At 32.5% G+C, this 68,277-nt stretch overlaps 3 protein-coding genes across 5 annotated transcripts; all 3 read right to left on the reverse strand.

The window, feature by feature from the left end:
* Positions 1-13,627: 13,627 nt before the first annotated feature.
* LOC131653026 (uncharacterized) lies at positions 13,628-14,629 on the reverse strand. The gene is made up of 2 exons (XM_058923057.1): positions 14,266-14,629; positions 13,628-14,079 (listed from the first exon to the last, which is right to left on the reverse strand). The coding sequence occupies exons 1-2, from the start codon at positions 14,627-14,629 to the stop codon at positions 13,628-13,630; spliced, it is 816 nt and encodes a 271-aa protein (XP_058779040.1).
* Positions 14,630-17,023: 2,394 nt separating this feature from the next.
* LOC131644038 (intermediate cleaving peptidase 55, mitochondrial-like) lies at positions 17,024-24,857 on the reverse strand. Its single transcript, XM_058914422.1, has 14 exons — positions 24,590-24,857; positions 24,345-24,422; positions 23,963-24,226; positions 23,753-23,845; positions 23,317-23,523; positions 23,073-23,176; positions 22,513-22,579; positions 22,329-22,436; positions 21,392-21,484; positions 20,296-20,386; positions 20,061-20,131; positions 19,606-19,661; positions 18,415-18,475; positions 17,024-17,436 (listed from the first exon to the last, which is right to left on the reverse strand). Exons 1-14 carry the CDS (start codon positions 24,635-24,637, stop codon positions 17,338-17,340), a joined length of 1,440 nt encoding a protein of 479 aa, XP_058770405.1. The 5' UTR covers positions 24,638-24,857; the 3' UTR covers positions 17,024-17,337.
* A 1,151-nt stretch (positions 24,858-26,008) lies between these two features.
* LOC131644039 (rhodanese-like domain-containing protein 6) lies at positions 26,009-30,579 on the reverse strand. 3 transcript variants are annotated; one of them, XM_058914423.1, is made up of 9 exons: positions 30,302-30,579; positions 30,051-30,215; positions 29,854-29,959; positions 29,485-29,665; positions 29,210-29,291; positions 28,827-28,909; positions 27,927-28,062; positions 27,166-27,331; positions 26,009-26,949 (listed from the first exon to the last, which is right to left on the reverse strand). In XM_058914423.1, exons 1-9 carry the CDS (start codon positions 30,461-30,463, stop codon positions 26,189-26,191), a joined length of 1,842 nt encoding a protein of 613 aa, XP_058770406.1. In that variant the 5' UTR covers positions 30,464-30,579; the 3' UTR covers positions 26,009-26,188. The 3 variants fall into 3 exon arrangements, with proteins under 3 accessions (XP_058770406.1, XP_058770408.1, XP_058770407.1); XM_058914425.1 differs by having other exon boundaries at positions 26,807-26,949; positions 27,161-27,331; XM_058914424.1 differs by having other exon boundaries at positions 26,923-27,060; positions 27,161-27,331.
* Positions 30,580-68,277: the final 37,698 nt, after the last annotated feature.

Below are 68,277 nucleotides of genomic sequence, written 5' to 3' on the forward strand. Positions count from 1 at the left end.
CCTACAAGTGCGCTCTTGACCGCATGGTCGCGGGGGACATCAGGTACTGCTGTTATGATGAGCACCGGGAGGCGGTTCCGTTTGATAAGATAGCTCTGTATTCCGGATGGTTGGCCGCCAGCTCGACCATTATTGTATGCTATATTCCAGAGTGCACCATGCGTCAATTTGGATATGAGCAGACGATACCTCGCGATCCTACGGTCTCAGCTCCTCTCGCCATGACTCACAGGCAGTTTGATAAGGTCTTTGCAGACTGGGAGCATCACATGGTCCCTGGGGAGGCACGGGCGAAGCTAGCAGAGCACGACTAGAGCTGTACCGAGGGTACATCACATGGTACTAAAGAGTCTCACACTCATACATGCTTCCAGCTGCAAAGGGAGGTCCTCCCAGACTAGCCCACGAGGAGATTCTTCGTGCGCATCAGGCTCAGTTGGACCACACTCAGGATCTTTTTCCTCTGTGTCGTCAAATAGCTTACAGGGGCATCAGAGCCATTGCAGAAGGTTTATTCCCTGAGGGGACTGCTTCTAGATGTGTGCTGGATGATATGATCAGGATGGCAGAGAGTACATTTTTGTACAGTCGACACCGTGCCAGGATCGGTGGGACACTTAATGCTAGGGGTAGAGCCAGCAGATCCCTTGGTGGATTCGGAGGGGATGCGCAGGATGGTACGCAGTAGGACACCCGGCATACTCAGTAGTTATATTAGATGATGTATTTATATTTTATTTTTGTATGTTTATGATGATGTACTCGACACTTTGAATTTCATTATTTATATATTGTATTTTTATTAGTCTATGTATTGTTGTCTTTTAAATGCATTATTGTTTAAATAATTCTCAACTGGCGAGAGTAAGATATGACAGACATGCCATAAAATTTACTTCAAAGAAACAAGTGTGATGATTTCAAAAAATTGGGTGATCTACAATACATTCAAAAAATTCAAAAAATAGAATACTGTTCCGTAGATGGATCTACGGAAGTACCTTTGTTTCAAAAACATTGGGTACTTCCGTAGATGCATCTACGGAAATATTGATAAACTGAATATAAGGTGAAATTAACTGTGTCTTATTTTTGTTTTATACGCTTCCGTAAATGTATCTACGGAAAAAATCAAATTTTTTTAAAATATAAGGTGTTTCCAGATGTGCATCTACGGAAGCAGAGGGCAGAAATGGAAATTTGCGTGGTGTATAAGATATGTTTGGGATGCATTGAGAAACTTTCATATAAATAAATAATACCACCATAAGATCAACTTTAAATCAACTTTTTACACATTTAATTCAACTAACACATATTTGTTAAATTACCTCGTCCACCCATTAATATAAAGAGTGAAGACCCATTTTGGTCCCTCACAAAAACTACAGAACCCAAATTAGTCCTCCACAAAAAATAGGACCCGATTTAATCCCTTACAAAATATAACCGGGTCATATTAGTCCTTCTGGGGATATTTTTTTCTAACCGGTTTTTTCTTCTACTTTTAAACCGTGACTGGACCGCCAAGTCGTATTTTATTTTTCATTTTTCATTTTTTAATTATTTTTAATTTCGATTTTATTTTTAAACAATTCAGATTTTAAAATATAAAAAAAGATAAGATTTGTTTTGAGAAGGAATCAAACTTAAGACATTTAGGTCACATCCTATGCCTTTACCACTATGTCAACATACATTGATGACAAATAATTGACATGATTTATAATAATATTAAACAATTCTGAAATCAAAACAAAAAATATAAATTTTGATACCTACGGGGTCTCAAACCCAAGTCCCTTCAAATTAAATGGTAGTCACTTTATTGTAAATATGAAAAGTAATCTAAGAGGGGTTGCATGAATTAGATTAATTGATATTAGTGAATTTTTCTCGATAATGAATGTTAACAATGTTTTGATTTTTTTGAAACTATTATAACAATTTCGAAAAAATTAGAACAATATTGCTAACATTCATAATCGAGAAAAATTCACTAATACCGATTAATCTAACTGATTCACCCGCTCTTAAATCACTTTTCATATCTATAGTGAAGTGACTATCATTAAATTTGAAGGGACTTGAGTTTGAGACCTCATAGGTACAAATTTTATATTTTATATTTTAAATTTAGAATTGTTTAATATTACTATAAATCATGCGAATTATTTGTCACAAGTGTACGTTGGCATAGTGGTAAAGGCATAGGATGTGACCTAAATGTCTTAAGTTCGATTCCTTTTCAGAACAAATCTTATCTTTTTTTGTATTTTAAAATCTGAATTGTTTAAAAATAAAATCGAAATTAAAAATAAAAATCAATTTAGTATTTAAAATATGAAAAATGAAAAATAAAAGACGACTTGGCGGTCTAGTCACGGTTTAAAAGTAGAAGAAAAAACCGGTTTGAAAAAAATATCCCTAGAAGGACTAATATGACCCGGTTATATTTTGTAAGGGATTAAATCGGGTCCTATTTTTTGTGGAGGACTAATTTGGGTTCTGTAGTTTTTGTGAGGGACCAAAATGGGTCTTCACTCTAATATAAACAATTAGATCTATAAATAAGTTAACGTATTATACCATAATTTTAAAAATATTAAAATTTAAAAATAGACTTATATTAAATAACATATCCAAATTAAGTTATAACTTTTTTTTCAAATTAAGATGGATAGTTAAACTTGACCTAACATATTTCCGCTCTACATAATGACAAGTGTTGAGTACGACTTATATGAAAAAAGATAAGTTATTCTAAATGTAAAGACTTACACTTCTATACTAATTGTTAGTTGGTCCAGTGGTGATTGGTGATGGATTTGATAGGGAGGATTACGGTTCGAATATCCTAACGAAATTCACTTTTGTACTTAGGAATCCAATTATTATGGTGTACTTTGGTGTTTCGCACGTTGAAAAGCTTATGATATCAAAGATGCAAGCCAGCAAATAGCTGCTTAGTTTTGATGATGACAACACTTGAAGTCAAGCAATTTTTAAATATAACTCAAGCGGTCATAGATGCACAAGATATTTGATCAAGATATCCTCCCAAATCAAGCTAGGCATTTATTTACATTAAAGATTATAGTCCAATGACTCTCGAGTGAAGACTTAGGGTCTATGATCACTCGTGGTTTTAACTGTTAATCTCTCAAAAAAGTTAATTAACATGGAGATGTCTCAAGCCTCATCAAGAATATTCAAGGCCCTTATTTGATGCTAAATTCAAATATAATGATGCCAAGACTTGAAGCTTCAGCGTATGAAAGAGACAAAGTGTGAAATTTTACTTAATCGCGTCTGCTTGAATGATCAATGTATTGTAAACACAATGGGGCATTTCTAGAAGTATTATGGGTAAATCACACACACTAAAAATATTTTTAAGCCTCTCACTTTTTTAATTAAGATCACAAAAAAAATGTTTTTGGAGCCTAGCCAATTGATTAGAAAATGTTAGATTGATTAGGAGACATTTTATAATTGTCTAATCGATTATACCTTTGGCAACGACTATATATCTAAACCTTCCATCTTGGACATCAACAACTGATTATTTACACTGCATAATCGATTATCCAAATCAATTAGGTCATTAATTTGGCCCATATATTGTTTCCAAATTTACACTATGTCTTGGCATATAAATGGAAACCTTCTCTATCATTTCAAATCATCCACAAAATGTGAAAAACGTCACTTTTTATTTCTCCCATAACCTCTCCAAATCTTTCATACTTATCTCATATATTTTTGTCATAGTGCTTTGATAGTGTTCTTAGGTCTAGTGAAGAATATTGTTGTGGGTGAGGGCATTATTATAAATTTACCAAAAGAAGAATTTTTTTTCTTGGGTAAATAATTCTTCCTTAGGAAATGATCATTTTAGTTGGGAGCTAAACTATTGAAAAAACTCTTTGGTAATTAGTGAATTAGTATAATTCTTTGTTTGGTTCCTGAGCTCCTTCATTGAAAAAGATCTCTTTTGGTTCATGGAAATGAGAAAGTGAAAATATGCATAACAGTTCTCCAGCTCAGCCTAGTTAAAAGATTTATTAGTTCGAGATCAACTTGGTGTAAAATTTCTCTTGGTTTCTGAGTTCAGCCCGGTGTAAAAACTCAGTAGATTTGAGATCATCCTGGAAAATCTCAGTTTGGTTCGTAGTAAGCCTGTATAAAACCCCAAGCTGGTTGATAAGATAGCAAAATCAAAACTCCTTCTCGGTTCAAGATCAACATGTGGATCTCCATTTAGCATGAAGACTAACTACTTCAAGTATGATTGTTGTTTGGTGTGAAAACTAATTGTTTCAAGCATGTTTGTTGTTTGGATTAAATACTAAATGCTTTAAGCCAAGTTCACTTTGGTTCGTAGTCAGCCCGTATAAAACCCCAAGTTGGTTCATAAGATAGATAATTCAAAACTCCGTCTTGGTTTAAGATCAACTTGTGGATCTCCATTTAGCATGAATACTAATAGCTTTAAGTATGATTGTTGTTTGGTGTGAAAAATAATTGTTTCAAGCATGTTTATTGTTTGGATTAAATACTAACTGCTTCAAGCCGATTTTGTTGTTTGGTTGGAAGTTAGTCTTAAATTTCATTTCCTTGTATAAGGGGGTTCATGGGCATAACCTTTTAAAAGCTATCAAGATATAATGGATACTCTCATGATCAATTTTTGGGGGACAACATGAAGTCTTCTTAAATGAACCTATATAGCTCTCTGTTGTTATTTCTCTTCCTTTATCTATTTTGTTTTCCACTTACTTTGAATTTTTGTTTCATTTTATTTAAATGTTTTAAATTCTTATTTTGGAAAATATTATTTTTTAATCAACAATTTTCCAACCTCTTAAATTCACTCCCTTCTTATGTATAGTCACATGTCCAGCAGATATGGGGAATAGGCTGGGCCGAGCTAAGCTTTGCCAAGCCTGAGCCTGGCCTGTCAAAAATTTCAAAGCCTAAGTCTGGCTTGTGGCCTATCAAAGACTTATTTTTAGGCATATATTTGGCCTTTTCGAAGGCCTATTTGGCCTAAGAGCCTACATAAAAGTATATTTTATTTGAGCATTTATAAATAAGAAATTTAACTAATGTTTATATAGACTAACAAACTAAAAGATCAACAAGACTTAATGCTTATTTGCATTGACTTATTCAAGTTTACCTATTAACCTAAATTTTTTGATACTATTTGGTTGAGAGAACTTAAGAAAACAATTTTTGACATTGTTCATAAAGTTTGTGCAGTTAATTTTCATCTGATCATCAAGATGACTAAGTTTGATTTTTGTATTTTAACTCAAAGTATGAATACAATATTATAATAATGATTAAATTATTCATATATATTTAAATAGGTCAGCCTACTAGGCTTAAAAGGCTTTTTATATGGCTTGTTGCCTAGCCTTTTTAACTAAATAGACTTTTAGAAAAGCCTAGGCCTTTTCTATTTGAAAAAAAATGTCTGGCCTAACCTGGTCTATTCCCACCCTACCAGCAGATTATAGAGGCAACAAATTGAAACTAGATAGAACATAAGTCGCTTTATTTGACCTGTTTTTCTTGCGATTTATTTATATTCTTCTAAAACTTCTGATCTCAATTGTTTTGTAGAAATATTGGCTCTGTTGTTAATATCTCAAAGGAAGGTTGTCTCGTTCGGGAGATAGAAATGAATGCAGTTGAGGAATGATATGTCTTGAATCGCCAATGTTGATCTCCATCACAGTGGCACGGGGTGAACCTACATGGTTAGCACTCCAACACCAAAGTTAGTTTAAGACTAAAGATGAGTATAGTGAAAAATGGAGATCTGAGAGTGTATCTTGTCCCTTATGTGAATTAGCTTTTATATCTTGGGTCAAATTGAGTGGATTTGAGGTGAGTTAGACCTTAGCTATTTGGGCCTTTTCCTGATCCATAACAGTTGACATTAAGGCTTTGTCGTACACTAAGTGGGTCGAGGAATCCTTTAGTGATTTCGTCCGGCCTCTAGGATGTTGTCAAAGTGGAACTAAAATGTTTATGATTAGTTGAAAAATTATTGGGAAACAAGCTCATTAAATGGAATTCCATCATCGGAATTTTTCATCACCTCTTTTAGACACGTGTGCTGACGTGACAAGCTAGGGCATGGCGCGACTTATGGTGCACTTGAGTGTACTTGAGTTTACATGTATCCCTAAGGAGAAATACAATTGTTGATTACCTAATTCCTCTCTCTAGCTGATCAATTTCGTTTAGTTGTCTTTTTCTATAAATAAGAGGAGTTGATCGTCTTGGAAACTTTTTGCAATCCTTGGAATTCGAGCTTATTCATTGTCATTCTACTGTGGAACACTTTCATCTCTTCTTTCTTAGTAATATCAATTAGAGAAACTGTAGTGTCTTAACCAGAGTTTTTGCTCCTTCTTCGCTTCATCAATCTCACATAACCAGGTACCTTCCTCAACTCAACTTTTACCTTACATCATTTTTTATTCTTAGGCCAAGATGAGTGATAGTACCATTAACTTAGTGAGTTATTCCGAGAGAAAAATTTCCCCTACTGCAGGAATGGGTACATCCCTTAATTCTCATCTCCCTTCTCTTGCTTATGATCGCACAGAACCAAAAGTGATATCTTTATTTGATTATTCCACTTCAAAAAGTGCATTTTGGAGCTATTCAGGGGGAGGAAATTATTCATCCGACTCCTTAGAAGCCTATTTATCCGACATCACCAGAGAGGTGAATTGAGTGAAGGTTCCTATGCCCCTAATCATCTTGACTGACGAGGAAATAAAAGTTATCCAACAAATGAAGGAACGCGCCAAAAACTTCATTCGACTTTTCTTGAGGACCACCGGTTGTGAATTGAACAATGCTGAAATAAAGACACGCTTAGAACATCAGGGTAAAAGTGGCACAATTTCTTGGGCCACGCCCGACAAACATTCTAAGATCGACCACCAACCAAGATGTATGCAGCGTTAATGGCTTCCCTACGACTCAGAATATACGTTGTATTCACTAGTTATATGTACCTAGTGGTACTTTGCGATGTCAATAAGCTCTATCAATGTTACGCCCCTCCAGGCCAAGTGGTCGATCTTAGAATGTTCGTCGGGCGTGGCCCAAGAAATTGTGGCACTTTTACCCTGATGTTCTAAGTGTGTGTTCACCTCAGCATTCTAAACGACCACCAACTAAGATGCCGGAAGCGTTAATCGTTTCCCTTCTACTCAAAATGGAAAGTGTATTTACTAGTTATATGTACCCAGTTGTACTTTGCGATGTCAACAAGCTCTATCAATGCTGAAGTGAAGACACGCTTAGAACATCGGGGTAAAAGTGACATAATTTCTTGGGCCACGCCTGACGAACATTTTAAGATCGACCACTTGGCCTAGAGGGGCATAACATTGATATAGCCAGTTGACATTCCGAAGTACAAATAGGAACATATAATTAGAGAATACACCGTCCATCCTGAGTAGTGAGGCAGCCATTAACGTTGCCGACATCTTGGTTGGTGGTCCTGGATGAGCTATAGAAGAAGTTTGAGGTTGTTGATTATTTGGGAGAAGAGGCGAACACCTTAAGCTCCCCTTCTACTTTGGATGCCAGATAAATGAGCAAGAAGATGCGTTTAAGGCAGCGTAAAAGCATTATCGAGATGCCTCAGATGTTGTTACAGAGAAGACCCGTCTAGTAGAGGAGGGTCAGAAAATTCTTCTCAGAGAGGCCGAAGCTCTTGTCTAGGACCTGAAAAATTTGAAAGACGAGTTTGTTGGCTTGAAGGTGATGCATTGGGAGTCTCTCCAATAGAATCTGTAGACCATGTATAGGGTTCGTGGTCTGGTCGTAAAGTAAGCTAGGATGATATGTCCCACTCCCATATTTTTTGTTGAGGCACTAAACCCTTTTCCAATTGCCCCAAATGGGACTTCAAATGTTTACCTCGGCGCCCTGGCTTTGAGTTCCCCAGCTTAATCACTTCTTCTTTTTCTTTCTTCGTATCATTATTATTTCGCTGCAACATTTCCCAATCTTTGTGTCTTGGATGTAACCATTGGTTATAAAAGTGTTTTTACCTCAATAATTTATGCTACAATTTATTTCCCGTGTTTGGATCCATTTTATTATTGTCATCCTGCTGAAATTTTCAGTTGCTTGAGAATTATTGTAATGTTAGGATTTTCCTGTTATCCTCGTAATGTAAAGTTTTCTTGCAACATGGGGATCGTCAGGGTTCATGTGATTTATGATTCTGCCTCATGTTAACTACAAATTTCTATCTGACGTGTTCTTCACACTTTCTTGACAATGAATTTGGTGATTTACGGCTTAACGCCTTGAATGACACGAGCTACCATTTTTGGTTGACGCATTAATATCCCAGGTTTAACATTAGCAGTTGGAGCATATCAATTGGTGTGTTGCATTGAACGTATTGTTTGTGCTTCCCACAATGAGACTTGGGCAGGCTAGGTCCTTAGGGGGTGCGCCAGCTACTCAAGAATGCACTTAGTGTGTATTAGATCGGCATAAGTTTGATTAATTTGTATTAGATACACATACATGTGAGAAATGCACTTAAGTCGTATTAGTTACGCAGAAATGTGCATAATCTATATTGGGTACGCATAAGTGTGTGTAATCTTGGTCTACCCAGGAATGCGTGTAATATTTATCTCCTCGCATTTAAGATCCTAAAGAGAGGTAGACATAAAAGAGTGCAATAGAAGAAAAATAATAGACTAAGTATTTTCATTCATAATGAAGTAAATTTGTTCCAGTGAGACAATCAAATAACTAAACAAGTAAACCTTCAACTATAACACTGCTTTAACTTACCTCGGGGATTATGGTCGGATCTCTTGGGCTCAAGAGTATGGTTGGATGAAGATGAAGCCCCTTGAGAGGTCAGTCCTCTACCCTATGCAAAAGTTGGATGACTTGCTCCCTTAATCCGATGATCTTTCTAAGGATCGGCGATGCCGATTAGAGGACCTGAGACAGTGGTGTACCTGAAGTGCCTTTTGAGGAGACTTGACTTCCTTGCTGCCATAGTTTTTGGATCCCATCTACTTTAGTGGTCCGACCATGGGGATTTTGTAGTCATCTACTCCAGGCAGGGCGATGGCGTTCATAGAAAGTTTTTTATGAGTTATCTCGTACAGACTCGAGCATCGGTAGAACTGTCACACTTATTGGGTGTCTGAGGCTTTAATTTGTGTAGTATTTTTGTTCGTTAATTGCATTTGCGCTTGAACATCCCTTCTTCTTGGTGTTCTGCCTCGTTGTCATAGGGAAGGAGAAATTTACTACGAGGTCGTCGCTAGAACCGACCATTCTCCCAATAATGACTGACCTAAGAGATAAGGAAAAAATAATAGCAAGATCGGCGTGCCCGGCCAGCTCGGCCTTTGTGCTATGAGCTCCTTCACAACATATTGGATCTGGTCTGATGAGATATTCGATCGACGACCAGAGACCCTTTGGTGCCAATAGAAGGTGCTTTGGTACCAAATCTGCAGCGACCATTAACTATGGACTCGTCGTATCTTCAATGTCGCCACGGTAAGTGTCACGTCGATGGTGGACGATAGAGGTGATATTAGATCGAAAGTTGAATCATGAAGCTTTGACATGACCTTCAAGGAGATTATCTTCACTCTCTAGTAATTTTGATGTAGATTTGGATCTAGGATCTCTTCTTCTTTTGCTTTGCGAAGTTCTCGAGGCCATCTAAGTATAGAAATCCAATGAATCATGGTTGAAATGACAACTAACTGATCGAATGCGACATATCTTATGTGTTCGGTGTTGAAATGTTATTGATTCGGTAACCTAAAGAGGTTATGAATTGGTATATCAGAGGTTGGGTCTAAAATTGTGGAAATCGTAGGAATTGAAAGTCAATTTCCAAATACAACGCCACTTTAATTTTCATCAATTATTTCTTTTCTTTTTTATTTGTATTAGAATTTATTACCATTTTGATAATTATACATTCGAAATAAATTTTGATAGAACTATCCAAACAATATTACTCCCTCCGTCCCAAAATAATTGTCACATTTAAGAAAAAAAATTGTCCCAAAATACTTGTCACATTAGATTACCAAGGCAATTTTATATTTAGTCTTTCCAATTGTACTCTCTAATAAATACTTTTAATTTATTGTTTTTTCGCTTAACATTAATGCTAATTCGAATACACCAATAATTAATCAAGATAAATTAGTTAAGTTGCTATTCTCTCTCTTTAATTTATTATTGTTTCTTAATATGTGTGAAATGATCTTATGTGACAAATAATAAGGGACGAATGGAGTATTTGATAACAATCACTTCTATATTATTGTATTCAAACATAAATCAATTTTATTAAATTTAATTCTATTAAAATCAACTATACCAAACTCAATTATCTTAAAATTAATTCTTCGACCATCAATTCAAACACACCCGAAATCTATTTTTTCGTTTTATTAATATCATTTGGCGATTCAAAAAGAAATATTTTTTATTATTTTTTATTTTTTAGTATTCAGTGTAAGTGAATTTTAAAAAAAAAAAAAACAACATAATTTTCCAATTATTTTAATGAAATTATACCCATATCCTTCCCAATCTTATGATACAGATGACAAAATTAATGCATAATAATGAAAGAAGTTGAGTTGGAGAGCAAAACCAATAAAAATGTAGTTGGGAAGGTATGTCCTATTTATTTTTGGCCAATGTGGTAAGTTAACCAGCAGCCAACTTCTACTTACATTACTTGTCTCCTCACCACCCATACCTGATCCCATCATACTTAATTTAATCACTATTTTTATTTTAAAACTGTCTTCTTTTTTTGTTATAAAAAATAATTGTCATATTCAGTCCTTAATTAGTACAACTGTATTATTATAACACATCAAATTTTATATCCTTACAATTATAATCCAAGATAGTGAACATGTTAAGTGACAACAAATTAAGATCTAAAATGTTGTGAATAATAATGAATTAAATTTTAATTGTTTCATGAAATTATGGTTGAGTTAATATAAGTATAAAATTATATAATAAGATAAATTGTAAAATCATATTCGATTTTTTTAATCAGATATGTACAATCATAATCAGAAAGAAAAGGGCATGGGCAATACTAAAATGTTGGGTTCGCTTTTATTGTCATGTTGCTCATTTCTTATAGGTTAAGCAAAGCATACACGTGAAAAAAATTGTGTGTACTGTGTACATGATCATTTATAACATGAATTTAATATATATATATATATATATATATATATATATATATATATATATATATATATATATATATATATATATATATATATATATATATATATATATATATATATATATATAAACATGACATCTCTGATAACACTTTACCTCATGTCTGTATAACAAAATCACGGTTATATATAAAAGTTTAAATAAATCAAAATCATTTTATATATTAAAGAGAATGATAAAAATTAACAATTTTAATGAAGTTCGGTAAGATGTTAGTATTTATGCATCTTGTTGACATGTCAAATAATTTTCTATTGATGTTAAACTTTCAATCAAATGGTGGATTTTGTTATATGAATATACGGTAAAGATGATTTAATGTTACTAAATTTGACACTATGTGTCATTTGATCCTGATATATATATATATATATATATATATATATATATATATATATATATATATATATATATATATATATATATATATATATATATATATATATATATATATATATATATATATATATATATATATATATATATATATATATATTGTTTTTTACTATTATAAATCTATTTATTTTTATAAAATATGGTAAAATTTAATTGAGATTTTCTATAAAATTATCTTAAACCAAATGCGGGGTTTTGAATTGGTTATCCTCCAAACTGAATTGGGGTTTTACACGGGTTGTCCCCGAACTGAATTGAGATATCATACCAAGCTGATCTCGAACCAAAGTAGAGTTTTACACAGGCTGGCCACTAACCAAATTGAGATTTCACACAAGGCTAATCTTGAACCAAGTAAAGCTTTACATTGGATGAGATCACAAATTGAACTGGCGACTTAAAATCTAAATCCCCAAATAAAGTTTTTAACGGGTTTAACTTGAACCCAAACAAACACTCCCTTAAGAGAAATTATTCAATCGAGATAAAAATACCTCTAATTTACAATATCATTATTTTCCAGGGAAAAAAACCACACTTAAACACAGAGACTTTCTCGAAGCGTTATGACTAAATTAAAGTGAGAGAAAGTAGAAAATATTTTTAGAGATAGAGATAGAGTGACGAGTGAGATAGAAAACTCACCTTTCTGAAAGTGAAAATGTGAATAGAGAGACATCTATTTATAGGCTAGAGGTTGACATAAAATATCCATGGCCAAATTAATGGTCCAATCGATTGAGACCCTAAGTTAATCGATTGGATGTCCTAAGTAATCGTTTGCAAAGGCTCAAAATGTAAAGAATGGATAGAGAGACGTTTCCCCTTATTGTTTCTCTTTAGTAAGACACTGTCACAATAGTTTATGGTCACATGTACTGACCCAATCAATTGGGTATATGTGCCAATCAATTACAGAGTTTAAAAACTTGTCCAAAACTATTCTAACAATTCTTGATTCATCTAACACGTTTTCAAAACACTTTTAGGTTGTTTTTTAAATAAATAGTGACTATAAAACATGTTTTAATGTGTGTGTATTATTTAGCTATATTACTTTATGAAAAAACTCTTGAATTTTATCGAAACACCGATTACTCAAACGCGACAGGACGAGCTACAACTTTTAACATGTGATTACACATGACAAGTCGTTGAAGTTGCTTTAACATGATAAGTCTATGACGATTATTGAGTTGCTTTCAGAAAAAAGTTGACATAATTCGTGTTTGAAATGTGATTAGTTGCTAGTTATTGAGGCTGCTTCTTCTCCAAAAACAAATGATACAACTGTTTATTACTACTAGTTAAGAGGTTAAAAAAATTCTTTTGAAAAAACAAACAATATAAAGATTTAAATGATCGTAAATAAATTAGCTATCTTTTATTTAAATTAATTTATAGCGTATGGCAAAAAAAAAATTTGAAAGTTGTGGTGACAACCAACTAGAAAACACTATATCTTAGCAATGCATTTTCATGCCTTTTGTTGCTTAAAATACAGAGGAAGTTGCATTTTCAGTTCTTTGTATTTGACTTTAATTTATTTTAAATCCGACCTTGAAATATTCTTTTTAAATAAAAATTAATTATATTATATTTTCTTTGTGATGTTAACTTTTAAATTATAGTCATCTTTTATTATTATCTTTTATGTCACATTTTATAATTGTACAAACCACAATTTTTTTTAGATAAAAGGAAATTCTTAGATTAAACTAGAAGCTAGAGCGGCATTACAAACAGAGATATCTTCCCAGGGAGGGATAACACCAGTCCAGGAATTGGATCCAATTTATTACCTACTTGCACTATATGGTGGGCATCAATATTACAACTTCTACTCAAAAAAAATAGAACACTATTTTAAAAACAATTTAACAGTTGTCGACAATCATTCACAAGCAAATCAAGAGCCGCAGAAAAAGAAACACCATATACAATCCACCACGATCAGGGCATCCGATTGAAAAACAATATTATCAAGCTTATGCTCCAAGGCAAGCTGCATAGCCCACATAATTCCCATCAATTCAGCAGTAGCTGCATCAGTACACCTGGAGATTCTCTGGCAGGAGGCTGCAAGAATTTTATCGTCGGTCGATTTAATCACACAGCCAAGCGACACGATACCACCTTCAAAGCAACCTGCATCAGACTGAATAAACCAAGAACAGTTTGGGACCATTACATTTGCCAGATCAGATGCTCTGCATTGCCTGGTTTTCCTAATATCACTCCATTCCTTCACAGAATCCACAATCGAACGTGCCATGACTTGTGGATTTGGCATCTCACTCTTGAAGACCAAGTTGTTTCTAGCTTGCCAAATTTTCCACAATCCGGTGCAAACCACCTGGGCTATCCAAGGGTCTTTCGACTTAAGGCATCAAGAAATCCAGTCAAACACATCAAATCCTATTGGCACCCTTACACCCAAAGGAGGAGAGAAAAAAACTCTCTTGGAAAAATCACATTCAATAAAAAGATGTCGATTATCTTTAGGAAAGGAATGACATAAGGGGCAGGAGGCATCAGCAAAAATACCTTTCTTACGCAAATTGCATCTGGTAGGGAGAATGTTCTTGAGCAGTTTCCACATGAAATTCTTTGTCTTCTCTTGAATAGGGACTCTCCAAAGTTTCCTCCAAAGGGTGTTGTCTGTAGCATCTAAAGGGCCAGGATTATGGTTCAGATTCTGCTTGCTAAGGAGATGGTAAGCTATCTTCACAGAGTACTCCCCTTCTTTCTCGAAGTGCCATATCAAATTATCCTTAGGTAAAGACCTCGACAGAGGCATGCTGAGAACATGTTGAGCATCACTGTCCATGAAGGTATCTTGAACCGCATTGGACTTCCACTGCCCCAAATCAGCATCAATGAGATCAGAAACTTTTAATTGGTGATCCATAGAAACCTGCCAGACCCTAGGTTTAAACCCTGGGATAGAAGGCACCCAATTATCCTTCCAGACAAAAGCCTTTTCCCCATTCCCAATTCTTCATCTTGAGCCCGCAACAACCATATCTTTAGCACTTAGAATGTTGCGCCAAGCATAACTAGGCTTGAACCCCACAGGAGCCTCATAAATCTTCCATCTCGGGTAATATCTACCTTTAAAGAACCTTTCAAAGAGAGAGTCATCTTCTTGCATCAACCTCCAGAACGCTTTACCCAACAAGCTAGTATTGAATCTTTGATGCCTCTAAATCTCATACCACCAACATCTTTAGAATGAGACATACGATCCCAACTCATCCAGTGAATCTTCCTTTCACCCTCTTTGAAACCCCACCAGAACCTAGCCAGAATAGCCCCAATCTCCTTGCAGCAATTATCTGGTAACCTGTAGCAGCTCATGATGTACGTTGGAATGGATTGAGCCACAACTTTAATTAAGACCTCCTTACCGGCTCTCGACAGATATCCTTCCTTCCAACCCTTTACCTTCTTCCAAACTCTATCAAGGACCAAAGAGAAAACTTCTTTTTTCTTCTTGCCAAACATCACAGGTAGACCCAGATACTTTACATGGCTCCCTACAGCTTTGAACCCCAATCTTCTACGTAAATAGTCTTTAGAGTGATCAGACACGTTAGCACTAAAGGAGACTTCATATTTGTCAAAATTCACCATCTGACCCGAGGCTTGTAGGTAACTGTCAAGAGTCTGGAGAATAGCATCAGCTTCAGCTTCATTAGCTCGAGCAAAAAGCAAGCAATCATCTGAAAAGAAAAGGTGAGTAATAACAGGGGCCTTCCTGGCAACATAAATACCATGGATCTCCAAGGATGATGCCTTCGTCTTTAGTAAACCTGAAAGCACATCGGCACACATTATAAAGAGGAAAGGGGAAAGAGGATCTCCCTGGAGGAGACCTCTTTGAGGAGCGAACTTCCTACTTGGTTGGCCATTGAGAAGGATTTTATACGAGACTGTAGAGATACGTCTCTTTATGAGGTGTATTAAGCAAACTGGGAACTCCAATGCTTCCAAAACTCTAGACACGAAGTCCCACTCAATCCTATCATACGCCTTGGACATGTCCAGCTTCAAGGCCATTGTGCCTTTTTTCCCTTTCTTCTTATTTTTCATCCAATGGAAGCATTCCATAGCAATTAGGGCATTATCCGTTATTAACTTATCCTTCACAAACTCACTTTGTTCTTCACTGATAATGTCTGGAAGAAGAGCTTTTAATCTGTTGGAAATAGCTTTGGTGACTGCTTTCATTGCCACATTGCACAAGCTGATGGGTCTGAACTCATGGGGCAAAGTCGGGTTCTTTTTCTTCGGAATGAGGGCAATGAAGGTTGAATTAATATCATAAAGGCAACTTTTGTTGGGTGCATCTGAAAAGCATCGTTGACTTCATCTTCAGTGAAGGGTAAACTACAGCTCCTCTTATGGTCATCATTTAACCTTCCATTAATCGAATTACACACAGCAGAAATGTTTATAGGATTTGAAGTGAAGAAGATACCTCTAAAGTAGTCAATACAAATTCTTTCACAGTTAGTTTGACCCTTCCACCGGTTATCTCTGTAATCTTTCTTTTAATTTTTTTTTGATAGAGTTTGTACAAACCACAACTTTTGTTCTACTACTAGGGATAAATAATATTCAAATGTTATTTTTTTTACACCTCACATTAAAGAAAAACGATTTCTTATTTTAATATTATAAATTCAAACAATTACTTCTGGATGAAATCATTGGTGAAAAATAAATTAGATACTATAAATAAAAAATGACGTATCCAACATGTCTAAGTAAGTTATTTTCATATTAAAATATCACTTTTTTAACTGAACTTCTTAAAAAGGCTAACAACACAACAAAGTGTAACATAAAAAACCAATTCTTAGAATTATAACGTAATTTGGAAAATACGTGAAACTTAAAAATCACAAACGTAATTTTACCAAAAATATACAAACAAATATGCACAATGTTACAGAGACAGAGACTTGGCACCAAGAGACAAGGGCAATGATACTTTTTTTCTTCTTGTAATTTGCTTATAGGTTAAGCAAAATGTATGAGAATTTATGACATGAATTGAACCTTTTCTTTGTTTACATTTACACCTTGTAAAAAAAATCTCATAGCTTTCATTTTTCCTTATTAACTCCCGCCTTTTTATTTGGTAGGAAGAGACAGAATGCAGGTAAGTAATGAAACAAGAAAAGTTAAATAAACAAAACCGCTGTAAGATAATATTTTTACACCGAAAGTACATAAAAAAATTAAACTTATTTCATCCTCGTAAAATCCTGTGTAAAATATTATTACAATTTCTAACTGATGTGAAAATTTTAAACTGACCTGGCCATTTTATAATATCATTAATCATTTACAACAACAAAACCAGACAGAAAATATGCAACAATCAATCAGGTACAAGAAACCTACTACTCTATCAGTCCACACAAAAAGTAAGGAAACCTACCCCACCTTCTTTCTTATTCTCTTGTCACCCTCCCTACCAAGATTTTGCTGAGATAAAAGTGAATATGGAGGGGGCAAAAAATAAGGGATGGAAATAATTTACCTATAGTTTTGACAATGCAATTGCAAATATTCACTGTCCCAGTTCTTGAATGCACATGGACAACATTAGTTGAATGTAGCTCTCAAGTTACTTTGGTTATGGCTGAAGCTGTTCAGCAAGGACTCAATTTGCTTCACTTCTTTAGGAATTGATGCTGTTAAAACCTGTGTTGTGTAATGTTAGTCAATAACTTTGAGAGTGCCCACATGTGTGTCATAAAACTTAGGTTAGGTACTATAGGTGATTGTAGGATTGTTTTGAATCAAAGTACTTTAATATAGGTATAACTTTTTTAGCCACTTCATCCTCTTTTCTGAAATTATCATCACTGCAGAAACCTAAGAAACTTCACCCAAATTTTGTCCACACATCAAGAAAAAAGTCACTAATATTTTGGCTTCTACTGTTACTATTTTCAGAGTAGTTGAAGCAATGGAGTAGAAAAAAAAGTTGGATGAATTATACCCAATTTGATATCAAGTATTTATTGGTTTCAGATTAGACAGCAATAGTCACACAGCTTACATGGAAGATGGAACACATTTAATGGTACAGTAATTAATAGGTGTGGGAGAATTTTAGCAATATTCAACCTTACCAGAACCAACAACTGATAAAAATAGTAATGATTTGTTAACATGTTACTAAGAGGATTAAAGTTCTGCTGTATGTTTGAAATTACAATCATGCAGTTATGCAAACAAATGCCCTTAATGCATTGGTTAACAAAAGAATAAAAAGTACTGGCACTTTTCATTTGAATTGGTGACTTAAAAAGCTGCTGCTTCCAATGAATAATTTCTAATTTTTAAATGAAGGATTCAAGCTTAAAGTGTAGCTGATGCTGAGTGAAGAGTCGTTCTCTTCTTTTACAGCGAGGAAAAGTTTCATGGGCAAGTTCATTGGATATTTCAATAACCACTCTACATTAAAATTTTGAATGTAACAGTTCATCGGACTTTTTTGTATATGTCTTTCTTTATTACTATTAAATAAATGGGACCCAAAATTTAAATGAAAAGATCAATTCCCATTGTTCATTGTTTCAAGCTTTAAAACAAGTGTAAAGAGCACGTCTCTATCTGTCACAAATAAACTATAGTAGCTTCAATTGCAATACTTTTAGAGAAAGAAATTACTACCTCGTAACCTGTTTCTGTAATGAGAACCTCATCCTCAATCCTTATCCCAATCCCTCGGTACCTGCATTCGACATCACATACAAAACTGAAACATTTAATGCCAACATTGAAGATCAACTTAAATGCTCACATGGTGGTGACCAAATGATATGGGAAAGAATGAGATCAATCAATGATGTAAAAGAAGTTGAGGAGAGTGAATGACTAAAAGGGCAAAACAAGTAGTAGTAGAATACAGATGAGAAAAAAATAAAGTTATACTATTATGTTAAGCTCAAGTGTACAACTTGTTCTGCAACTGAAACCAATTAACTTTAAAAAAATATTTTTAACTTCCAAATAAAATTAAAATTCAAGATCCAAAATTGCATACACATCTCTTGATGGATTAATTAACTTATGAGAAATACTGCTCTAGAACTTCAGGTCCCAGCAGGTTCAAATCAATGGAATGATTTTAATAAGAATATAAATAAGAATGGAATAGATGAGTCATTTTCATAAGCATGTTTAATATGATTAAATGACTATTCCATTATTACTCCTTTATATGGTCCATCAAAGAAAACAGGAGTAGAATAATATAATTTCTATGACAAACCAACTCCTGGCGATGGAGCTGGTTTAGTGGAAATGGTATTTTTACCATTTTTAGGAAATGACAAAAGTGGTAGGGCCGTGATGATGCGAGCACCGGTAGGAGTAGGACATGATATTTTTACCATTTTTAGAAAATATGCATGGTAAAAATGTAATGGATGAAAAAAAAATACTACCTCAGCCCTTAAATATAAGGCCTATTTGAAAAGAAAAGAAACAAAAATCTCTAACAATAAGCTCATTTCTGAACTATTAGATGCATTAATTATTATTTTACAAAAGTACCTCTAATTAATTTACTACTACCTTTTAGAATATCGATATTCAAAATATTCTTGAAATCAGTTCTAAATATTCTTGAAAATAAGAAGCAATCAGGTTTATCCAACTCAGGTTTTAACATACTGGTGAACACAGTCAGATTCTGAGAAAAATGAAATATAAAATTTCTGAAGCTGGTTATTGAAAGGAAACTCATGAATTCGAATGTATTGTAGAAATAGTTGGCAAGTGGCAACCCAGGAAAATGTACAGTATGAACAAGCAAATGGAATTATCAATTTGTAATAATAAACTTGTTAAAACAAGTACCTCTCTGGGCAATTAAAAGAACATGGGATGTACACTCCCGGTTCAATAGTTATTACCTGCTCACAAATTATAAAAAGAACATACGTTAGTTAATATGGGTATACATTATGCCCGTATGAAGTGGAAAAGCATATATGAATGGCAAGTGGGGATAAAAGAATTCCAATTAGGCTGTCTCATCGAAAGGGAAGTAAAAATTTGTGGCAGTGCTCATCCACAACAATCCACCACTTGAGTAGACATAAATTTCAAGTACCTTAGGTGAAACCAGTGTTTAGAAACACCGAAAATATGTTGTTTAATTTAAAATGACACTATGATGTCACCCAGTTGACCAAAAACCATATATAACAAAACCTATCATTACCATATAATGATTTTATGGGAACAAAAATCCTCACACCCACATCTGACAAGTGATATTAAACTGATGCTCAGTAGAAGAAAACACTTACAACACCTGGCTTCAGAGGACAGTCAAAGTTGATCATTGAACAATCGTGAATGTCCATTCCTAGATAGTGACCTGGATCAATAAAACATGACTGAATATATATCTCAGCCCTCTATTCACTATCATCATATACTTATTTCAAATGTCAAACGAGCTTATGAATATCTATAACCAAAAATATATATATGAAAGAAATCTGCAAGTCTTGCCAGCTAAAACATGGATGAATGAGCTACCTATAGAAGTTGGGTTCAGCGTATGGTAGGAACTGCTTCCAAAACCTTTCAAAATTCCAAACTCCTTTAGTCCTTTCTGCAGCATTTCAACCTATGCAACCAGAAAATTTCACATGCTTCACTGTTAGTAAGACGACACTAAAACAGAAGCGTATATCAAGTAGATACTCAGGCCATTGGCACACTCTAATGGTTGGGCATGATTGATTATGAGATGGTGTTCTTCATGCAGACAAAGCAAATATTGAAAGTTTTCTATTTTGGCGAATGGGGGATTCATGCAAAACACGGAAAAGTTTAAAATCCATTTGGCCACCTGCTATCAGGTTTCCACTATCGGGCCACCCACCAATAGTGTTGGGCGTGAGGAGTGTGTTAAGATTCTCACATTGGACAATATGTGGCCTGAATATGTGTTTATAAGTGGGGGAAATTCTCACTTATAAACCAGTTTTGTAGGAATGAGTTAGACAAAAACTCTAATTCTAAGAATATGTATGAGAACAACAAGGATTAAACTCCTAACAACTTATAGGATGTTTGGATTGAAGTTTGAAAGTTTGATTTTAGAAAAGCTAAATTTAGCAAAATGGATTTTGGTTACAAGTGAATTCAAGTAAATTTATTAATAGTTGTGAATACTTATTGGCAAAGCGATTTTTGATACAATAGATGTTTGAATAATAGTATATAAACTTACTTTATATGCTAATTTTTAACTATTGTTTAATATTATTAAAATTGTCATGCAACATTGAGCTCAAAGACATTTTTGTCAATACACAAAGATTTTATCTACCGCAAAAGCATTTTGTGTAGGGGTTTAAATCAAGTTTTGAATTCATAGTTGACCTAGACTTGAAATTGCAACAGCCACACATATTAGACATAACATTCAAGACAAATTTTGGTCATTAATCTTGAGTTTGGGTTTTCCAAAGCGGAATAAAAACACGCTTTATCAAAGAAACTCCAATACCGTGTCACTGTCAATCACCAACTTCTAAAAGTTTAAGCTATTAGACCGAGTCTCATGAAGGACAATGACTTTATTACATCTTTTTAAAATTGAAAAATGATAAGAAAAAGGAGATACCGAACGGTTGTGTATTTGTCGAATACTAGCACCAGGCTTACAAAGTTCCACACAATGCTTGTTTGTTTCCAGTATAAGCTCATAAAGCTCTTCCTGAAATATAGAGAAGCTATGAAACTCATATGAAAAGTGATAAGACTAAAAGGGCAACGCAACAAGTGAAATGAGCAGTTTTATTTTATACTAGATTCCATTGGCATGAATATGGAGTAGAAACCAAGTTTCAAACATTCATATGCCATGCGTAGCTGAAGCAAAGAAAGATTATACCGACATGACATAATAGTACGCCCTATGTTGGGCATGTGCAAGCTTTAGGCCCAACAGATCCCCTAAAGAAAGGGGCCATGAGAAGGTGGATAATTTATCACATATTGAACGTCCATGCATGAACAACTTACTTAGAGTATATTTCATCCATTCAAACAATTTGTAAGTCCCAAAATACTCATTTGAGCTATAATGACACTTGTTAGCATGTCACCATCTGTCTGTTGTCAGGGAACTCTACATAAATTGGCAAGCCTTCCGGTTATAACAACAAGAAACAACTAGGATGTTTAAGAAATCATATTACTAGAATCAAAAATGGAATTAAATTAAAAATGGGCCAACATCACAGAAACCTAATCCAGAAGAAGTGCATTACATATGAGAGTGGATGCATATCCATAAATGAAAATCCATGCAATTAACCTCATCATGGAAGAGGTTTGCAATGGAAAACTATGACTATGCAATCAGCTTGTCTTGGATCACTATTAAATGATCGAGGAAATTGGATATCAAGGAAACAGAAAATAAAAACAGATGGTTTTTAGCGGTTTCTGTACAAATCGTTAAAAACAATGAATATATTGAAAAGCAAGGTATCAACTTTGAAATAAAAATAAAAACAAATATTTTCTTAAAGTAAATGGAATCAAACCATGCTAACCTGTGCAGAAGAGAAGGTACCACAAGGTGGCCAGGTACGTGTGAGATCACTGTCATAGCCATGTAACTCACATCCAACATCCATCAAAACAAGATCTCCATCTTTAATCTGACAAACATGGCAAAGATAAAATACATAAAACTACACTATGAGATCAAGATGGCACTAAGTAAATGAAATTTACCTTTTGATCGTTCCTAGAGTAATGTATAACACTTCCATTAGGCCCGCCGCCAACCACGGGATTGAAACTGATACAGAAAGAAAAAGAGCAAAAATATTCTCATTAAATGTGAACACAAGTGATGCTTAAGCTTCCATTTAGTTTTGGGCAAACCACTATTTTGGTCCCTAAAAGTGTAACACTTTGTCAATGCAGTCCCAGATTCAATCGGAAAATACAAACTAATCCCACACTTTGCAGTCCATTAGTCATTTTTGTCCATGACGTTAAATTGAAACATTAGTCATTGAAAATTGACTTAACATCCCAATTCTATGTTACGGATGTAAATGACTAACGGAATGTAAAGTGGAGGATTAATTTATGTTTTTACTTGAGTCAAAGAATGGATTGACGGCGTGTTAGACTTTCAGGGGCTTAAATGGTGGTTTGCCCTTTAGTTTTCTACATTAATGGGCCTCTCTGTTACTCTTGTAGAAACTTTTGAAGTTATCAATAAAAATACAGACGTGAACAAATTGCATAAGATGGATAGTCACTCGATATCAAGAAATGCTCACCCCATTCGCTGGGCACCTCTCACTTTGCATTCATATTCAACCTTTGCAGCTAGAATACCTTCATCAGGGTATGTCTTTGAATGCAGCATTGTCAACAAAAGTGCCTTCAAAACCAGAAAATGTTCAAATCGTCAAGATCTTACCATTTGCATTTATGACCTCCTAAACAAATTTGTATATAACAGCCTCACTAGGAGTTCTAAATTTTTAATCATCGTTATCCATCCAATAGAGTTGAAAGTACCTGGCAAGCAATTGATGCAGATTCCTTCATCAGCTTGAGCTCTGAAGGAGATTTTATCCATCGTAACTGATGAGTATAAGCAGACAGATCGTTTACACTGTTACAGTAAGCTAGTTTCTTGAAAGCCTCCAGTTCCGTATATGCTGATGTAGCAGTCTGAACATTGTGATACAATTTCGAGGATCCCCTTATCATATCTGGAAGGATCTGAGTCGGTAATTAAAATTGTTAAAATTAAAATATTCTAAAGAACAGTACAGAAGTAACTGTTTGACCCAGTAGACTTAAATGCATATTTTAGACAGAAAAACTGAGAACCTTGGCTACAAGCCGCCAGCAGGCTTATAGGTGAAAATAGTTCAAGTGTAGACGACAAAATAGATGAAGGATAACTACTACAGAAGTAAAAGTCGTTAATGCGGCAATTGTGATTCACCTCGCGCAATTTTCTCATTGGATACGCCTTGTCAGCCTTGAATGTATCCAATGCTGCATCAACTCCTGCTATTTGCCCTTGCCAAATCACATCCTAGACAAATGTAGATTAAAGACCAAATTCATGAACAAAAATTGAAATACTAAATAGATTTCAAAAGAAACAATATTAATCGATAACCATATAAATGTTCAAATAGTTATGGCTTACATAAGGCTTGGGTTCTGGCATGAACATGCATAAACCAATATCATGCCCTAAAACAGCTACACCACCAGGCTGTTGGCAGCCTGTAATATACGAGTAATCAGCATCTTGACGAAACGTATAAGGCACGACATCTGTCATCATCTTTACTGGGGCAGCAGCAATGATAGCCAAACTCTTCTCCGGTAGAAGTTCCAACATTTTTTTTCTTCTTAGGACGTATTCCTCACTAGATATGCCCGGTGTGATCTCACCATCGTTGAGAAGCTACAACGCAGCATAAAGAGCATAATTTAATTTTTTTACCAACTAATGGCTAATACTAAGTTCTAAAATGTAATTATCTTTTTTGATTAAAGAGTTTGATTTAGTTTTGAAATAGTACATGTGGATGAGATGTATGGGTTGGTTGTCCAACATCAACGGCGACTCTTTCATTGCAATAAGAACGAAAACCTAGAACCTGCAATTGAAAGTTGAAAATGCAAACTAGTTAAAGTAACTCAAATGAATGACATGATTATACACACACTTGAATTAATCAAACAAATAGGAGGAAAATGAGTATTCGGTTGAAGAAATGAAAATTGAAATGAGTGTTTGGATTGGTGTGAAGAAAGCGATGAATACCTGTCTGTGTGAAAATGTTTTGGTTAGTTTTCTTACAACGCCCTGCATCTATGCGTTGTTTCTTTTGTGTGAAACTCGCTAAACTAAACAAGAGGTTTAAACTGTGATAAAGGGTTTAAGAGTTTGGAGGTGCTTTCACTTCACTGGCTTTTGCACTTTGAACTCGCTTGATTTGTCTTGTGCCTCGTGGCTCGTTGTTTCGGTGATTTTGGTTTTGATGTATGTTTCTCCAAGGCTATGTTTGGATTGATGGAACACGACGGAGTGGAGCGGAATGGAATAATATAATGTTCCATTGTTTGGATTGATAAAAAGAGGATGGAATGGAGCGGAACATGATGGAATGCATTCCATCCTATTCCATCCAATTCCCCATTTTTTGTTCCATCTAATTTGGGGTGTATGGGATGGAATGAGATATTTTAAATAAAATAACCAAACAATGGAGTGGGATTTATATTCCATTCCGCTCCGTTCCATTCCGCTCCGTCATGTTCCATTCCGCTCCGCTCCACTGTGTTCCATCAATCCAAACATAGCCCAAGTGATTAAGCTTAACTTTAATTCAATTTTAAAGTAAATACAAAATAATTGTCAAATTTTTTGTATACAATAATGGCTCCTTAGAGTATGTTTTATTTAAAATTTTGATAAAATTAAAGGAAATTTTTAAGAGGTATATTAAAGTTTGAAAAGGGAGAAAATTTTGAAATTTCTTCATTTCAATTGTAATTTGATCATTTGATTGGTAAATTACATTAAAAATAAAAACAATTGAATTTGTTAAAACGGTTAAGTTTTCTTCCTGAGTCAGTAGAAGAGATGGGAAGGTTTTAAAAAACAAGAAAGATTTAGTGAAAAGAATAGAGGAATTTAGATAGAGGGTTTTGGAGGATTTTTTTTTATTTAAAAACTAAAATCTCTCTAATTTAAAAATTATATTAGAGGAGAGGTTTGAAGAGTTTAAAAAAAAAAATTATTCAAATATAAATTATAATTTATATTGTTATAGTATTTAAAAAATATGTTAACAGTAAACATTATTTATCATTCTTATACAAAATCAACCTTTTGAAAAATTTGAAAAAATTTAAAGATTTCTCTCTATTTTTTAAAAAATTCTTTTTTCCAAATTCCTCTCTTCCCATACCCATCAAACTCTCAAACAAATCTTTAATAAATTACAGTCTAGAAATCATAATTTAAAAATCAAATAAAATTTAGCACAGACATTCCAATTGGTCTATAAAAAAACTTTTATGTTGAAACAAACAAAGTTAAAAATTGAGAAAGAAAGCAATAATATTAACTTAGAATATGAAAGAGGAGCTTATCTTCCTAAAACATTTGATTCATGATAGGCAAATTCCTACTGTTCAAACCTCCAAGAGATTGTCTTAGAGTACTTAGTTCGCTTAGTGAGCAAGGAGACATGAAATTTATGATGTTAAATTTGAGAGCATTCTTAACGTTCTAGTGTCACAAAGGCATTGCTTTAACATAGGACATTGTACAGATTTTGGGCATGGTACATACAAGACAAAACTTCTCAACTAACATTGTAAATTTTGAATAGTATCAAAAACTTCAGATCTTTTGCTAGTCATATTGCATAAATCTCCCAAGGAAAGCCTTGATCTCATCAATATATGGGGACCGAGTTGGAATTATGTGACCACAGTCATGTTCAACGATCACAGAACAACTACCGTCGTATAGAGAAGCAAGTTCCTTGCTTGCTTGGTTAGCTATCTGTCTGTCTTGACCGTGTTCATTACCAAAAATATGAAGAGAAGGACACCTGATAGGGGTGCACTCTATCTCCTTCAAATTGAGAGCAAAGCCTGAACACAAGACTACAAATTTAAAGTCCATTTTACCTTTTAGCTTTTCTTGTTGTGCAGAGATTACAGCAGTCATTGCTGCTCCCTGTGAAAATCCCAAGATTCCATCAAACGGCCCTTCTTTGGAGAATACATCCTCTAAGTGTGATATTGAAATATCATATCCATCAGTTTGCTGCTGGTATTGACGTGGATCAAATGGACCATCTGCTACTTTCCAATCAACACCGCTACTTCCATCAAAATTGGGTGCCACAAACCATGCAAACTTCTTCTTACAATTCTCGAAAGGTGGGGGAGGACTTGCTGGCAAAGAGGACGATGCACCATTCGCATGGTGCACTGGAACAGGTGATTGATAAATGAAGGGCACTTCATGAGGTGCGTCTATAAAAACAAATTCGGCAATTTTCTTGAGTTTTTTGGCTAAGGATGCTGTTCTTCCCTTAAAACTGGAAGCATTCTGCCGAAACCCATGCAAGCATAAGATTCTTAGTTTTCTCGAGGTTCTTACATCTGAAACATTATTCATGGGGATGTTAGGAATTTAACACTTCTGGTAAATTATAAATGGGTTTTCATTTTCCAATATCTCAGATTTTAGGAGACTTGAAAATTTTCAGAACACTGCGACAATTGTAAAATTAACAATCAGTAATTTGAAATTTGATTTAAAAAAATAAAGCATGTGAAGGCCAGATTTGATAAAGAAATACGGATCACATACCTTACCGTCTCCCCTAAGCTCCTGAGGCAAGAGCATAGTATCTGAAGAAAATTCTTGGAACTCGACACCTTGTAATGATTTTTTTGAATCATCGTTTTCATTTAACTGCTTTGACCCAACAGCCTTGCCCTGTTTTTGGCATAGCTCACAAACATACAGTGCAGATTCGCTCTGGTAGACCATAATAACATTGGAAGCAAGAAATCAAAGACAAAGCTCCAGAAACAGAATAGCAAAAGATCTAAGTGAAAATATTGAAGAGAAGAAGGGATGTATTTTATAGATTAGTACTTCAGGATCAGGAATATAGTTTAAAACAGTATTAGGAGCCAAGGCTTCGGCACAAAGGATGTTCAACTACAAGCATGAATGATGCTCAACTTTGATGAGGCCTAATGCCTAAGATGCCGCTTATGCAATCATCTTGTTGAGAAAAATTCAACTTTTTCCTAAATGCATGAGTATTATTATCTAGAACCACAAGCAAACCAGCTCAAAAGCAACAGTCGAGTTAGGCTAATTAGTAGCAAACAAAATTAGAGACAAACTGTAATCTAGAATTTCATGAGAACAATTCTTAGTTTAGTTTTCTAAAACAGCAGTATGTTTGAGACCACTAGATGTCTAGATTCAGTATATAACTTCATTATGTCTAACAGTTCGCTTCTATTCACTTTTATATTTTTTCCCCGACTCCTTCAAAATGGTGTGAATTGTAGAGGTATAAAAACAATAGCAGTGGCATATAAAAGATATCACATCATACCTGGCAATTCTCACAAACCAAGACAAGCATTCTGCAATAAGCACATCGACAACGTGAAGAATAATCGTCAAAGGAACATTGACAAATAAGACAGGTACCAATTGTACTACTAGCCTCTGAACCTCCAACTGATATCCTACAGCCACAAAAGAAATAAATAAGAAATCACTACGTTCAATTGTTGCAAAACTACCCTTATAATCTTGACCAAACCAAGATTATTCACTACAGGATAATCTTAGTAGTGTAGGTAGATAAAGAATCCGTCATTGTAGTGAAAGCCCCGTTGGTTATGTTATATTACCAAAAGACAATAGCAACTGAGTCCCCCCGGAAAAAAAAAAAAAATACAGAAATCAAATTGAAATTGTCACCACATGCAGCAAGTTGAAATTGTCACCGAGTGAACAAAACAGTGGAGCAATAATATCACGATGGTATGTCTTGCTTCTCTAAATTAATATTGCAAAGCAAAAGTTGTAATTTGGAGGGATTATGCATGCAAATATAAAAGTTAGTTTTACTCTTCATAGAGGTTGCCTTTTATTTGATGCTTGTATGATATATGCATATAAACTAAGTAGCCTGGAATTGTGAGCTATACAAGGGCCATAGAAATGATTTATTGTCGAGGACCAAATTCAATATTTATTTCAAACGATATAGGACCACGTTGAATAATCAGTTCACGAATTCAATTTAGTCAAATAAGGTTAACCATAACATCAGTTAAAAAATAATTTCTATGGTTAATTGGTAACGGAGTCTCGGCGACCCATAGCTTAATTGATTTCGTCCGCAGACCTTTGCCTTAATGTAATATATCAATATTTCAATCCTTGACAGAATTACAAATTATGCACAGATTCATGCCTAAAAGATTTGAAAATAAAGACATACCGATGATCAAAAACAAAATTCTTTCCTTTGAAATAACCACCATCTGGGAATTGCTCCAAATACCGTTGAATACCACCAAATAGCTGCAATTAATTATATTAAAAACAAGAAATACTGCCTATTAGCATAGATACATTCATGACCACGTTTAATAATAATCTTTTCATATAAAAAAGGATACACTGCCACAAGATTTCAACACTCATCGTATTGAATTGAATTGCAAACTGACATCAAACTCACTACGATTTACGACTGATAGTATGTTTGTTTGTCATTCCTTTGTTCCCAAATGTAGTTTCATTATAAAGTATGAACACAATACAAATACAAATCTATGATATTAATCATAACTTCTTCTTGCTTCCATACAAGGAGTTTACCTGAAACACGTTCTCAAACCCAGCACCTTTTGACCTAATATATGCTGATGCCATTTCACACCTGATTCCACCAGTACAATACCTGTAACAGACAAGTGAAAGTACATACAATAGATTATTATATGTAACTCAAGCATAAAAATGATAGCGTCGCAGAAAACACTACCCCCCTACACACAATCACTAGTTACATGTTTACTAGATCATATATTGAAATAAGAAGACTAATTTTGAACCAAAAGTTACCACCAGAGAGTTTCAAAGCAAGAACTCACATGAGGATATTTTTGCCTTTCAACTGCTCACTTCTATCATCTATCCACGAGGAGAAATCACTGTACTGTCTAACCTGTGGATCCAAAGTTTCAACATTTGGTGCATGAAATTTCCCAATCCTTGTTTCATAAAGATTCCTTGCATCAAGTAAAACAAGGCCGTTTTCTGGACTCTCTTTATCTATACAAAAAAAGGACAGAATCATACAAAATAACATTCAGATTTCAAAATCACCTCCCCAAACAATATAACCAAATTCTATAGCATTTGGACGTATGTAGCACCTATATAACAATATATTTGTGACAAGTGAAATTAAAACAATATAACAAATGAAAAACACATGAATCAAGTGTATCTCAAGTTACTAGCATTATGAAGTGTAGAATGAAACTCAAGTGCTGATAAATGTGTTCCAGCATTTGAGATTTCTGGCGAATTTAACAGTGGATGAGAACTAAGAGTAACCAATTCCTGCAAATTCCACATCAGGAGCAATAATAATAAGTATATAACAATATAGAATGGAGCAATTAAAAAATAACAATAGTGATACTATACTAACCTTAACAATACGAATCGAGAGTGAAGTGAAACCACACTCCTTGGCAACGTCGTCGTTCAATGGTTGATGACAAGTTGCAAGCTTGAAATCAGTGCCGTGAAATAGAGTACTATTGGCTTTGAGTGCTTCGATGTGTTGTTCCAAAGCGGATAAATTGCCGCCAACCTGCAATGAAAAGAAAGGGGATGAGAACGAGTTTGGAATGAGAGGGGATAGTTAAGAGAGAGGAAAGAGTGGGGATTTGATTTTACGGTGACATTGACGCCGTGGGGAGAGAGGCGAACGCGGCCGAGGAGGGAAAGGGAGGAGCAGTTGGAGCGGTAGAATGTGAGGAGGTCATTGAGGTTTGGAATATCGACGTATTTGTAGTAGAGGAGGACGCCGTATTGGTCAGTGTTTTTGGGGTCGGACATGGTTTCAGGGAGGTTTTGGAGTTGAGGGTTTATGGATTGCGCTGTTCTACGGCTGAGGTGGGAAAGGCAATGTCGTCGAGTAGACGGAATATAGATAAATTTGCAAATTATTTTTATTTTTGCTTTACACACGCTACCTTGGGACTTTCGTTTTTATTTTAAGAACTAGTAACAAACTCGTGCATAGGCATGGGTTCTGTTCGGTTACGCGAATTTGGATATATCATTTATTTTAAATAAAAATGTTAAAAAAGAAAAGAAATTTAGATAAATAATTGATTATGTCGTATATAAAAATATTTAGATTAATAATAGATTTTTTCCCGTATATCATTTTTGGATTAAAAATATTTAATCATAAATACCATTTCTCGTATATAAAAATATTTAGATCAATAACAGATTTTTTCCATATACAGACTTAGTTTTTGTTTAGGTATCATTTACAAAAATATTTGGAAAAATATTTAGATCAATAATAAATTTTTTTCCGTATATCATTTTTGAATAAAAAATATTTGAGTCATAAAGACCATTTTTCATAAATAATAGATTTTTTTTCCGTATACAATTATTTTTGTTTAGGTATCATTTATAAAAAAAAATTGGATCAATATTAAATTTTTTGTATATTAAAATATTTAGATCAATAATATATTTTTTCCCGTATACCATTTTGGGATCAAAAATATTTGATCATGAATATCATTTCTCGTATATAAGAATATTTAAGTTAATAATAGATTTTTTCCCGTATACAGACTTCATTTTGGTTTAGGTATCATATACAAAAATATTTGGATCAATAGTAAATTTCGTATATAAAAATATTTACATCAATAGTAGATTTTATCCCGTATACCATTTTTGAATAAAAAATATTTGGATCATAAATAACATTTTTCGTAAATAATAATACAAATATTATTTTTATTTAGGTATCATTTACAAAAATATTTGGATCAATATTAAATTTTCGTACAAAAAAATATTTAAATCAATAATAAATTTTTTTCCGTATACCGTTTTTGGATAAAAAATATTTGATCATAAATACCATTTCTCGTATATAAAAATATTTTGATCAATGATAGATTTTTTTCCCGTATACAGACCTCATTTTTGTTTAGGTATCATTTAAAAAAATATTTGGATCAATAGTAAATTTCGTATATAAAAAGATTTAAATCAATAGTAGATTATTTTCCGGTATACCATTTTGGAATAAAAAATATTTGGATCATAAATACTAACATTTTTCGTAAATAAAAATAATTAGATCAATCATAAATTTTTTCCCGTATACAAATTTCATTTTTATTTAGGTATCATTTAAAAAAATATTTGAATCAATAGTAAATTTCGTATATAGAAATATTTAGATCAATAGTAGATTTTTTTCCCGTATATCATTTTTGAATAAAAAATATTTGAATCATAAATACCATTTTTTTTGTAAATAATAGATTTTTTCCGTATACAAATATTATTTTTATTTAGGTATCATTTATAAAAATATTTGGATAAATATTAAATTTTCGTATATAAAAATATTTAGATCAATAACAGTTTTTTTGAATAAATTTTTCCCGTATATCATTTTTTTACTAAAAAATATTTCGATCATAAATACCATTTTTCGTATATAAAAAAAATATATCAATAACAGTTTTTTTTGTGGAAGAAAGAAGTGAGAAAGTGGTGAAAGAGAAAAAAAAAATAGAGAATAGAGAGATTTGATAAGTTTGATAAAATATAAGAGTTATATTATTTTAATAATAAAATTAAAAACTTTATGGTACAAAGACCAAAAAACCACAATTTTAATGTGGTGGCAAAAATTCAAATAAGGGTATTTTTGACTTTTCCACAGCTATTAATTTTCTTATATTACTAGTGGGAAACTCGTGCGTTCGCACGGGTTCTAGTGTGGGCCGCGAATATGTCACCAGTTTGTTATGAGAATTCAAACAAATTAAAAAAATATCAAAATATTATTGAAAAAAGAAGAAAAAAAATTATAATTTTATAAGTTTTTAAAAACTTCTATTCTTAAAAAAAACTATTAAACAGATACTTTGTAAAAAACAATTGTGAAAAATAGACAAAATTATCGAGCTAAAATAGTTTATTATATTTATTAGAGATAATAAATTGGTTTTAATATTTTCTTTTGTATATAAATTGGATTCATACATTATTTTAAATATTTTTATTTTTATTTTTTTTAATTGTAAAAAAAAATGTTAAAACCCGTTCGTTTACACGGATTTTGACTTGCTTATCCGTGCGTTCAAACGATACTGGTGTGTTACCCGCGCGTTCACACATATTTTGGTCTAATTACCCGTGCGTTCACACGATACTGGTTTTACCCGTGCGTTCACATAGATTTTGACATGCTTACCTGTACGCTTGCATGTGCATTTGTTTTTAAAGATATAATAAAAATGAAATGAAAAAAATACAAAATTATCTAACCAAAATATTTGTTAATTTTAAAAGCGATAATAAAAATTTTAAGTTGTGATAAGATCAAAATTTGTTTTTTATAATTGATCATCATCAAAATTATTAATAAATATAAAAATTTAAAATTGACAAATAAAAATAATATATTAAATCATTAAAATATTTAAATTAAAAATACTTTATTTTTTGGTATATAAATTACATACATAATTAAACTCACATTTCTAAAAGTCCCCGACAAAAAGTTGAATCATGTGTTTCTTGTACAGTACAAGGCCGGTGATTACCAAAGATACTGTTATAGTTTTTCTTCTATAGTGAAAAAACTTTCTTCTTATCTCTAATAAGTTTAAGTGATACATACCCTTCTGCGTTGGATCATGGATGCTATTGGCGCATAAGTAAATTTAGTAACTTAAGCAGTGTTTTAAAAACCGGACCGGTCATCGAACCGGTGAGGGTACTGGATCACTGGTTTATCGATTGAACCACTGGGTCACTGGTCGAACCGCACGACCAAACCGGATTAAACCGGATAACTCGGTTGAATAGATCTGTCATTATATAGGTATAAAACCGGTCGAACTGGATGATTCAGTCTCTAAAAAAATATAACTAGTTTTTAAACTTTTTAAAAATATCATATCATAAATTCACAATTTCATAACTTAAATTCAAATTTTAAACAAAGGTATCACACATAACAAAATAGTAAAAAATTACAAAGTCTAATTGCAAACAAAGTCTAATTACAACATAATCTAAACAAAGTCTAATTACAACATAATTTAATTGAATAGTTTATAACAAAATAACTCCAATGTGTACCAAATTTAATTCAAAATAGGATCCTCCTAAAAAGAAAATCAAATAAAATTCAATATGTTTATGCTATTTAAGAAAATTTATTAGCAAAGATAACAAATAGACAATAAAGTTTTTAATTTGTCACTATCGAAAAAAACTATATGAGAATGCTATTTAAGTAATACACTACTAAATATATTAAAAAAAAAGTTTAAAAAAAAATTTAAAAAAAAACAAAAAAAAGCAATTAAACCGCCGATTTTCCGGTTTTCACCGGTTTAATGGCATACCCGATCTGACTATTGAACCAGACCGGTTACCTGGCCGGTTCTCGGTTCGACCGGCCGGTCCGGTCCGGTTTTTAAAACACTGAACTTAAGTGAAATATATATATATATATATATATATATATATATATATATATATATATATATATATATATATATATATATATATATATATATATATATATATATATATATATATATATATATATATATATATATATATATATATATATATATATAGGAGGGTTATAAGAAAATGATATACAAAACTTTGAACATATCAAAATAAAACAGAAGAATACAAAACTTGTAAGTCATTAGACTAAAAAACCAAATACAAACATAAAGACCTGAATCCCTACCTTAGTTGTAGAGTTGTGAGCCTGCTTAGAATACAGAAGCAGAATAGTATTCATTGAAAGATAAACTAATTAAGTGCAAACTATAATAGAGAATCTTAAAAGTAGCAAACAATACAAAACCAAGAACGTAATATCATTTTAAACAATAACACTCAAGCAACTGACAATTATCTATGCAAATGAACAGAAAGCCTTGACAATTACCTGAAGTGTAAGTTCTCTAGTTGGAGCAATAATAAGACTCCTTAAAAGGCCCGTGAAAGCATATTTTTCAGCTTCTTCACCCATTTCACCGACTACAATAATAATTACATCAAAATGATAGAAAAAGAAATTGAGAACACGTTAAACAAATGATAGAAAAAGAAAATGGGAACACATTAAACAAAATACTTTCCACAGTAAATTATACAAATTTTGAATCAAAAGTTGGACATGCCTTAGTTGTTAAAGAGATTCATGTGGTTATAAAGTGCTTCTCTATACACATGAGTATCATCTGATACAACAAATAAAGAGGTTCATGTGATTATGAAGATCAAAAGATAGATAACACCTTAGAAATACTAACTCAATTGAAAGACAGTAAGGAGAAGCATCCAGCAGTTCCATAAATAACACCTTAGTCGGAGACAGGGCAATACACATATATGCACGGTCCACTCCGGCTACATTTAAATTCTCCACGACCTGCATGATTCATGTGTATCACTTTTGTTAACATATTCCAATTACCAACAAAAGAATGTGAAATAGAAAGAAAATAAAAGACGCATTTATGTATGGGAGCCACATTCAGCCTTGTTAGATTCCACGACATGTTGAGCGTATCTACTCCACTAATCAACTCAACCTACGTATGTTGTGTCTTCCTCAGCTTTACCTGTCATGTTATGTCGATGATTTGCTGCAAATCACCACATGTGCTAGTTGTAACCTGCAGCTATTAATGTTTACTCTCAATGAATGTAAGAATAGAATTTAGCAAGCTCAAATGAATTAGTATAATGTTAAAAACTTCTTCAATTGGTTTTTTACAGGCCCACACCACCAATACAGTATGCAAAATGTACTTTAAATACTGATTGTAAAAGATCAATTAGTTACTTCAAATCATCAATTAGTGAAACCAAATTGCTATCAATGACTCACCCATAACACCTCAATATCCTACTTGAAACCCAATCCAGAATTCAATCAACCATATTTACATTCAAATCAACATTCAAAATAGTTTACATTACCGTTCAAGCCATACAATAACTCTGCATCAGTTCAGAAGATAAGAGAGAAAAATTAAGAGTCTATGCACCTTCAGCTTGTTATAACAGGCTGCATCACTGACTCGAACCGCCACTTCCCACAAAATTCTACTAACCAATCCACATAACCACCACAAAAAGTTCCTGCAGAAAACAAAATCAAACAGAAACCAAAAGCCGGTTCAGCCAAACTAAAGAGTCTTTGTACCAAGATTCATAACACAACAATCTAACAGTGAATATTGTAGAACGACAAAACATTGGTTGGAACTTGAAACATACCATATTAGAAAAGAACTTGCAACTGAGATATCCTGAAACCCTAATCCCACGGAAGGGTCGGATTTGGAAAAAAAATCCTGTTAATGAGAATTGACAATGGATAAGGTCAAAAATCATCAAGAAAACAGCCGCAGAGCAAAAACAACCAAAACCCTAGTTCATCATTTTCCTAATTTTACAAACCCATCAGAAATTATTAGAAGAACATTGTTCATCAAACATCAAAACCTCAAACACGGATAAATCCCAACATTCACAAAAAAAAACCTAAACAATTTGTTCATCATTTTCCTTAAAATCAAAACCCTTCAGAATCGTGAGAGGAAGAGAGATCAAGAACAAAAACCAGAAATACCTCACCCGAGATTCAGAATCACAGCTTTCGTCATCATCTTCATAGATCTTCAACCAAATCAACTCATTCATCCAAAATCGTTCAACACCGTTCATCACGAACCCAGCAACATCAACATCACCATCATCGTGTTCATCATCGTCCTCAGCGCTCAACACAACAAACTGTGTTCATCAAACATTCAACAACAACTTTCAAACACAAGAACGACATGCAAAACGAACGGTAAGGAAAAGAAGAGAGCAAGAAACGGAGAGAGAAAAAGAAAAAGAAAAAGAATGAGAGAGAAAAAGTAGGGAAAATGAAGTGAAAATGTGTGAAAGAAAGATATAATAAGAGGGGTAGAATTGTTTAATAATATAATGGGTAAATTCAATGTACAAATACCAAATAACCAACAAAATGAGTAGGTGTTACAAAATGGGCAAAGGTTAGAAAAGACTTTTCCACACATATAACTTTTTTTATATGGTAGATAGATTCGCTTGATATGTATATGTAAAGATACATGACACTCTCAAATCAATTACTTCCTCCGTCTCACAATAGGTATTCTCTTTGAGATTTTTACACTTTTTAAAAAAATTATTAATTAGGTTGATTTCAATGATAAAATGAGTCTCTTTTACTAAAATAACCTTATTAATAATAGGTAGTGGAGTACTTAAATGAATTAAAATATGATAAATAAGGGTAGGTTAATGGAAAGAAATAATAAATATCACATTGGTATTTTAAATGGACAAATAATTTGAGACAAATAAAAATAGGAAAGAGGACACCTATTGTGAGACGGAGGGAGTAATTATTATCGTTATTTTGATCACATGTAAAATAGCACTAATAAATGATTGTTATAAATGATTGTGATTTATAATTTTATAATTTTTTTATAAGTTTTTTACATTGTATAATAGATATCAATTCATCTCTTTAATAAGAGTTAATTAGTAGAATAACCGTGCGTTCAAATGTGTATTGATGTGGTATGCACGCTTTTATTTTAAAAATATAATAAAAATGTAAATAAGAAAAAACAAAATAATTTTATCAAAATAGTTTATTATTTAAAAAATATATTTTAAAAATAAAATAAAATTGTTTTTCATCAATAATATATAATATTTCAATTTTGCATATATTATCTTAAAAAAACATTATATCGTAAATTAAAAATAATTTTAAAATAAAAATATTAGATACAAAAATAGTTAAAACATAATACATCTTTCTTGAGTTTGGACTAATACAGTTCATAATATTTTTCATTATCACGAAAAACTATTATATGATTAATACATTAATTATTAATTAATTAATTAATTAATATAAATAAAATATAACTTTAAAGTCCGTATCCAAGAAAATAGAAATTCAAATTTATTCTCCAAAATTCATATTCAAGCACTAATTTTTTTTTTTTACAAATTATTCTCTCTATAGACAATTTAAGGCCTTACTAATTAAATTGACTCATAAATCTACAACTTGTATGTGACATGGAACTGTAAATCTCCAATTGTTTGCAAAGAAACAGGTGTGATTGAGTGTGAACTTTTAACCGTGGTTTGGATCTGATTGACATTTTAAATTTGAATTCAAACATAAAAAATACTACTACTATTATAACTAGTGTCTTACCCGTGCGTTCGCACGGGTACTCGTCGTTTTCGCGCATTGTGATTGAGGAAAATAAAAGATGATAGGGAAAGTGTTATTTTGTTCAACATAGATATTATTGTAGAAGTAAATATCCTAAAAACAAATGTGTAAAATATAGAAATTTCTTTTCAATAGGTTGGACCAAAGTTTGCGATATATTGATTAATAAACATTATTTTCCTCTTAATATTCAATATTTCGATCAGTAACTTCATGTTCCCGTTAATATTTTCGATCAGTAACTTCATGTTCCCGTTAATATTTAATATTTTGATCAGTAACTCATGTTCTCGTTAATATTGAATATTTTATTCAGTAATTTCATGTTCCCGTCAATAGTCAATATTTTGATCAGTAACTTCATGTTCCCGCTAATATTCATTATTTTGATCAATAACTCCGTATTCCCGTTAATATTCCAAATTTGTTCCCGTTAATATTTAATATTTTGATCAGTAGCTTCATGTTTCCGTTAATATTCATTATTTTAATAAGTAAGTCCGTGTTCCCGTTAATATTAATTATTTTGATCAATAACTTCGTGTTCCCGTTAATATTTTAAATTTGTTCCCGTTAATATTTTATCAGTAACTTAATGTTTTTTTTAATAATCCAAACAATTATCAGTAACTTCGTGTTCTCGTTAATATTTCAATATTTTGTCAATTACTCCATGTTCCCATTAATATTTTAATATTTCAATATTTTGATCAGTAACTTCATGTTCTCGTTAATATTTCAATATTTTGTCAATTACTCCATGTTCCCGTTAATATTTCAATATTTCAATATTTTAATCAGTAACTTATGTTCCCGTTAATATTTAATATTTTGATCTTATAGATAGTAAAAATTAAAAGTGAGTGTTACTAACATATTATGTCTCTATATTTTGTCCAGTTCTAATTATCTCGAGTAAAGATATAATTTTATATAAAGAACGCACGGGTACCCGTCGTTTTTGCGCATTTGAATTGAGGAAAATAAAAGGTATTATTAAAAGACTAAATTTGGGTTAAAATGGAAAGATTTATAAAAATATTAATATTAAAAAAATTGAATATTGAAAATTAAAAGTAATTAATCTAAGGATGCATTTAAAAAATGTAGAGGATTCATTGAGAAATAATATGTGTAAAGAAAATGTATGAATTATAACCCATAAAATGAATGAGCTATTTATTGAAAGGCTCATATAACCGATAATTTTAGGTTACCGTTAATATTCAATATTTTGATCACTAACTTCATGTTCCCGTTAATATTCAATATTTTGATCAATAAACATCATTTTCCCGTTAATATTCAATATTTCGGTCATTAACTTCATGTTCCCGTTAATATTCAATATTTTGAACAGTAAATCATGTTCTTGTTAATATTTTATATTTTATTCAATAATTTCATGTTCCCGTTAATATTCACTATTTTGATAAGTAATTTAATATTCCTGTTATTATTCAATATTGTGATGAGTAACTTCATGTTCCCGTTAATATTCACTATTTTCATCAGTATTTTAATATTCCCGTTAATATTTAATATTTTGATCACTAACTTCATGTTCCCGTTAATATTCAATATTTTGACCAATAAACTTCATTTTCCCGTTAATATTCAATATTTCGCACAGATATGGATGTGTTACGCGCATTTGTTTAAAAAAATATATTAAAAATAAAAATAAAGAAAAATAACATATATTTGGATCATATTTGGACCAATTGTATATTTTGTAGTATAAAATATTATTTATGTTTTGACATTATTAATAAAATATTTAAATCAAAAACTTATTTTTTCCGTGTCTGAATTCATATATTATTTTAAATATATTTTGTTTAATGGTATAAAAATTGTAATAACTCGTGGGTTCGTACGAATCCTGGTATAGATACATGTGCGTTCGTTCGTGCGTTCGTACGTGTACTGATGTGTTACACTATGCATATAATCTTTATTACGTATACACATAATCTAAAATACCATAATTTCATAGCCCAGGAGCCGTTTCATAACCAAGTTCTGAGCTGCAACCTGCAGATAGAGATATCATTTGATTTATGTGTCTAAAACTACCAAGTCACCTACATTAGTAGCATCGAAGAACCCAGTATCATTTACATAAGGTGGATAAAAAAAGCATTTTGATATTACATTATGATTATGCTAGTGGTTATAAGTTAGCAGTAGAATTCGTTCTCACCAATTCATTGCATTGCCACCGCGAATCTGATGCTAGAAGTCATATCACCTCTCCAAATTCCCTGGAATCAGCCACTACGCAAAAACCTCCACGTTTCTAGAGCAGAAACCACAATCGTATTGCGAGAACCAACGGAAGCAACAACGCCCCAAAGCAAAGAGAAGGACTCCATGAAGCTACAGAACCGTCGTCGAAAATGTGACTCTTCAATGAACTGTAATGAGATCCATGCAATTTTGTAGAAACAAAGTTGACAATAGCATCCATCCGAAGTCAGTTTTACTGCAGCCTCAACTACTCATCATATCTTGTCGAGTCGTTGTTGTAGCTGGTTGCAAACTGATGGCATATGTCGTGATGCGTGTAACTTCCTTATTGTGAAAACATAATACACAGTGACTATGAAAAACATTCCGACTTGGCATTTGTGTTCAAAATCATGCTTTACGCACAGAGCAGCAATCCAATTGAGAGTATGAAGCATTAATAGTATAAAGCATTTTCAAACAAACAATAGTCTATTATGATCAATCAACAAAGAATGTAAAATGACTTATCTGTCAAAGGAGACAATCGACGCCATAATTCACGCGACATTAAGTCAGCGGCTTATCTTCTTTTGATTCAAAGATTCCCCCTTGTGTTATAGCCTTTGCTCCTCAACTCCATAATCTCGGCAACTTATGGTTTTCCAGCCTATGGATTTTGTTGGCAGTATCCATGTCCGATTGTTTATAAGCACATCATGAGGTCAACCTCGTCCGTCCAACCTGTTGCTGGCAAGCTCGTTTACAATCGAAACATTAGTTTATCAAAATAGTCCTTGAAAGCTATGAATCCATATCACCGACTCCGACGCGATCTCGAGTTTTCAACATCTGCAGCAAAAAAAAACGGTTACACAATACTTCAACTGCAACAATTTCCGAGTCATGTTCAGCTACATACCTTTTTCAACAATTCACAACAACTTGAGAATTTGGAATCCTCGCCATCATACTTGGCAGCAAACGGAATCAGCAACTTTGCAACAAACGAAACAACAGAAAGTTACAAATAAAAGTGACAAATGATGAAAAGAAGAAGAATGAAAGTGATTGATAAATATGAAAGGCATGAAGCCATTATTGCTGTAAGCAGTTTGGAACGTGGATGGCCATAGAAAGTAAAGAATTCGTAACTACAAGATCATGAGAGGTTGAGAGGTTTAAACTTCCACCCTTAGAACCGCCGCAGCATACAATGAGGAGGGAATGATGTGGAATTTGTTGAGAGTGAGATGCTGATGTGGACAGTCCCATTGATCAAGAAAAGGGAGACTTTTCTTATATGATAGATTAATCCAAAATAAATACATAGAATTCAAACATTATAATAATTAATCTAAAATAAATGTATAATAATTACTCTATAGTAGAGCATCCACATCCATTATATCCACTTGAGTTGTTTAAATGAGACTCACTCAATTTTTTACATTATATTACACTTTCAAAAAATTTAAACAACTCAACTACATTTTTCAAATATCTGTACCACTCATCAAAAACTCTAAAATAGGTCTCATTAAATCCTACAATACACTACATAATTAATTACTAGTAAGAGACGCGTGCTGTCGCACAGGTACATTTTTATTTGACATAGTATATTTTGAATGATATGAAAGTCAATGTTAAATGCCACTATGAGCAATATTATTAATTATTACGTAAATTAATTAGACATGAAAAAATTATAAATTTTGATAGAATATTTACTTCATAATATTATAAGAAATGTAAGTGCAAAATTTAAAATATAAATAAAAAATATAAAATTATTTACTTAATTGTAAGTTGAACAATAATCATATAGATTTAAGTGTATTTGAAAATAGTAATTTTGTCTTTAAATAAAGGTAATAATTTGATAGTGACACGTAACATAAAAAGTTAGTTGTGTGAATGAATATATACTAATATTCAATGAGATAAAATACAATTCTAAAAGCACTTCTATCATTAGAAAGATTTGAATTTTATTATAATCACTTCTATGGGCACACCCCTAATTGATAGTGATATACTAACACAATAAAATTTTATACACTTGTAGTGCTTGAAAATTAAACTCTAGTCTACTATCTACTATCTACCCATTACTATTCAATTGACCAATTTATCTAATTTACCCTTTCATCCAAAAAAAATTAAACTACAAAAAGGACAATTTCGTAACCTACTAATTAAACCACTTTTTCATTACAAACTACCCATAAAGCCCTTTGATCAACTACAATATTTCACCTTTCTCACCTCTCTACTGTCATGTGTTCTCATTTCATTAGCTGGTTTATTTAAAATCATTTTAATTTCCAACTTTCTTTCTCTCCCTTATGTCAACCTTCCCTATCTTTTTATTTTTAAATCAATTAAAAAGAGTTGTGATTATATACATTTATATTAATTTATGTTGAAATATTTTTTAACTCTTACTTTTAAAATAATAAAGTTTTGATCATCTATTTAAATAATATAGTATTTAACTATTTGTATTCTCCATTTTCACTTTTCTTAATTTTTGAATCTCTTCATATTTATTCACATTTTTATAGAGAACACCAATATTTCATAATTTTTTTATATATGAGATCTAAAACGTTATTAAATTTATTAATCATATTTAAATTTATTTTTAATTATTTATATATAATATTTAAATAATTTTTTCTTTATTTTACAAATGTTATTGAAATACTTCGTGAAATAACACGAGACACTACCAGTTGAATTCATATTAAATAATTTCAAAATTAAGAATGTATATTACTTGAATTCATTTGTAATCACTTTTATTTTTGTGAATGAACTATATAATTAAAAATGATTGATAATATTAAAAATTAGAAGAAAAAATGTATAATAGTATTAGACAAAAGTGTTAATTTTCTTTTGATTGGAAGTTAAAAAATTAAATTAAAAAAATTATGGGACTAAAATTTCATTTTACAATAAGTCCCTACTATTGCAATTTCAATAAAATTGATGAAACCATTTTACAATATAGAAGATCAAGAACATGGATTTGCAAAGTATGTTGTTGCAGAAACTACACATGTTATGTTCCTTCTATTACCTTATATTTCTCAAGAACAAGAATAACTTCACTTTAAACCTTGTTGCCAATAAAAATTTCCACATGAGACTTTAAAGCTTCTGAGATTTGGTGTTGGCATCTTACCTAGAACAAACATAGCCCGAAGGATTAATAGCAAGGAATTTCTTATAACAATAATCACCCAGGGCCACCACACAGTGTGCTTCTTAGAGAGAGAGATAGCAGTCACCCATTTATAAAAATCATTCAGTATTTTGCTTACTAGTGGTCTTCTCTGACATAAATCAAATGAGAACAACAACCTTTAATAAACCTTTATAAGCAAAATTATACTAATATAGACTCATAAAAACTTGTAGTATATGAAAGTTATAGACTCACATAAATTGAAAATGAGAAGAACAATCTTTAATAAACCTTTTCATTATTTTCCAGCTTCAAATCTCATGCATACTTGTTGCAAAATAAGAGCAAAAAATTATATCCACATAATCAAACTATAAATTTAACTTCTCAGATAATCAAAAATTAGGAAACACAAACAAAACCCAAAAAATTAAATCCACATAATTAGATCCGCACACCATCAAAAATGCGTTGCTTTGATCACTTCATGATAACTAGAAAACAATATTTTTCATGTGTTTTCCTTGAAAACAAAGTAAGAATTTGAATAACCCATACGAGTTTAATTGAGCAATAAATACAAACCAATACAAAACAAATATAACATGGTTCATTTTATTCATCCAAACCCATAAAATCAAAAAGTATAAACTGAACCCTAAATATTCAAAATGCAAGATTCTAAAACTAGAAGAAGAAAAATACCTTCCTTAGGTTGTTGCACAAAATAATACAAAAAAATCATATAAGATGTCGTAGATTATCGCTTGTTTCTATTTGATTTCAAAAAGAAAAAAGAGAAATAAAGAGGAATAAAAAGAGGATGAAGGAAGAAGATGTGGAATTATAAAGCAGTGAGTGAGAGAGAAAGAGAGAAGAAAAAGTATTTGAAGATTTTGGCATAGGATTTATTTTTTCGAGAAGGCAAATTATGTTGGGACATGAGATAGATGTAGAAGCATAGGTCTGATAGTAATAAATGAGGAGCAAGTAGAACAGAATAATATTATAAAAAAATGTTGCATTTTGAATTTAAGAACAGTGTGCCAAACGAATGGGATGCAATGAAGTCATCCACGTGACGCGTTGTATGACCAGCAAGGTAAAATTGTATTTTCCAGATTAGTAAACTTTCTTATATGACATATGGAATTTGATTGATATGTATTTGAATAGATATATTACATTGTCAATTAATCATAACTGTTTATTCTGATCAAATGTAAAGTAGTACTAATGAATGATTATGATGTTAATTAATCTTTTTTTTTTAAGAAATAATAGAATTTGATTGATAAGCATTTGTAAAGATATATTACACTATCAATTAATCATAATCGTTTTATTTCGATCACATGTAAAGTAACAATGAATGATTGTGATGAATTGATTGTATAAGTTTTTTACATTGATAGTGTATATCAATTACGCTATGCACAACTCGTTACAATTAGGATTCTCGCATTCACGACGACAAGTACACTCACTTTAGCTTTGAATGAAGTTAACACAATCTCGTGGATAAAATAATTTACTTAGCACATTGTAGTTTTTGTTGGCACGAAAATATTCATACATTTTTCACACACAAAAAATGACGCCATTAACGAAGATTATTGATCACTTCAACAAGGCACCAATAGGCGACTATACTTGATATTAAGTTTAATTAAATTATGTTTTTATTTTACCTTATTTGTGTTTTATTTTCAATTTTATTTTTATTTTGTTTTCCTTGATACTACTAAAGATATCTGATGGCTTAGTTTATGCGTACTGTAGGAGTGACAAATTTGCAGTTTGATCTAGAAATTGAAAAAAGACCGCAAAGGCAATCCGATAAGCTACTCATGTAGTTAAGCAAAAAATAGAACAAAAATGTTTAACCCACCTGTCAACACTTTAGAAGATTTCGAGCGATAAGCAGCAGAAGAAAATGTGACTTACATATTCCAACATGTGAATCCATGCTATATGACATGAAACATTTTATTTTTTTAAATTAAGAGATGATTTCGATGGAAGTGCTCCAATAAATTCTTATGAACACTTGACAAGATTTAAATGAATATGTTCTTTCAACAATCCTAACGAAATAAATGAAAGTAAAAAGAGAATTTGTTTCCTTGCCTCAATGCTTATAGAACGAACTAAAGACTTGATAGAAACACAATTGAATGGGACGATAACTACATAGGTGGAACTCGAAAATTGTTTTTCGAGAGGTTCTACTAAATAAAAAGTTTGTATATAAGATGGTTTACATTACATGATTTGATTTAAGGAGAGACTAAATCTCTCTACGACGCATCATAAAGGTATAATTTAATGATTATAGGTTGTCGTTCACATAACCTGTATGATTTAATGCAGATACGATATTTTGTAAAAGAGCGTTGCGGAGATACAATACTGCTTTTAGATGCTTCAGTTGGAGGCATTATGTTAACCAAATATGTCACTTATGTTAAAGCATTGATCGGAAATATGTTACAGAACGAATAACATGCACTACCTGACAAAGGTATTTGAAGAAAAGGAAACTAGGAAACTAGCCTGCTGAAACTCAGAATGCATTCTTAGCTAATCACAAATAAAATAATGCATAATTGAATGCTTTGACTAAATAAATAGCAAATTCCCCAAAGAAATATCATCTTGTAATCTCTTACAAATATATGAAATCAAAATCATAGACATTTTTTCCATAAAATTTACACAGGTCAAACATGTAATCACATATTATAATCCCAACCCCATCATGCATTGCCCTAGTGGTTGTATTCTTAATTGAAACATAAGAACTCCACCTTTAAACCTGAATTGGATAAGGATTGGAAAGGATGATGATTCAAGTTCCCCGAGCTTTTCCTTCAAGGTTTCCAAAAATGCTTCTACCCCAAAGAGCTCAAATCTTTGACATTCAAGGATGGTCCAAATTGGTCAATCATAATCTCCTCATCTCTTCCTCTTGCTCGATTTCCTTTCTCTTTTCTTTCTCTCTCAATTTCTGGTTTGTGATCAATGAGAAAGTGGTTGAATAAATAAGGTTTCTCTTCATAATTTGGTTTGAATACTTTCCATATGAAAGGACTAATTTGCCCTTGCACTCAACCTCTAATTACTAATGATGTCGCTACTTCTAATTATGCTCATAACCCGATTTGTTTACTACTAAGTTACAATATATTAGGTATCAAACTTGTTAGAAGAATGTGATCATTACATTAGATATAAAAGATAAGCAATATAACACCTTCATTACATAGGATTACACTAGGAGCAATTTCCACTTGGCGACCAATCAGTTTATTATCGGATTTTGTAAAGTTGTCTAGTTATTTACGCTCCATTAATCCTTTGTCAGTTTCTATGATATTATCCCAAATGCTCTGAGAGGTTGCAATAAACAAACTAGGTTACTCGGTGATTAATTTGTTGAGTAACTGTGTTTTGTAATGGTCATAATTTAGAAAGGTTTATTATAGGTTTAAACTCGGGTTACTCACAAGAAAATGCAAAAGATTCTAAAGGGAAGACTTAATCTCTTTTATTAATTTATTTCTTCACCTTTAGCATAGTTGATTAGTTTATAATTAGCTCATAAACTATCAGTTACACTCTGCACAACTCGTTACAATTAGGATTCTCGCATTCACAATAACAAGTATACTCACTTTAACTTTGAACAAAGTTAACACAATCTCGTGGATAAAACAATTTATGTACCACATTGTAGTTTTTGTTGGCACAAAAATATTCATACGTTTTTTCACACCAAAAAAATGATGCCATTAACGAAGATTATTGATCACTTCAATAAGGCACCAATAGGCGACTATACTTGATATTAAGTGCAATTAAATTATGTTTTTATTTTACCTTATTTATATTTTATTTTCCATTTTTTTTATTTTTATCATTGATACTACTAAAGGTATCTGCTGGCTTAGTTTATGCATCCTGTAGGATCGATAAATTTGCAATTTGATCCAGAAATTGAAAAAGGACCGCATAGGCAATCCGACAAGCTACTTGTGTAGTTAAGCAACAATAGGAGAAAAATGTCTAACCCACCTGTCAGCACTTTAAGAGATTTCGAGCGATAAGCAGTTGAAGAAAAGATGACTTACGGATTCCAACCGATGAATCCATGTTATTTCGACATGAAACATTTTATTTTTTAGAATTAAGAGATAATTCATTCGATGGAAGTGCTCTAACAAATCCTTACAAGCACTTGACAAGGTTTAAATGAAAGTCAAAAGAGAATTTGTTTCCTTTCCTTAACGCATATTGGACGAACTAAAGACTTGATAGAAACACAGTTGAATGAGACGATAACTACATAGGTGGAGCACGAAAAATCGTTTCTCTGAGAGGTTCTACTAAATAAAAAGTTTGTATATAAAATGTTTTATATTACACAATTTGATTAAGAAGAGACTAAATCTCTCCACGACGCGTCATAAATGTATAATTTAATTATTAAAGGTTGTCCTTCACATAACCTGTATTATTTGATGCAAATACAATATTTTATAAAAGAGCGTCGCGGAAACACAATACCGCTTTTAGATGCTTTCGTTGAAGGCATTATGTTAACCAAAAATATCATATATGTTAAAGCATTAATCGAGAATATGTTCCAGAACAAATAACATGCACCATCTAACAAATGTGTTTGAAGGTAAAGGAAACTAGTCTGCTGAAATTCAGAATGCATTGTTATCTAATCACAAACAAAATAATGCACAATTCAATGCTTTGACTAAACAAATAGCAGATTCCCCAAAGAAATATCACCATGTAATCACACATAAAAATATGAAATTTGTGATTAATTTATTGGTTAGATGGAAGAATTCAAAAATTGAGTAATAAAAATGTCCATAATTCAATCTCCGCTCATGAATATCTTCATTACTCGAATCATGGAATCCTTTTTTTTAAGATATGATTCAATCATTTGTAGGATACAAAGTAATAGCCATAATAACATTGACTATTTAAAAAATAAAAATAAAAATATAAAAGGTATATATATGCATTAGTAATATAATTTTTTTCAATTAAACAATAAATCAACAACATAACATAAAAAGATCATAATTTATTGTTATACAAAATTCCATACTTGCAATGATCAAAATTAAAAGTTTGTTAAAAACTCTAGCTCACCAGAAATGAATCTCCAAAATATAGTTGGTGGAATTTAAAACATTAGTCTATATATAACAAATATAAATTTGTTCAAAATTTAAATTTCCCTCCCAATGAAAAGAACTATAGACCTTTGAAAATATTTTTGTCTCATTACCAATTTTGTGTGTGATTGCAAGCTGTCTCATGAGTCATGACCAATATGGACGTTTGTTACAAAGTAACTATCCAATTTAACCTCCACCGTGTCTAAAAAGGACTACTAGTTATTTTTTAATTAATCGGATTATTAGTTTAAGTCCTTTTTTTTCTGTTCAAAAAAAGCACTTTACCGCCTAATGTAATAGACCCCACCCGTGATTAAAATCTTCAAATAACTAAAAGGAAAAAATAAAATAAAAATCTTCAAATAAATAGTGAGTCCCATCACCATTATCAAACAATCACAATAGAAACGAAAGCAAAAGCGATTTTGATCGGAAACAGCGTTGTCATCGATGGCGTCGTTATTCTGTTGGGCAAGATCGAAGATGCCGGTGACGCGGTGGTCGGAGCTGACGAGCATCTCCAATTCCATCGTTGATGAGTTTTTATGGGGAATCGTGACGGCGTTGGAATCCGTGGCTCTTGTTTCAATGCTTTGCTTCTTCTTCGTATTTTATGGATGCACCGTCTGATTCAAAATATCGAGAAGAGGATAGTGGCCAGTGACAGACACTATGCATGTGAATCTGATGTTTCCTTTCTTGCTTCCTATCATTTTTCTTATGTGTTCCTTTTGTTGTGTAATTGAAATTTTGGATAGTGGAAAAGGATTTGCAGCTAGTGGTTGAAATTGTTGGTAGTATGGTTAGTTGTTGTTGAGATTCAATTGTACTGCAATTTTGAATGTTGTATTATGGTGGATTAGTCATTTGTCTTTTTATTTGATTGTCTTATTTTAATGGAAAAAAAAAGAGGAATCATGAACAAAACAGTGTTTGTATTGTCCTAACCCTTAAAACACGGTTGAATCAACGGCCTGAAGATCTAAAGTGAACGGCAAATATATAATGGTTTTAAGATAAATGTTTTTAACAAATTGATTTTTTTTTTCCTTTAATAAGTTAGTCATTTGATCTATAAATATTTCTCAGTAGTTTTTTTAACACAAGAAACATTTGGGGAGAATTGAAAGACCGTGACAGAGAGTCAAATTCTACATTTGTGAGCTATAAGGTGAAGAAACATAAACATATAAGACGATAAGATTGTTAGATTTGAAGATATTACTACATGCTACTTCACAAATATTCTAGAGAACATCAAATTAGTAGTAGAGGTTGAAGCTAAATTCTCGAGTCGAGACTCGAGATATAGTGGATATGTTTGTGTCCAAGAAGAAAAACAAGGAGGGAAAATCATTCGGCTTTGCAAGGTTTGTAGAGGTGACACATGAAAGGATGCTAGAAGACCATCATACGAATGTGTGTTTGACACATACAAAGTGTGGACCAATGTATCAAGATTTGATAGGGGAGTAAGATACGTAATGACGGGGAGGGAAGCAGAAATTAGTGGAAGAATCCACGATGCAAGGAATGAAAGAGTTAAGGATAAGGTTGACAATAGACCAGTTAGTGGAAGAACGAGGAATGAGCAGCTGCTAGGAAAGTTACAATCATCAAATACTAGTTATGCACATGTGGTGAAGAAATGCAACCAAAGAAGTGACAACCAACATAAGAGGCAAAATGACATGAATGAAGAGTGAAAGTAGATGAGGTACATTGCAAATAAAGAGGATTTCAAGTGGGCAAAGAAAGGGTTTGTGGGAAGAGTTCTTAATGTTGATGAAATCTCAATGTTACAACAATGTTTTTTGGGTGTGGGGATCATCTCATTAGAGGTGAAGCCAATGGGGGAAACAAAGTTTTCATATAAGTTCAAGAGGAATAAGAAGACTTCCACTCCTTGGTGAAGGAATCAAAAGATTTTTTTTTTAAACATTGGGTTGTCAGTTTAGATTAGTGGTATCCGGAGGCGGTGATAAACGATAGGTTTACATGGGTCAAAATCTATGGAGTCCTGATCCACGCATGGAATTGAAAAGTATTCAAAAAGTTATGTATCAGTAATGGATGTCTAATACAAGTGGACAATGTAACAAAGAATAAGAAGAGGTTAGATGTTGCTCGGTGCTTGGTGAGAATAATTGTTGAAACAAAATTGGTTTGTACCATATCTCTAAAGTTTTAATGATAACAAAGTATTCAAATAACAATTTGGTATACTAATATATGTTCAAGTATGTAGAACCATATACTAAAAATTATGATATAATCTAAGTATTGGTACTGTAAAAAGAACATTTCAAGCAAAGCTAAAAGATCCAGAATCAAAAGGATTAGAACATGAGAGTCAGACTCTCAAGACTCACGTCGCTCCCAGGATTGTCATCCAAGTGCAAACGCGAAAGTGGCGCAAGAAATAGAATCACCATCCATGTCTATTTATCCCAAGAGAGGGAAAGGAAACACAAAATAAATATGGGGGAAGGATAGGCAAGGTCAAAGCGAACCAGAGAAACATGTAAGGGAGTCGGTTACGCGAGGGGAAAGTGTTAGCACCCCTCACGTCCATCGTACTCGATAGGATCCATGCTTGTTGTCTAATCTATGGGTGTGTAAAGTCTATGTCTAAGGCTAAGAACTAAAATGCATGCAAAATGTAGGGAAAAGAAATAGTTGTACTTGCACGGGCCCTACCCCGCTGCCTACGTATCCTTTTTGAAGAATCAGAGGTACCGTAGCTCGTCTAACTAATTTCTGTTTGTTTTGTGTTTTATAGGTGAACAATTACATTCGCGCTCCACTTCTTGACCTTTGGAGACTTAAGTTGGGAATGGAGCGAAAATAACATGTTCTTAAGCGCCATTGAGGCAAAAGAAAAGAAAGAGTGTGGTTTGTGTTTTAAACAATGCATGAAAGAGAACCTAAAGCAAAGGGAAATTCCTATCTAAGTTAGCATGCAAAAAGAGACTAGGCTAAGTCAAGCAACCTACAAGGGAAAACGAATGCAAGCAGTAATATCACACAAACGAGCATCGCTCGTAAATCAATACTTTACAGTAGTCATCAAATTTGGTTAATGCAGAGTAAAAACTTGGTTAATGCAGTATTGAAGTTGGTTAATGCAACATCCAGGTATTAAAAATAATTTTTAACCGTCATCAAACTTGGTTAGTGCAGTGTAAAAACTTAGTTAATACAGTAATAAAGTTGGCTAATGCACGTCTGTACATGAACAATGTCGTCCGTAATTTTAAAAATAAAAAATAAAAAATATTATTTTATTTTAACAAAGACTATTTACCGTATAAATATGGTGAACAATATTTGGTGTAAATATTGATGTATAATATAAATGTAAGAATAGCATTACTCAATACTAAAATTCTATAATTGACTCCCTAATATTGACATGGTTTACATTTTGTTAATTCTCATTCTCATCTATCATGAATAAAAAAGCATTTAAATATAGGTTACATCAAAGCTTCTTATAAATTAGGCCGTCCCCAATTGAGTTAGTCCTGATGTACTTTAACTTAAAAACCATTTAATTTACTGCGAAAAGGTGAAATAAAAGTGTAATCTTAATGTAACATGAGACATATCCATCCAATAATACTAAATAATAATAATAATCAAAATTACAAAAGATATGGGCATTAAACTTACACCCTAATTAGTTCACAATACTAAGGAAAAAAACATCAATTAAACAAAAACCTCAAGTTTAATATTGTATATTGAAATGCTGCAGGTTTTGACCAACAAGCAAACTGGGTTTTAGAGATGGTAAAACATATTAAGCTTTTAGGGGAAAGAAACAAGGAATCGTATTTTTATAAAAACTGAAATCTGGAAAATACACGATACACTATACCTTTGTGGGGGTACTTTTAACAATCTGCACCATGAAACTGGTGTGGTGTATATGACCGGCCTAATTTTAAGTTTGGGCCGTCATATAGTAAGACTAAAATTCATTCATATGAATTATATGATATATAATGAGGATTCCACATGCCACCTCTAAAGTTATATTTGACACTCTAAACTTAATGAAAAGATCATTATAATCCTACTCAAAATTTTCATTATTTTTACAAATTCATGTTTTTAATGAAAATTTCAAAATTTTTGGGTGATCCCGGAAATTTGGATAACATCCTGAAATTTCTTGGAAAATAGTAAGTAGAATACCGGAAATTTCACGTTCATATCGAAAATTGTTTAAAAATATTCTATGTAATCATGAGTATGTTAATCTCGTATAAGACAAGAGCATGTGGATAGTTGACAGTGTTGCTACATTACATGTTACACTAAGAAAGGATTTCTTCACATCTTATACTTCTGGTGACTTTGGAGTGTTGAAGATGGACAATAATGGCGTATCTAAGGTCATTTGTGTCAGTGATGTTTAACCAACGTGGAAACACAATTGTTTCTTAGAGGTGTCAAACATGCTCCAGATGTTTGTTTTAATTTGATCTCTGTGCATATGCTTGATGATTGTGGTTATGACAATCAATTTGGATTTAGAAAGTGGAAACTCAACAAAGGTAACTTGGTTGTGTCCAGAGTAGAGAAGCTTTCTAAACTATATAGGACCAAAGCCTTGGTTACTAGGAACAATGTGAATGCTATCAACATGGAAGCATCTTTCTGACACCAAAGATTAGTCTATTAGTTAAAAGGGAATAAATGTTTTTCCATGGCTGGTAAACATACTAGAGTATCCTTAAAGTGGCATCCTCCCTCAAGGAAGTCAAAATTGCTTCAATTGGTACATTTTAATGTTTGTGGTCCATTAAAGGTAAAATCCTATAGTGGTACACTTTATTTTGTTATTATTATTGATGAGTGTTCCAGGAAACTATGGATTTACGCCTTGAAGACAAAAGAACAAATGTTAGAAAAGTTCAAAGAATTCCATGATTTAGTTGAGAGGCAGATAAACGAGAAGCTGAAATGTGTTCGTTCTGACAATGGTGGTGAGTATTGTGGACCATTTGATGTCTATTGCAAGCAGCATGGTATTGCACATGAAAAAAAATCCTCCTAAAACTACTAAATTGAATGGTTTAATAGGGAGGGTGAATCAAACACTAATTGAGAGAGTAAGGTGTATGCTCTCTGAAGCTAATTTGCTAAATCATTATTGGGGTGAGGCACTTTACATGACTGTGCATGTTTGATATGGTGAATGCATTGTGTTTTCTAGCTTGTTTTCCCATCCATTTTATGTGTGTTTTCATCATTCAAGTTCTTTTTAAGCGCTTTGGTGTTGTTTATTGCTTTTAGTTAATGAGAAGTCAATGAAGCGAATCGAGGAAAAAAAGGCTGAAGATCACACGAAAAGGAGAACTTCCAATGCAAAATTTTCGAGGACAGCACGGCCTGACTGTGTCTCCTGGCACAAGGCGTGTTCCCACTTAAAGCCCCCTCCATACATCAAACTTGATGCTGACACGACCAGCCCGTGTTGCCTAACACGGCCCGTGTTAGCACTCAGGCAGTTGCAAACTTTTGGTTTTTGGGCTGTTTTTGTGACTTTGTGGTTTTGTAACTCCCATCTTCTTCATTATTAGTTTTAAGTATCCATTAAGCACGGAATTAGTGCTTGTAATGGGTGATTTAGGGTTTGAGTTAGTAAGGGCCTTAGGATCCTTCATTTTCATTACTTTCCAAAAGAATTATTTGAAAAATATTGTTATTTCATTTTAGTATTTGAGCTTAAGCTTTGTAATTTTTAGCATTCTACTATAATCTTGTTTTCTTCTTTACTTTACTTTGTCATTTACTTTAATTGTTTCTTATTCTTTATTTTCCTTGAAATGTTATTATTTTTTATTATTGTTGTTGTCAATCTCACCATCATTGAGTAGATTCTTAGGGACATGGGGGATATGTGAGTCCATCTTATAACAAATCTCTACTAAATATATGTCTTTGAATTTATGAGAAGTTTAGGCTTTATTTATTTTTGAACTCGAGTACTATTTTTACGTTTATGATGGTTGTGAAAGCAAAGTCATTAGAGATGTCGTTCATGTAACGAAAGATAATGAGTCGACATCCAAAAATGAGTTGTTAAACAACTGAGTCCGAAGAGCCGCTAACAACGTAAGTGGTGGGTGTCTAACACCTTCCCCTCACTTAAACGACTCATGAACCCTTTAGCCTTCCATTTTAGGTTTTCCCTATTGTTGATATGTCCTCAGGACAAATAAATAATGATGGCGACTTCATTATTTTTGCTGGCCGAGAAAACCACAAAATTTCCAACTATCAAACCTTGAAGTGTTAATGGAGAATTTTATTGCGACGCAAACTCGATCTAATCCGAAATCTATGATGTAGAGTTTTGTGGCGATACAATCTCTCCATAATAAAGAGATAAGAAAAAAAAACCTCCGTACTAGTAAATCCTTTAGGCAGCTAAACACTATGATTAAGTCCCTCGTGACTCACAACACTACATTAGAGACCAAAATATCCCAGATTGCCCAGATCCCTCTAGGACCCTTCCTTGAGGGACATGTGATGGTTGTAACAACCGCAAGTGAAAAAGAAGTTGAAAATTTTAGGGAGAGTGACAAGGAGGTTGAGGAAATTTCTGGTGAAGAAAAGATAGAATTGAAAAAAATTCACCGAAACCACCCGAGAAGGAGGTTGTTAAAGAGGTAGAGAAGGAAGCACCTTACATTGTTCTTCCTCCCTAAAGGCCACCAATTCCTTTCCCGCAAAGAATTGTGGAGTCTAAGATTAGAGACCATTCCAAAATGTTTGTAGAAATATTATAAAACATCCATACCAATGTACCATTGACCAAGGTCCCGTCTAAATAGGAAAAATTAGGGGACCATGAAATCAAGGAAACTGTTAATGTTAAGAAGGGAAGGTTGGACTTTGAGTTGGGGGATGAAAAAGTTGAAATAATAAAGAAACATATCCTGAAACAAGTTCAGAAGTATGAACCACCCCATAGAAAGAAGAAAAAGAATTGTAGTGGATACGAGAGATGATTGTATAAATGCGCATGGTGACACTCATGGATCGTCGAGCTAAAACGACGTTAAATAAAGCACTTTTGTGGGAGGCCACCTACGCTTTTTATATTTCTAATCTGTTTCATTTTGCAGGGTTATTGTTTTTTAGAAGAACCTTTCCAATTCTCTTATTTCCTATGTCTTCATGCCTCTTCAATGAGGCATTTTGTGAGTTTCTCTTAACTCCTCTTTACTTGGATTGGATCATTAGGGACAATCTCCAATTTAAATGGGGGGCAATTCCCTTACTTATTTATTTTTCTGCATTTTTGTTTGTTGGGTGTTTTTGTATTGTTGTTTGAATAAAGTTGCATGTACCATTGGTAAAGCACACAAAAATTGAACCATAAATTCATTTTCTTCTGAAAAAAGCTCTTTGATTTGAATTTTTGTTGAGAAAGTATAAAGGACTATTAGGAAAATTGGCAGTTTAGGGATCCATGGAAAACTGAAAAAAATTGGTATTACCCAAACACCCTTAGTTTCCCAAAAAAGGTCAGGACTTTAGCGCATGTTTTGTACCACGGTGCTCTGATTCTGAGAAGTACTTCTAGTTTGTTGATATAGATAGTCTAGCATACATTTGATTCACTTGTTGTTATTGATCGATGGAGAAAAAAACACAAAAATTAGCAATAAAAGATGAAAATGGCAGTAAAAGGTGACTGCACCCTCTAAGTTGGATAGCCCTCACCCGACTGTTTAGCCCAACGGTGGTCGAACCCCAACATTAAACCATAATGGTATATAAATAAATGCACAAAACTGTATAAGAATTTTCATCTCCAAAAAACAAAAACAAAATTATCTCAATCGATCTCATACATTTGATGATTATCATTATCCTAAAAATACCTTAATTTGTTTGTCTGACAAAATGAAAAGGAAAATCGAAGAAGAGACTTAAGTCCAAAGAGTAGCTAGATAGGTGACCAAAGTAATAAACTAATGATTGTATCCTTCTCGTGGCTTTGTGTTATGATTATACCTTTTGTATTGGTAAGTACGAGGGAACTTGAGTCTTAGCGGATTGGAGAAACGGACCACGCATGAATAATAACAAGTTTTCATCTTTTTGAGTTTGTAAAGAATTGAAAGATCGCTTGATCCCAATTCTTCCTTTTGCAAGCTTATTGCTTGAGGACAAGCAACAATTCAATTGGGGGTATTTGATAAGTGGTGAATACATAGTGTTTTATAGCTTGTTTTCTCATCTATTTTATGTGTGTTTTCATCATTCAAGTTTGTTTTTATGTGCTTTTGTGTTGTTTACTTATTTTCAGTCAATAAGAAGTCAATGAAGCGAATTAGAACAAAAAAGGCCGAAGATCGCACAAAAAGGAGCACTTCCAATGAAACATTTCTGATTCTTTATTTTACTTTGTCATTCAATTTAATAGTTGCTTATTATTTATTTTCATTGAAATCTTATTACTTTTGATTATTGTTGCCGTCCATCTCACCATGAGTGAGTAGATCGTTAGGGACATGGGGATTATGTGAGTCATCTTATAACAAATCTTTACTAAATCTATGTCTTTGAATTTACGAGAAGTTTATGCTTTATTTATTTTATAACTCAAGTACTATTTTTTACGTTTATGAGAACGCAAAGTCATTAGAGATGTCATTCATCTGTCAAAAGATAATGAATCGATATCCAAAAGTGAGTTGCTAAATAACTGAGTTCGAAGCGCCGCTGAGAAAGCAAACTGATCTCAGTTGAGAAACAATCAAAAAGAGTCGTCACGTGGCAAGGCGTAGCGCTCTTGATCCATTTACTAAGCTATGCCTGAAACATGTTTAGATGCATACATCACGAAAGTGGGCCACACACTTATTTATCTTATTTTCTATAAAATTTGCTTAGAACTTCTCGTAAATCAAAACATACACAATCGTAGGGTTGAGTCTAGATGGATGAATCATAATTCTTAGTCATGCATGCATACTAATTGTTAAAACTTTATTTTTCAATCTGCAATCAAACAAACCACTTGCGATCACCTTAGATAATCATATTTAAGATAGAATTTGGTAATCACATATCTCCTTGTGGAATTGAACTTTTGTATTACTTGACACAACTGTGCACTTGCGGTTCACACACATCAATTTTATTAATCTCATTCCAAAAGTTTCTTTGAAAAGTGAAGTTCCTGTCAAAATTTGGTTTAGAAAGAATGTCAAGTATGATAATTTGAGAGTCTTTGGTTGTAAGTCTTTGGATGGAAATTCAAAACAATGTATATTCATCGGCTATGGGCATGATGAGTTTGGTTACATGTTGAAAGAACTTGTAGGGAAGATGCTTATCTGAAGCTGCAATGTAGTGTTCATGAAAGACAAAACTATTGAAGACATTGATAAGGTAGAGAAGACTATTCCCAAGAAAAATATCATTTTTTCTAATATTGATCCAGATTGGTTACCTAGTCATAATCTAGATGCTATTATTGGTGATGGTTGGAATATTGAGTCATATGATTATGTTGATGATCAATAACTTAGATATGAGGTAAATATTTTAATTGATGACGATGAAGGGGAGAGCGATATGTCACAAGATGAGAATCTTGGCGAAGCTCCATAATCATCTCAAGTTCAACTTTGGAGTTCTAACAGGCATATATAACCTTCTACAAGGTATAATTCTGATGAGTATGTGACCTTAATTGATGAGGGTGAACGTGAATGTTTTCTAGAGGCCATAGAAAGTGATGAAAATTAAAAGTGGTTGGATGCAATGCATGATGAGATGAAATCATTGCATGATAATCACATGTATGGTTTAGTGAAGTTTCCTAAAGGCAAAAGGGCTTTGGAAAACAAGTGGATTTATAGAGTTAAACATGCGATCAATTCTAAGTCTCCAAGGTATAAAGGCATATGTTGAAAGGTTTCTGTCAAAGAAAGGGTGTTGATTTTAATGATATTTTATCACATATTGTAAAGATGTCATCAATCAGAACTGTGTTGAGTTTGTCTGCTATTCTTGATTTAGAGGTTGAGCAAATGGATGTGAAAACGACTTTCCTTCATGGTGATTTAGAGGAAGAGATATGCATGACATAATCCGATGGTTTTCAAGTTAAGGGAAAATAAGATCATGTGTGTAGATTGGGAAAGCGTTTATACGGGTTGAAGCAAGCTCTAAGGTAATGGACAAGAAGTTTGAGTCTGTTATATGTGATCAAGGATACCAGAAGACTAATTCAAATCATTGCGTCTTTGTTAAAAAAAATTCTAACAATGACTTTATTATACTATTATTATTTGTTGATGATATACTTATTGTTGGGAAAAGTGTTTATAACATTAAAGTTAAAGAAGTAGTTGGAGAGTCATTTTCCATTAAAGACATTGGAGAAGCTAAATAGATTCTTGGCATTAGAATCATGCATTACAAAAAGGAGAAGAAATTTTGGATGTCAAGAACATTATATCAAAATAGTGCTACAAAGATTCCTAATGGAAAGTTCTAAGGCGGTAAGCACTCCTCTTGCTACTCATTTCAAGTTGAGTTCTAATCAAAGTCCTTCAAGTGAAGATGAAGCGTTTAATATAAAACATGTTCCTTATGTCCCTGTAATGGGTAGTTATATGTATGCAATGGCGTGTAAAAGACCAGATATAACACATGTGGCTGGTATAGTCAATATATTTTTGTCAAATCCAAGTAGAGATCATTGGAATAATGTAAAATGGATTTTAAATTATCTTCGCGGTACTACTTCTACAAGACTTTGTTTTGAAGGAGATAAGCCTACTCTAGTGGGGTATTTTGACTTTGATATGGCTAGAGACTTTGATTCTAGAAAGTCCACTTTGGGGTACATGATTAGATTTATAGGGGGAGCTGTGACTTGGCAGTCCAGATTACAAAAGAGTGTATCATTGTCTACTACAGAGGCTGAATTTATTGCCATTACCGAAGAATGCAAAAAGTACTATGGTTAAAGAAATTTTTGCAGGAGCTTAGTTTTGTTCAAGACAAATATGTGTTATTTGTTGATAGCAAAGCGTTATTTAGCTTGGTAAGAATCATACTTTTTATAATAGGTCCAAACACATTGATGTGAGATATCATTCCATACGTGATGTTTTAGACGCTAAGTTGTTGAAGTTAGCTAAAGTTCTTACAAATAATAATGGTTATGATATTAAGACTAAAACATTACCAAGAGGAAAATTTGAAGCTTGTTGTGATATCGCCGAATTGGCGATTTCCTCCACATAGTTGTGAAGGGAGATTTGTTGGGTTTGGGCTCCCTTCTTATGTGGAGAAAGACCCAAATATGATTAGCGCATTTGTCTCACTTATTTAAGTGGAGAGGGTCAATTTGGGGTTGAGAGAGATAGAGAGAAAATAACGATTCAAAATAGAGAAAAGAGGAGAGAAACCTATTCCCATTTTTTTGTAACCAGTCTCACTAAATTAACGATTCTAGATTCGTTAACCGTCAGATCGAGCTTAAATTTGGAGGGCAAGTTCGTAACACCTGTATGTAACTTTTTACTGTTTGAATTTTCAAAACTAGGTCGAAGTTGAGCGATATCTGCTTCGCACTAAAGTTGTAAGTTTGGATAATTTTTCAACTTTTTGATTCTTATTCTTAAGGTAGTTTGCTTTGTGATTTGCGATTGTTAGCATTAGTATGTGAATCACTTTAAGACTCTCATGTACCCTTATTTGATTTTAGTGGAGCTATTTTTTTGGTTTGGACGAATTGTAGTTTTTACTTTCATACTAAGGAGTTTTTCACATTAAAATATCAGTGTTCTCTTGTGCCTTAATTTGTTCAATTTGCTTCCATATATTTGTTATTGATCCTAATAGGTTCTTACAAGTTTGAAGAATTTTATATCTGTTGCGTATTGGTATGTTATTGTATGTTTGTTTTCCATCACAAACGACGTCATTGCAGTACAAGAGGCAACGAAAAAACACGGAGTTCCGATATACTTAGTAGAATAGTATTGTATTAGGGATTATGAATATTATTGGTGTGTTAGTCAACTCTTTGTCAACAGAGTCAATTTACATTGATAAGAAGAAGTTGACTAACATATCAATTCTGCATTCTATAAAAGTTAGTATTACACATTAACATAAAAAAGAAAATATGTCACCCATTAGCAACTCTGTCTTTCTAATTTTGGGACAAACATGATGCCTGAATGAATAAATGAGTGAAGTTAGTTTGTTTAACATGCATTTTGTCGCATTTAGGGTTTGGGACCAACCCAATGTCACATCTCTTTGCTTAAGGGTATCGTCATTGGACCCTCATGACAACTCAAAAGCTAACTAGAAACTCTTATATATTGTCGTTTTATAGATGCATTATTCTCTCATTATTCTTCCACAACATCTAATTTCAATTAATTAAAATTTCAAAGCATGGCTTAGCCATCACTTATCTCTATACAAATCAAACAAGTCTTACGTGGTTGTTGTTGCACGTATGGTCTCTATTAATATTGACTCTCGTGGCATCATGCATGCATTTGGTATTTAAGTTGCGCTGTTTTATTCAGTGATTACAACATTCGAATAAATTTGTTTATCAACATTTAGGTACGACGATATTGATAGTTTATCTTCAACCTCTCTTAATTGAAAATTTAATCTATTTTATAATAATATAATAATATATTAATAATCTGAAGGTATATAAATTGAACTAGCTAGACACGTAAGTGTTCAATAATTAGGTTTTGAATTGAAAAGGTGATAAGACCAAAGAAGTTGGAGAAAAACAAAAGAATATAAACACTAATTAAAATATTGCATATTGCTTTTATGGTTGGCTCGGTATTGAAGAATATGGGAACACATGCATTAAGATATATTCGTCTCAATAGAAAACGACACCCCAGAAAATAGGGCTTTCTTGTACTGTATACACTACGACTTGTAAAAATAAATATATCTAATCTCATAACATAGAGACAGGGTTTCCGATAAATTTGGAAATACAATTATTTGTTATTAAAAAGTTTATTTAAATTGAATTCTAAGGGTTCATAAGGATCAAAGAACATTTATAGAGATACTTATAGTTCACTTATCAAAGAGATCATCTCATTGATAATATGAGTTGAACATTCGATCTCTTGGTATATGAGTCAACTCTTTATCAAGTTGACGAGAATGCACTTTTTTTATTCATGAAAAATATGTAATTTGTTAATTTTTCGAACATCCAATTCGACAATATTGGGTACATATGCATCAAGTCCAACAACATTAAGTTTCTCAATGACCGAGTTAATAACAACCATTGACTATATATATATATATATATATATATATATATATATATATATATATATATATATTAGAAATAAAAAATTTAAAATCAGAAATTAACATTATCGGAAAGCTTCTTTTAAAATTGATTGGCATAGTTTCAGAATGATTTTTCTGAAAATTTTTACAATACTACTATAGGAAGAATATGAAGATTTAACAATGACAATAGATATTTAATTATATTATCTATAACAAATTTCATTAAATAAATTAGAGAGATAACTCGATGATTCTCTTTAACGAGACAAAAGGAACACAAAGGGCCAGTCCCCAAATCATAACGCTTTAGGATAGCACAATGTTTATGAGCATATGCTTACTTCATCTGCTTGATCGAAAATAATGTGTACCAAAATTAAAGTGAAAAGCTTGAAATACAATTCAAGATTTTGGAACCGTGACACAATGATTACATTCAAAGTAGGCTGCTTATTATTTTTAATAAAAAAATGTTGGTTAAGAAGCCGTGGCCCATTTACCTTGTTGATTAATTAAGGGGAATAAAGTAAATTCAATTTTCAAAGGCATTGATGTAACATGCTTGATTTTTATGTAGTACAAACTACTACTACGTAACCTAAATATGGACCACACTGAATATATATACTTGAATGTTGAACAGATTCGTGCTCGTGCACAATTATTCAAATAGGTATTGTAATAAAATTTAAATTAACCAAGTTTAACTAATAGAGCTTTACGATTTAGACTATATAGATTTAGGTTAGGTTAAATATTTTTTAAATAGAAAAGATCACGTGTTATAGAAAAATCTTTTAAATTTATCGGGTCGATCTATTTAAATAATTATCAACAATTTTATTATTATTATTATTACTATTATTATTATATTTGTATTTTGAATTAAAATACAACAATAAAGTTTAATTATCTAGAAGTTGTTATGAAAATAAGTAGGGAAAACCTCATGAACAATGTCATAAGTTGTTTTCATAAGTTCTCTCAAATAAATAGTATCACAAAACTTATGTTAATACTTGAATAAGTCAATGTAAATAAGCATTTAGACTCGTTGACCTTTTAGTTTGTTAGTCTATTTAAACATTACTCGAATTACTTACTTACAAATCTTTAAATAAAATTGGTTTTTATGAGGATAATAGATCAATCAGACCTTCGAAAATAGCAGACTCAAACATAAAATTAAGCCCATGATAGACCACTGGACATTATTTAGATTTTGTAATTTATAGCAAACCATACTCAGACTTGGCAAAGCCTAACTTGGTCCAACCTATTCTCACCTTACTCGAACCTTATCGACTCCACCTTAAATTTAATAGAGAAAATCGATTTAATTTATGTATAAGCGGATGTTAATATTTAACCTGCCCCCACACCCACACTTGTCTCTAATTGATTTATTTAAAATTATTAAATTATCATTATATTTATTAATTTTATTATAAATTTATTGTTATTAAAATAACATGTTATTTGGCTAGTTTTGCTACTGAATAATCTCTTGTTACTTGCTTTTTTAGTCTTTGTTTTGGACCGACCATAAGGGTTTTTGGCCTAGAATTATGAAAGAAGGACATTCCATCTAGAACATTCTCAACATACAAGAGTTATCTTATAAATGAGTGTAAAATCTAAGTCTCATATACATCTAACGACTCTACGCGCTATACACGTAACAAATAGTATATTGTTATAACTTCTCTAATATATATACTAAAAGTGCGCCAAGTCCTAGTATTTAATTTCAAATTCATTTTTAATTTACTCATCTCCAACACATATTGATTTGAGTGTTGGGGTACTAAGTTTGTAGGCAGTGGCGGAGCCAGCAGGACTGCAGGAGACAAAGGAAGGCCATGGCCATCCCATCCTTTTCTAAAAACTAAAATTCCATGCCTATCATTTAGTATCAATAAGTTTCAAAAGGATACATATACTGAGATAATAACATTTAAATATGTTATCAATCCCATTTAGTTATCTGTCATGGTCCACATATGTTAAGCTTAGTTACCTAATCTACTTCTTAAACAAGCCAACCTATAATTTATCTTTGTACATCACCCTACAAATAGGGGTGGAAATAGGCTAAGCTTTATAAGGGTTAGGTCTGGCCTACGATAAATTTAAAAGGCTTGAGTCTGGCCTATGGCATATACTAGGCTCTCTTTTCTGCCCTGGCCTGGCGTTTTTAAAAGCCTGATCTGAAAGCCTATTTAAAAGCCTATTTTTCATTTTGATTTTCAATTGATCCATATTATTTAAGAAACCTTCTAAGTCGTCCTATATATGCATATATTGGCCGACCTATTTAGCCTTTGTTCTAATATATATGCATATATAGGCTTGCCTATTTAGTCTTTTTTAATATACATGCAAATATAAGCCGATCTATTTAGCCTATTTTTAATATACATGAAAATATAGGCCGGCCTATAAGGCTTCATAGGCTTTTTTAATAGCCTAAACTAGACCTATTTTATTAAATAGGCTTTTAAAAAAGCTTAAGCCTGACCTTTTTGTTAAATAAGTCTGGCCTGGTCTTATATAGGCTAGGCCATAGGCTCCTGTAGGCCAGCCTGACCTATTCCCACCCCTACCTACAAACTAAAAACTCTATGTATAAGAAGTAAAGTAGTAATGTCTACTTTCCCATTTCTTATTACTCAATTACATTAATTATTATTATTTTAAATAATATTATTAATTATATTACATTATTTTCTATAATTTGTAGTAATAAATATTCTATAAAAATATTAACTAACTTTTCTTCATAATATTTTTAATAAAACTATATCAATTTTTAATAATTTTAATATAATATCTGAAAAATTTAAAATTTATATAAGAGTCTCTTATAATTTCATTGTGTTCTGATAACATAAATAATATTTATATTAATTTTTTAACTCTTGAAAACATATCGCGTTAGTCATTTTTCGTCTAATTAACAAAAAAATAATTAAAAATCAATCGTTAAATTCGTCGCTGAAGTGTTAAGAAATTCCCATAAACTTTTTAAAATTATAGAACCAAAATAATCATGAGATTAATATAAAAAATATATTAAATTATACATTATATAATTATATTATGTTTCGTTTTATATTTATTATATTCTGTCGGCCATCCCAAATTTTTTAGCCTGGCTCCGCCACTGCTTGTAGGTCATCTCCTCTCCATTGCACTAGAAATCCAGACCCACCGCAATCCTCCGTATTCACAAGTCCTTACTCCATTTTTGGTACAACGGAGCAATATCGCCATTTGTGACAATTGACTTCTAATTCTCGTGTTTTCCACAATCTCATATCCGTTCTTCGATTCGTTAGTTCCTAGAATCAAGAGCTCTTAAATTCGAGCACAAAGATCTATCGCGTCCGATCTAATCAAAGAGTATATCAACTTTAATCTCTTGAATTTCTAAATTTATGACTTCTGCACTTCTTGACAATGGCTAGATAAAAAACTACTCGTTTTGTCGCAACATGCAAAGTTGTTGTCCCTGTTGTTGCTCAAGTGATGATTAATCAACCGCCTCCACCTCCTCCACATGGTGTTGAGAATCCAGTAGCGGGAACGATTTTACATCCAAGTTTACCTAAAACTCCTTGGATTATTGGATCTGCTCCAGTCCTCCTATTGGACCTTCAATTTCGTCTCCAGCCTCGTAACTAGAAAACTTATCCAGTTTCCAACTATTGCGAGCTAACCTTGGGGTACAAGGAACCAATCAATTGTTGAACAACATGTACAACATCTTTCGAAAGTAGAATAAACAGGTGATAGAGGAAAGGTTGCTTTGTCTCGAAGAAAGCATGTATAACATGCCACCACAAGGAATCACTGCTCAAGAAGCTATTTCAAAGAGAGCTCAAACTGCCATCCTAGAGTAGACCACGACGAGGATAGATAAAACTCTAAAATCGCAGAATCAATAAAGGAGCAAAAAGCGTGAGAATCCTCCCCAGAGTCTTTATGGAGATCGAGGTAGCCAGATTCCTCCACAAGACCATGTAGAAATATAGTCGCCTAAGAATCCACAGAAACATTCAATGTGCACTCGCATTTTGGATAGTAGATTACCTCAATCGATAGAGAAGCCTCCTAAGCTAAGTGAGTATAACGGAAAGGAATATCTAGACGAGCACGTGCAACTCCCCTTATTTTGTCGTGCCTCCTCCCAATTATACCTGGCACCCCATTATTTTTCGTATTGACCATAATGTCATTCTCATTATTTATAAATCCCAAAATTACAGTTGGTCAAAAAAATGACTTTGGAAAAATGCTGTAAAGTTCAAAATGTCTTGTATTTATACCAAAAATCTGTGTATGAAAAATTTAAAAATTAGCAAAAACTTTGCATTTTTACTGATTTTTAAAAAATTGGTGTGAGTTTATAATGAATTTTTGAAAACTCTGATGCATTTATACCGTATTTTTTGAAAAATCTGGTTTTTTTGGGAAAATAGATAGTTTTACTGATATTTTTTAAACCTGATGCATTCCTACCACATCTTTTTAGAAAATTCAATATTTTATGGGAAAATCAATATTTTTTACTAGATTTTTCGAAAAATCCGAGAATCGGAATTTTTTAAAGGTTTTTTGAAAATTCCGATATACCCGATCTTTAGCCCAGTTTAAAAAATATGGTAGTTCTCAATTCAGGATGCTTGCTTTATGGGCTCCTAATATGGATTGCTCCTTTGCAGATTTTACGTAGTTCTTCTACACTGACCATGTATGTATTACTTGCATATTTTGTTTTTAACTTATCCAAATTTAATAGGCTTTGGGTATCTCTATCATAGATAATTTATTCTTTGTATATTATAAATGACAGATATTTCTCTCTCGGGCTGACATGTTAGCATGAACACAATCTATTGGGAAACAATATGGTATTATTGTTGTTATTTTTTGTTCTAATACCGCAAATGGCATCAGAGGGAGGAAAGATAAGCTGGTTATGTTATGTGAGAGAGGAGGAGACTACAAGAAGAAGAATTCATCTCAAGGCACTATTAGTATGAAAGTTAAATGTCCATTTATGTTTAGATCTGTGCCAAGTGGTGGTGGTCGGAAGGTGACAGTTATATGTGGATTTCACAATCATGAATTAGCTACAAATTTAGATGATCATGCCATATTGGGCCATTTAAAACATGATGAAAGACAATTTTTGAATGACATGACAAAATATAATATGACTCCAAGCTACGTAGTTGTTGCTTTGAAAGATAGAGATCTAGAAAATCTGACAAGCGTTATGCATGTGTATAAAGCAAGATCTACATACAAGATAAGAAAGAGAGGTCCATTGGCTAAAATGAAACATCTTCCAAGTATAATTCATGATTAGAAATACATGTACTGGTTTAGAAACAGGGCCATATCAAATATCGTTGAAGTTGTTGAACATGTTTCATTTTGTGTTGATTTTTGATTGTACATACAAAACAAACATGTATTGCCTTCATAAAAATGTAAAATTTCCTATACTTGATTCTAGGAAACTATTGGTTTTTTATATTGTGTTGATTATTGACTGTACATACAAAACAAACAGGTATCAGCTCCCACTACTTGAGATTGTTGGTGTTACGTCAATGAAGTTGATGTTTTCACTTAGATTTTTCTATTTGGAACATGAAAGGGATGAAAACTTCACATGGGCACTAGAAAAGCTGAAAGAGTTGTTCGCATACGAGAAGTTGCTATCGGAGGTTGTGGTGACGGTCTGAGAGCTAGCGTTGATGAATTCCATGTTAGTTGCGTTCCCATCCTTAATTCATCTATTGTGTGTGTTCATGTTAGCTGAAGATTTCGTTTCATATTGTTTGTCCTTCGAAGAGGTTGAGAATTGAAGGAAGAGATGGTTATTGATGGTCGTCCCTTAAAAAGTAAAAGAATGGCTACTGATGGTCATGCCTCGAAGATACAGACTTCTAAGTTTGTTGAAGATAGTGAACACTGAAAGACTAATGAAAGCATATGTCTTCGGGACTTAGACAAAATCTATAAAGTATATATTTAAGTGTTACTACTTAGCGTGTTTTCATAGTGTTTTTACACTGCCACGCGTCGAAGACGGACTCAGGCGGGAAGATTTGAAATTCGAAGACAGTATCGTAACTGTCCAAATACAGATGGCTTCGCTGGAAGTTCTGATGAGAAACGTGGCAGCAGATTAGTGTAGGACCGTTAAGGTCGAAACTAGTATAAATAGGGGTCTTTATGTTAGGATTCCGTGTGTTCATTTTGTACAAATCACTCACATATTTACTCAAGTATCAAGTGTTACGAGAAAGAGTTC

The sequence above is a fragment of the Vicia villosa genome, linkage group LG1, assembly GCF_029867415.1.
Source record: "Vicia villosa cultivar HV-30 ecotype Madison, WI linkage group LG1, Vvil1.0, whole genome shotgun sequence".
In the NCBI taxonomy this organism is placed as follows: domain Eukaryota; kingdom Viridiplantae; phylum Streptophyta; class Magnoliopsida; order Fabales; family Fabaceae; genus Vicia; species Vicia villosa.

What these genes read in the sequence shown, in the direction of transcription:
- LOC131653026 (XM_058923057.1), bottom strand. Translation starts at nt 14,629, where the DNA reads ATGGATCACCAATTAAAAGTTTCTGATCTCATTGATGCTGATTTGGGG. An exon ending in ATGCAATTTGCGTAAGAAAG is followed by an intron (nt 14,080 to 14,265) that starts GTATTTTTGCTG and finishes ACCCTTGGATAG; the next exon opens with CCCAGGTGGTTTGCACCGGA.
- LOC131644038 (XM_058914422.1), bottom strand. Translation starts at nt 24,637, where the DNA reads ATGCAGGGCGTTGTAAGAAAACTAACCAAAACATTTTCACACAGACAG. An exon ending in CCCATACATCTCATCCACAT is followed by an intron (nt 24,227 to 24,344) that starts GTACTATTTCAA and finishes GCTGCGTTGTAG; the next exon opens with CTTCTCAACGATGGTGAGAT. An exon ending in TTACAGAAACAGGTTACGAG is followed by an intron (nt 17,437 to 18,414) that starts GTAGTAATTTCT and finishes TACACAACACAG; the next exon opens with GTTTTAACAGCATCAATTCC.
- LOC131644039 (XM_058914423.1), bottom strand. Translation starts at nt 30,463, where the DNA reads ATGTCCGACCCCAAAAACACTGACCAATACGGCGTCCTCCTCTACTAC. An exon ending in AATTTTGTTTTTGATCATCG is followed by an intron (nt 28,063 to 28,826) that starts GTATGTCTTTAT and finishes TTGTGGCTGTAG; the next exon opens with GATATCAGTTGGAGGTTCAG. An exon ending in TCAGGAGCTTAGGGGAGACG is followed by an intron (nt 26,950 to 27,165) that starts GTAAGGTATGTG and finishes ATAATGTTTCAG; the next exon opens with ATGTAAGAACCTCGAGAAAA.